General features: G+C 40.8%; 1 protein-coding gene and 1 long non-coding RNA gene across 5 annotated transcripts in view; one reads left to right on the top strand and one right to left on the bottom strand.

Moving 5' to 3' along the window:
• The first annotated feature begins 1502 nt into the window (after positions 1-1502).
• ets1 (v-ets avian erythroblastosis virus E26 oncogene homolog 1) lies at positions 1503-38724 on the top strand. Of its 4 annotated transcripts, none has more exons than XM_046390366.1 (10): positions 1503-1641; positions 3129-3230; positions 7173-7320; positions 27033-27152; positions 27828-28028; positions 28363-28440; positions 28890-29087; positions 30464-30724; positions 35020-35138; positions 35475-38724. In XM_046390366.1, the coding sequence occupies exons 2-10, from the start codon at positions 3162-3164 to the stop codon at positions 35688-35690; spliced, it is 1410 nt and encodes a 469-aa protein (XP_046246322.1). In that variant the 5' UTR covers positions 1503-1641; positions 3129-3161; the 3' UTR covers positions 35691-38724. The 4 variants fall into 4 exon arrangements, with proteins under 4 accessions (XP_046246322.1, XP_046246319.1, XP_046246321.1 ...); XM_046390363.1 differs by having other exon boundaries at positions 1505-1641; positions 28842-29087; XM_046390365.1 differs by having other exon boundaries at positions 1545-1641; positions 3154-3230; positions 28842-29087.
• Positions 38725-69480: 30756 nt separating this feature from the next.
• The window catches only part of LOC124059983, a 9741-nt gene continuing 7132 nt past the window's right edge, over positions 69481-72089 (bottom strand). Inside the window, exon 3 of the long non-coding RNA XR_006843470.1 lies at positions 69481-71298. This is a non-coding gene — a long non-coding RNA (uncharacterized LOC124059983). The remainder of the gene's footprint in view (positions 71299-72089) is intronic.

A 72089-nucleotide genomic window follows, 5' to 3' on the forward strand; every position in this document is an offset into this window, starting at 1 on the left:
CTGTGTCCCCTGGGGGCCCTGAGGCGCTGAGGCCCACAGAAAGCAGAGGGATTCAGATGAGGTCTTGAGAAAATGCAGGCTCTCTGCCACAGAGCCCCTTATGGTACTTCTTCACGCTTCTCACCTTGGACTTGACCCCACCCCTGAGCTCTTCACTCTCTCACTTGCGCACACACACACGCACACACACACACACACACACACACACACACACACACACGCACACACAAACTCCTTACCCTGAGACTTTTTAAGATTTACTGTTAAGAGCAGTGGCTGTCAGGAAGTTTGAACCGTGCACTTTCTAATTCAAACAAATGCTGCTCTAGGGGTCATGGAATTATCATGGAGCCACAAGGTGTTTCAGATGACTCGCAAGTGTTGAGTGTTAAGCTGATAGAGAGAGAGAGAGAGAGAGAGAGAGAGAGAGATTGCAGTCAGTTGTTAGGTAGTAATGCATCGGAAAGCTTGTGATCTTGCAGGGTGGAAATAAATAAACAAATAAAGCAATAAATAAGCAGATAGATAAAGCTTCTCGCTCTTACCAGGCTATCACTTATCTCTATCAGAGCAGGTGGATGTAGATCTAGTGCTGAAGCGCGGAAACTTCTCATTTTGCAGAAGAATGATCAACGTTTCTGTCAAAGTTTTAATCAGTGCCTCGCATACTGTTGGTTGGGCTTATGTAGGTATGAGGTGGAGGATGATAGTCAGTGATGTACAGTAAATAAATATTCAAGAGGCTGATGCTGCTCAGGCATATTCTAGCAAGCCCACAAACAAATTGATTTGACAGTGACAGCTCTTCAAATGGTTTGTTTAAGCTTTGTTTGATCCCAGGAGATATTTGCCAGCAAATTTAAATAAATATAAGGATTAATAGAAATATCCAGTGTCTTTAAAACTATTGTGACACACATACATGCATACAGATGTTTTTTTTGTTTGTTTGTTTGTTGGTTTGTTGTTTTTTTTTTCCAGATGACAACATTACAGGAAGATTAGCCATTGCCATTGTCACCAGCTCCCACCCCCATCTGATGTTTCCCTGCCTCTTTCCTGCTATTTTCCTGAGTAAAACATCACTAAGGCTTTCTGTGAGAGGAAAATAAACAAACAAATAAACAAACTTGATTCAGTTCATTTATAATGGGTTATTCCATTTAACACTGCACACACCAAGATGAGAATTAGTCTGAGTTATTTCAGAAATGAGTCTGTAATCCAATCCAATATGATCCAATAATGGCAAGTCAGTTGTCTTCAGAACTTAATTAACTTCCTTGCAAACTTCCCAGCTGACTAGATAGCAGATAAATATACTTCACCAGCATGATTTTGGAATGTTGAAGCAAAGTGGATATTAGATGGATATAGACCCCATCACTGGCCACCATATGGACTCTACATGTTTGCACCTGTACTGCGCTGTGCGTGAAGTCCAAAGACTACATTCAGAAGAAAACAGAATTTGGAGAGGCTCACCGTGTGATTGAGGGAGGGACTAAAAGTGTGCATAATATTCCTTCCTCTGTGGGACTCGCTGCGAGCAGGTACAGCATCTCTGCAGTCCACTGCTCAGCTGTCACACTCAGCTGTCCAGCGCTTCCACTTCACAGGAAACTTCTCGCACCGCAGTCGGTAAGTGCAAAGTTTATTGTAGCAAAATTAACGGTAAATCAACTGATAGGGTGAGACTGTGTGTGATAGGATCGCCGCTCGGCGCTCCTTTGATGCATCTGTGCTCAAAGTGTTGGCTTTAAAGTTTCGGCTTTTCCCGTCAGGAATTCTCACCAAGCCTGCAGCGCGCTGCGTCTTAATTGAGATGCGCTGCTTTCGATCGGTTTTATCTCTTATTGTTATTATTATTATTATTTTTACCTCAGCATTCAAAATGTAATAAAAAGAAAAATAAAGTTGCACGCATTTTTTTAAACTTCTATTTAAAATGAACCTCAACTTTTTTTTTTTTTTTCATTTTTCTTCACTTTGTGGGCTCGTAGCTGGGTTCAGCACTCAAAATACACAATGTATGAGAAGAATCTATTTATATAACAAATGAATAATTAGGGCTATATCAGTGCTTTTCTCTTTGATTTCTTGTGTTTTTTTCCCCATCAAATCAATGACATTTAAGTAGAAGCCTAAAGGTAGTGCATGCATTTGAATGACTGAACTGATTTGCACATGATTCACTTTGTGTATGGGTACTTTTTTCTGAAACAAGAGCATCTGAATCTTTTTGAGCTGATGAACATCTGCAAGCATTGAGCAGGGGCGCATCTTCCCTCAGTCTGTCAGCAGCTGCCACGAACTAGATATGCCAAATTGCTTAACATATGAATGTGAGTAGGATGGGACCTGCCACTGCCCATATACACCATTCCTCTTCTAATGTAATCCTTCGGCTCAGTTTGCAGCCTCTTTTGTTGATGCTGCTTCAAGTAAACAATGTTAAGTGATAAGCAAAGTGTGTAGGAGGGGAGGAAGGAGAGGAAGAGGAAGAAGAAGAGGAGGAGGAGGAGGAGGAGGAGAAAGAGGAGGAGGAGAAAGAGGAGGAGGAAGAGCCAGATGAGGAAAGGAGGTGGTTTATGCATAAGGAGAAGGGTGTGATATGGTGAGAGAGAAGTGATAGAAATGTTAGGCTGACAAGCCTTTGGCTCAATGGATTTGCTTCAGCTGAAATCCTTTTTTTCCTCACATGCAGACCAGCAGTGTTTACTTTAAAAGAAATAGACCTACATCAAAACACTCCTCTAATCTCCATAACCTAAATCAGACAAAGACTGAATGTGATGACATGATGCTGTGTGTTTAAAAAGCCCCCAAACCAAAACCAACCCCAAAGTTTTAACCTTCCTAACTGTGGAGCTGATGTTGCAGGTTATTTAAACCCAGCTCAAATTTCTCTCAGATTTTCTCTCTTTTAACCCCCCCACCCTATGCTTCTATGCTCTCCCTCCTCTCCCACTCACCAACATATACACTCACTAACACCCACACACACACACACACACACACACACATACACATAACATACACCACGCACTTGCACAGAAAGTATAAACAGAGTGTGATAGATAGGTCGCTCCACCCTGCCTCGTCTGTTTGCGTGTTGATCCCTTCAGCAGGCCCTGCTTCTCCTGTCCACAGCATCCGTGATGAGTTACTACATGGATCCAGTTTCTTCCTACCCGGCCCTTCACCCCTGTGACCGTCTGGGCGCAATGGTAAGACCTCCCTCGTAAATTACCTCAGTGTTATGGCTGCCTTAGCTACCTGCCACACAGCCGGCCAGGAGTGTGAGGGAATGAATGTTTGTGTGTGTATGTGTGTGTTAGCTGTTGAGCCACATGGCAATGCAGGAATGTGTGCAGGAGATGCATATGAGCCGTGTGCTCATATGTGTGTTAGCAACTCTGGATCCCATCACCTCACAGGAACACACTTTATCTGAACATTTTTCCTGTAGAGTTTGGTCAGCCAGAGTTGCACTAACAGTGCCTTTATCTGTACATGCTGTTCCTACTCGTGTCGTCAAAAGTTAGGAAACAGAGCTGTTGAACAAGATGATTTTCTACAAGGCTGTGAAATCGCCTTTATGAACTCCTCGGAGTTGCACAACCACCCTGTACCAAATGAACTTCTCTTTATCGAGTAATATTGTAAATATTGAGACCTGTAGGCCTCCAACCTTGCCACTAACCAATCAAATTGGAGTCAGACCATCCCTACTGAATAACACTTTTCTCAGCTAAGCCATCCGCACAGTGCTCTGCGGCAGTCTGTTTGCAGGAACACCAAGGCTCTTAACGCTTTCCAAATGAGAGAGCTGAATACAGAGTCAGAGACTGTGGTAACCAGGAACATTGGGATTCCTGTCAGATGAGCATTTGAGAAGGGTGAAGGCCAAGGAGCGGCAAAATAAATGCCTCCATTTGTATGCAGAACGCCAGCACATTAGGATAAGAGACTGAGGTTATATGCAAATGGCAACCCCACCCTGGCCTGATAGAAAACACAGAAAGATACAGCTCCCTGGGTCCTAATTGGCTCAGGTGGTGGGTCTTGCCTTTGAAATTGAGACAACTGTATACCAGGACAGACTTGGTCAAAAGGTGAACCTGGGTCACCTCAGCAGCTCCTTTCTCTTGAATTTACATGAATTATCAGCAAAAAGCAGCAGGACCACATGTGTTTACACTTTAATGGTTGCCAATGTCTTATATGTTTCACAAAGAATAGAACAATGGGGGGAAAAAAGCAGCTTGTATTAATTAAAAAAAATTCCAGAAGCCACCTCACTACAAAGGTGATCATAGTTTGTTAGAATGCACAGTGTGAGGCTTCCATATATCGTTTGTAACATAAGCAACACATTTTAGTTCTCTTCTTTACGCAGATTTAGTTCAGGATGGCATGCAGGCAACCTTCTGATTTAGTTTTCTTCACAAAAATCGCTCTAATGATACATACAAACAACATAATAGAGCACTACTGCAGAGAGAAGCAGCAAATGACTAGGGCTGTGTCTGAAATCAGTCCCTCATTCACTCATTCATTACCCCTTACAGTATGCAACAGACACTGAGCAGTTTACTCAAAAGTGAGCACTGAACTGAGATTTCAGACATGTATGCATCAGTTTGTTTCATCACTGACTGGAGTCTTGCAACAGTTATTTTTCCATTTATGAAATCCAACATGGTGGATGTTGGGCTGTATAGCACAAAGTAGGATATATGAAATGGGCTATAGTTTTCATAGGTGTTTGAGGCTGATTGTATGGTGTGTAAACCTCACACAATAAAATAGAGGAGAGTAGCTTGAATGAACTGTGTAGTAAATAGAACATGATTTCAGGCACAGCTCAAGACTTCTTATGTAGAATATTTAAATTCTTTGATGCAGGAAGTCCCTAATAGCATTAACAACAATTCAGTTCCATAAAGATTTAAACCCATTCTAGTTAGCCAGTATGAATGAAGAAAGCCTATTATTGTTGTTATTGATCACACCTATGCTTTTGCTTTTAACTCACAGGTGCATTTAATTACACCTGTCCTGTAACTGTAGACACTGCAAGCCCTTCATAGAACCACTAGGGGGCTGATAAAGTAAATACATGTGAACGAATGATAGAATTAATCTGTGCAGACACTGTACAGTGTATTCATGTGACAATAAATGAAAACAGTGAGTGAGAAATCTGATTTAAAGATGTCCTTTTTACATAATAGGTTGTGGTGCACTGTTTCTTGTATCTGATTAAAAGTGATTTCAAGTATATATGCCAAATGCAAGTGCCTTTTGACATACAGTAGCCTTACATGTTCAGTAACATTGTGGGCTAAGGTGAGTGCAACTGAAAACTTAGCAGATCTATCATGGTATCTGTACCTGTACCCGTCTTCATCAAAAAAGACAAAAGCGTGAGGTCAATAATCATTCTCATTATAGTTTCATCTATTAACTTGTCCTGTCACAAATATTTGGTATGTGTTGTACAATATTCCTTAGAGTTGTCGTCATGTTTAAGACCATGTTTTGCGTTTTTGTCGTAGCAGTACAGTTTATAAATAAAAAAAAGAAATGGAAAAACCTGGCAATACAATCAAATGAAGCAGACTGACCTTGACCTTGATCTGATCAAAGAATATTATGGTATGGATGTCTATGTCAGTCTATCTGCCTAATCCTTAAATAATCCATGTGGCTCCCTCCATACCAATCTAACTTGGAACTTGCCTCCGTCTCATGCAAACCTCTGAAGGACCTCATAAACTGGTCTCCCTGATACTCCTATCATACTTACCATCCACAAAGCTGGCTGGCTACTGATAAATGCTGCTGTGCTTGAACAGGGGATGCTTATCAGATCAGCAGTCACTCTCTCCAGAATGTCAGTTACACAGATGACATATAACATATGACACTGTGACATCCCTCTTTTTGGATGCTACATTGCAAAGGCTAGCTGAAGCATTGCTTTTAGTCTCTTTTTGCATTTTGCAAATATAAAAACCTCTCTTTAAATGACAGAGTCTTAAATTTTATGAAATGACCATCTATTTTAAAGTCAGATAATATAGTGTGTACAAAAATGCATTCAAACACCTTATGTGAATATTAAAAATTGATTGTAACAGCAACTTTTAGCTCTTACTTAACATGGTAACTAACAAAGAGGACATTAGTTTCACACAGTCTTGTGAGAAAAATCTCAGTACCAAGTTCACATCACTCTCAGACATAAACGTCCAACAATATCTATTGAGTTTTTTTTTTTTAGGTTTGTTGTCAAATGAAGGTTTTGATATGCTAAAAATGGCCAAGTGTCTATCTTCTCCCCCACTATCTCTTGTATCCACATAGAATTTCATATCTCTCACTGCTCCCCTGTCAAGTGCTGACTCTAAACTTCCCCCGTCTTACGCGAACATTTCTGTGATAAGCAGGATAAAACAACACAGCAAAGATAAAGTGAATGAGTCAAATTTAGCTGCAGGGGTTATCTTTGCGGGAAAACAATGAAAAAATTTGCTTTCAAAATCCAAGGTCGCACCATCGGCCAAAGCCACCGGATAGTTTCATCATTTTTTTTTCTGCTGAATCTTTATAGATATCCCCAGGCATAGAAATAAATGCTTTTTTTTCATTGATGAACAAATAAATCTCTGTATAAACTTATTTCTTACATAAAAACAGCTTTGTTATGGCAATAGTAAAACACTGGCAAGTTGTACAGCCCCCTCAGTGTTTCAAGCATGATTTTTTGATTTTGAGTTGTTTCAGCTATTGAAATCAGTGATTTTATAGCTTGAACTTTGTCTAAAAGCCAAATGTTTTATTTTCTGCTTGTTAAACCGGAGCCTCATAATTGCAGTTATGAAGACCCCATCAGATGTTGAAACTTAACCCTGGCTACATAGCCTGTTGACATATTTTAACAGCTCGTTGTCATCATAGCTTCGGGTTCTGTTTTTTTGTTTGTGTGTTTATTTGTTTTGTTTTTTTTAAATTTTGAATTCAGTTTTATCTGCCTGGAAAATAACTCTTTAACAGTGGCCATAAGAAGATAAAACAGTAGAGGAGCTGTATAACAGGACTCATAGATTCCATGTTGCTCAGTTCATTTTGGTTGAAACACACCGTGTGTTGTGTATATCCAGAGGCAGAGTGGAGGAGTGGCAGTGGGCCCTCATAACCAGTTCCCAGGTGTGGTTCACCCCCAGCAGCAGTACTATCCATCCCAGCCCCTCTACATCCAGGATATACCCCTGCAGGAGGTACCCAACGGACACGAAGTGTGCCCTACAGGTAGGAAATGGATTCAGACAGTCTGATCTCAAACATTGAATGAGATACTGAAAGACTCAAAAAGCATATTGTCATGGTCAGTATTTAAAAATGTACTATATTTGTTGATTTTGAAGACCCATAAGCTGGCAATATTTTCAAATTTAATGGTATTTTTGATTAACTTTATTGTCAGATCAGTTTTTAACCACTCATAATAGACAACTACTTGATAGCAACTTTAAGCTAGCGTGAAACCAAAATATTTATGAGTGTTAATCTATAAAAATAATCTGTAAAACTACTCACCTTCTTGTGACCTATACTGTATGTGCTTCAAAATGATAGAAAATAGTCTGTAGTTCAATAGTTCAGAGTAAATTAGCGACTTACAGCAAACACAAGACTTTGTGTTAACTGGAATGTAAAATGGGCAGTTGGCCATACTTTGGCATGAGACACACAGAGCTGAACTCCTCATTTAGATTTTTAGAACAGACTCACAGTTTCAACTTGGCTTGCTGGCTGATGTTGACCCTGAGGGCAATGTCTTTACCAGACCCCCCCCCACCCCCCACCCATTTTAGTCTCTCTCTCCCTCCCTCTTTTGTCACCCAAATGCCCTGCATCTTCTTGCTTCCAATCCTGTCTTTCCTTTTTTTTTTCTTGAATTTTTTTTCAAATGAGTTTTATTTTAAACTGGAACATTCCTTCCAGTGCATTTGCCTGCATTTGACTCTGGCCTGTACTCATCCTCAAAAGTGATTGATGCTGGTGAACTGAGACGCACGCCACGGGAGTAGGGTAGGGGTGCTGGGGGGCACAAGCTTTCTTCCGTCACCTCCCTGAGCTGGATGCAAGGGGCAAGACAGGGGGCCAAAGGGCGGCCATCTTTTTCCCAAGCCTCTGGTTTGGTCTCTGGGGAGGTGGAGGGGGGCTGAGTGTGCATGTGCGTGTGTGTGTGTGTGAGGGAGTCGGGATTTGATGGGATTTGCTGATGTTTGTTGCCAGAGACACACTCCTTTGCAGCCCTCACTTCATTGCTCCCAGCGCTAAAACGTTGACATAAACATTGCTGAGTGGAAAAAAATGACCGAGCACTGACCTTTTTTTTTCTTCTCATTTTTCTTCTAAATCCTACACTATGCAGAGTACAGGTCTGACAGCATTCGAGCCACCTGGATAAGTTGTTACAGTCATTTAGAGCTGTCATGTAGAGCTGTTGAAGGTTTTGTGCTACCAGCATATGAGTCTGAGCTAACCTCAGAAAGCAGCTAAATAACCTCTGATACATTCTCTGCACTCGTAGCCGTTGCTTTGACTCATTTCTCTCAAACTGAAAACAGGGTCGCCCTTTGAATATTTCAGAACCCTCATATTCAAATAATATATAAGACCCATTTCAGCTTACTCTTGTTGTGTAAGTGATTTGGCACTTCAGAGAGCTTTACATTGAAGTTTGAAGTGTGCATATCTTCTTTTTTTTATCCAGTGAGGTTTTGGTAGTATTTTATTTAGTAATAAACTAGTAAATACATCTTAGCTGATCCATTTAAATTTCTCTGGAATATAATGAATTGGACTGAGTTGGACTTAGGTATGTAAAAATAAAAATGCAATCAGCAACAGTAGATTCAGGAAAATGTGTGTTAATAACTCCTTTTACCTTATTACCTATACTTGCAATAACTAACTTTTGGTCAGTTGGGGAACCTTCAACAAGCTGTGAACACAAGGTTGACATATTAAGATCTTTTAAGTTGCACTTGTTAACAAACGTCCAGATGTCACAGAGCGTGCTTCTGGACACCTGGTGAAAGTCAGTCTCTATCACCAATGTTTTTGACCTGTACCAACTCCTAAGGGCAAAATCTGCCTTTTAACCTGCTAAATATCCTATTATGTTCTCCCACTAACTGTGTCAGCCTGCCATTTGGTGCTGATACTGTAAAGTGGGTTCCTAGGGCTGCTTTGCTGAAATGGCTGCCTGCTGAAAATGACACTATGAGAGCGGTGAGAGTGAAAAACATTCCAGTTGTGGGCTGGACAGCTAAACAGTAAGCTGAATTTCTTTATAAAGCACTGTAAAGCCAAGGTTAGCTGCAGATTTGGGTGTTCTCTGCAGCTTCATCATTACAAGTGATCTCTCTCATATTTCCATTTGATACATTTTAATGTTTATTACATTCACTTTAACTTTGTTTTTATGTTGAAAGTAGACCGAGAGTGAAATTCTAAAAGATAATTCAGCCATCTCAAAATGTTTTACTGGTATAATAGTTACTTGACAGCATTCCAAACTATCTCACACACTAAAATCCAAGGCCCTGGATATGGGGATTAATACTGTGTATTTTGTTTTACTTTGAAAGTTAACAAACTCAAATCACTTGTTGGAGAATGGATTGGGTGCTGTTAAAATGAAACGTGCTAGTGTGAGAAAGACGGAGTACAGAGCAGATGTGAGGCGGGGATGTTGGATGTTAAAGGACCATCGCATGTTTGGCCCAGAGCCCAATGTCACACACACTGCTTCCTGACAACAGCCATGCCATGGTGATGTTTACACTAACCCAGTTCTACTCCTCACTATCCAACACTCATACCACAGGGCCTGTTATAAACTCCCATTGTGGAAATTCACTCTGTGTATGTGTGTACGCGCGCGCGTGTGTGTGTGTGTGTGTGTGAAAAAAAAAGCAGAGCTAGTGTGTATTTCCAGGCACAGAAATCACACACACACATCCTGCAGTGATGCACACTCCACATATTCATTCATTAAATTCACACTCTGCACTCTTGTGTGTATTGTATTACTGCATCCTCCCATTCAGTAAAGCAGACACACACACACACACACACACACAAATCCACTCCCAGGGACTCATGAGTTCACTGTACATTTAAACATGCCCTTCCATTTAGTACACGCAGACACAGCTGTGATCTGGCACTCAGGGACCACTGGCCTGCTTTATTTGATGTGATTTGACAGCTGGACAGTTGGAAGAGGAGGGGAACGGGTGGAAAGCAACAGAGTGTGGGCGGAATACAGTTTGAGAAGAGAGGACGGATAAGGAGAGGGATAAGTCAGAGGACTGGGACTTGCGGTGGTGGGAGGAGAGGAGATGAGGGGAGGAGGATCTGAGTTGTGGAGCTTTGGGGGGGGGCTTTCGCCTCTGATGAGGGGCACGTCCTCACGGGCGCAGGCCCATTTTTTATTTCTAAAAGTAAACAGGCAGCCTGCGGGGGTCTGGGGGGTTATGGGAAAGGAGGAAACAGTGATGCTAATCAGGCCGGCACACACTTCCCCCTCCAACAATAAAACAAAACATGAGTGGAAACACGGAAAAGCGACAGACAACTGTGGAGGAATGGGCTACACTACTGTCATGGTCCTCAGTTTGAACTGCATGGTGTGATGATAGTTTTGAGGTAAGATGTGTTATTCAATCAACAGAGGAAAGAGGTCATCTATTACTACTATACTGTACATTGTTGGTTTTAAAGTATCCCTAGAAATCTGAATTATTTCTCCGCATTAGACTTCTGAGAAGTGGTTGCATTGTGCATTGAAATAAGGCATTTACAGACTCTGGAATTTCTATCCCATAACTCAAAGCACTGCTTTGATGACCTAAAAGGAAACAATCTCAGAGAATAATTTTTGGTGAATATATGTTTTCCTTTGATCAACCATTAATATGAGTGTTTTCTAAATAAATACTCTTGTCCTCAAAGAAATGTCTTGGTATTATCCCTCACTAAAAGCCATCCCTTATGTACTCTGCTCAGAGAAAGACTTACTTTCCTGTTTGTATTTTTGAAGAGATGCCTCTCCCAGCGTTCTACAAGTTTTAATTCTAGGAAGTGTTAGTGTGGTAAGTTCCTCTTGATAACGCAGTGACTAAATACAAACCACTTCAGTTTCGAGAACATGCAGTCCTGAAATGCATGCAATCACTGACGAGTGATGATGCAACAGATGCCAGCTCATCAGGAAAGGTGGTGCTTTAATGAATCCTAAGAGAGACCTCCCATTGTTTTAATTTTCATATCACGAGCTTAGCAATGTTCACAGACTGTTAACTACAATGAGTGTACACTGGTAATAGTAAGAATGAATACCTCTTACTGTGTCTGCTGAATTGAATCCATCCTAAAATGTAGTTCTGTATGGTAGGTAAAGGTTGATTCTTCCCTTTAATCACTCAATATAAAATGCTTTTAAACAAGCCTGAACAAAATACAAAGAAAACAGTAACTGCGTTGTCACAGCCAGATAACACCTAATGTTGTTCTTTTGAGTGTTTCCACTTACTATAATGTACAACATTTATGTATTTAATGAAACATAAATTAAACCTGCAGACTGGTGTATTTTTTCATTAGCCTCAGGGACTAGCGGAGCTTTATCCAAGTGCACGGCGGTAACAGAGAGGAGGGAGGGCAAGACAAGAAGAGGGAGGTCTGGGAGGCAAAGAGACTCAGAGGGGGGTGGGGATAATTGAATTATCTTCACAATGGAGTGATGGGGGGCACGTGGTGCCGCTAATGGAGGAAGAGATGTCCCTTTTAGCGAAGCTAATTGTTCAGAAAAGAGCTGAGCCTTTGTTCAGGGAGGCCCTGCTACTTTCCCAGTGCACTTACATGCACACGATTTAGCAGGGCGCACACACACACAGCCGCGTGCACTCACTGACACACACACATACTCTAAGAGGAGATTTTGGAATCTGAGGGACGAGAGAAAGATACACACACACATACACACACACACGCACAGGGATATGCTGCTTCTGTCCCAGCTAACCCTATGATCTCACCAGGGGTGCATCAAGCCTGTGGCACCTTCAGACAGAACTACCACAGATAGAGCTGAGACTGAGCTACTTGACAGAGGCCACAAGGATCCCACTGTTTTACTGTTTTACTGTCCCCCCTCTCACTTTGTATTTGTGTGTGTGTGTGTAAATGAGTGAGTGATTGATTGATTACTATCTGCTATCCATTCACACAACATACCAAACCTGTTAGAACATATACATTGTCTGGGATCATCATGTCAGATTTTATATTTGGAAATGTGAAAGAAAACGTAGCCTCTGAAAGCAACCAAAACTCTTCCGACTTTATGCGAGGGCTCCAACATCAAAGACAAATATCGCTTGACAGCTGGATGGATTGCTCCAAATCGAATAACCTTTCAGTTAAGTCTGTGAAAAGCAGCAGGTGCAACGGTTGCATCTCAGGATCATAGACAGGCAGACAACACAGATGTGCCAATGAGAGAAAGACAGCAAGCAGCAGAGAGAAAGCTGCTTTAGCTGGGGGTGCTATACTGCAACGCAAATGAGTGAAGCCAGCTAACTGTCAAAACCATGGCAACAGCATTTGCCAGGTGAAGAAAAGAGACTCTGAAACCAAAACTTGTTTGATCTGGTGTCCTCAAGTGTACTGGCACATGTGTGGCTGTTTGTTTCATCATTGTAAGACAATTAACAATTCCTTCGTCTAAATAGGAAATGACACAGTTTGTTTCAACAATAGCTGTTTTGTTTTGTTTTGTTTTGTTTTTTTTGTTGTGGGGGGGGGGTCATATTGTGTAAAACTTTGACACCAGCAGTTTGAACAGTTGATCTAGAGATCTCTATGGAAACTACCCAAATATTTAACATTAAACTGTTGCTTTTTTTTAATGGAAATCATTTTCCTGATGTCAGTGTGCTGTTCATAAAAACGTGTTTGTCTTCAGGGTCATTGTACACCAGGCTGTCTAAGCAACAGAAATGGTCATTGCTCTTAGAAACCGATCAGCAACACGCTGTTCTGACATACAAGAAGAGAAATATATTTCTGATGTTTCCTGGCAACGAGAATTAAAAGCAACAATGCTATTTTGTAATCAGTTTGTCCAATGAAATGCTTGTTCACTTTTTTTTATACAGTTCATTTCAGTAGTTCTGTTTCTATATCAGTTTTAGTATACATTCTGAAAATTAATTGGGAAAAAAGACATAAATTTTTTTTTTAAGTATTAAACAAATCAGATGTAAAGAAGTGAAGACAGACAGAGGAAAAACCTCTGTGACAGCAGCCCAGATATTAGTCAGCAGCACCATTAAACCCCTAATAGCTGGCCTCAGGCACGAAAGGGCACGGGCTGTCCTTTTAAGAACAGATATGAGGGAGTTCATTAGCAGAAAACAAAGAGGTCCAGTCAGAGAGAGTGAGAGACTGACTGACTGACTGAGATGAAGTGAGAGGTACTGTTCTCCCCCTTCCATTCTTCTCCTCCATCACCCCCTCCACTTTGCCCATGGTGAGGCAGCTCTGCTCACCGCAGAACCCACCAGCACTCATCCCAGACGAGGCTCCTATCAGGCCAATGAAACCTGATCCAAGGCTGCTAATGGAGCCGGTGAAGTACCACCGGTTTGAAAATCCATGTGTGATCAATATCCCTGGCTCCCCAGCCTCCATACACACTTGCATGCAGTACATGCAGTAGTATCATATTGACGTGTGTTGTAGGTTGCTCCATTTGACTCTCTAACAAGGTTGCTTATGATGAGGTTATATGGAAAAAGAGGACTGATGTCTTAGAGAAAACCATTTATTGTTTCAGTAATGAACAAAATAGTCCATACTATTCCTCCAGTAATTCCTGTTGGAGTCCAATTTTCCCATTTTTGTTAAAAGCAGTAGGTTCCTGTGGAACTTGTGTGAGAATAATTATTGTTAAAATCTGTTATTACACTTTGCATGGGAGGTGCTCATGAATGGCGGTAGTTGGTTGAGAGTGGAGCCTTACTGTGGCAGGAAAGCCCAGTCCTTCTCTCGTCTTTGTTCAGAACAAATTCTTGATTCAATTTCCAGTAAGGCATGGCCATTGTTCCTGATTATTATGGATAAGAAATCACAAAAGACCAAACAAACAAAAAAAAATAAAAGAACGAAAACTGAAAATTAAAATGGGCATTTTGCCCTGTTCAAACTGAATTTTAATTGATTTTTAATTGATGGTCTTGGCAGCATTTGCAAGCTACATATTTTATGCATATTAAACTGATTTGCAAAGATGTTACTAATACCTGATGTAGCTGAGTAAAGAAAAAAAAAAGACATGGATGTTTTTTACTGATCAACACAAGGTGAACAGGAAATACTCTGAGGTGTTTATGAGAGTCAGTTTGAAGTTATGAGGAAGCTTGGAGCTGCAGAATGCAGGACACAGACAGTCCAGGACTCTGCTTCTAGCTCATAATTATTTTAACATACTAACAGCATCTCCTAAACCAGACAGCTCTCTCCCTAACTATCACAATCATGTTCCTCAAATGTTCCCATAAAGGGGTCAAATATGGCAAAGTACATTGACCTCCATGCTGTTGTTGTCCCCTGTAACATCCCAGCACATGTCCTTAAGGGATGGTTTAATGTGTATTTTAATGTTTTGTTTTTTTTTTAATTTAGAGATTTATTTTGGCATGAAAGATGAACTGTTTGCTGTCATGTTAGGGGTTAAGCATTACTGAAGTTCTTTCTCAGGCTACCCAGCAGCTCTAACATCTCCAGAGTGTTTCTCATCCCTGTAAAGCGAGTGTAATTTGCGGGAACATGCAGACTCTTAAATGTGTCTGATGACGTGAAGGGGTCTTGGTGCAAGTGGGTTCTCACAGAGGCACGAAGGAGGTGTGTGTGTGTGTGTGTGTGTGTGTGCGTGCGCGCCCGCGGGGAGGGGAGGGGGCCTGGCGTTGTAATTGAATTGTGAATCAACTGGCAAGTCAGCCCCAAACACCGCCCCCCTCAGCTGTCGTCGCACTCCGGCTCTGTGCAATGCAACGCCCATAGCCACAGATAGAGAGGAAGGAGTGAGTGAGTGTGTGAGTAAGAAAGAACGAGGAAAAGAGGGAGTGTGTGTACATGTACCGGAGAAGAGAGAGAAAGATAAGTTAGGAGTACAAGAAACTGATCAAGTTAGCTTTTTTTTCCTTTCTTTTTCCTTTCTTTCTTTTTTTACATGAGTCTGAGACCAAATCGGCCAGTAGCTTTGACCGTGGCGCCAAAGAAAGAGAAGATTTTCCCTTAAATTGTGTTTTTGGAGCTGTTAGAATAGAGGAGGGACGCGGCGTTGTCAAGTCGCACTGATCTGATGATCATGACGGCAGCTGTCGATATGAAACCGACGTTAACAATCATAAAGGCTGAAAAAATGGACGGTGAGTAATCCAACTCTTCTGTGACAGCTAACACGAGACTAACATTACTCCTCTGTGTTCCCTTGTAACGTAACCAGCTGTTTGGAGATTGAGTTGATGTTGAACACAGTGATCATACTCGGTAATCAGATGCGCTGCGAGGGACATAACGTACGGAACGTGAAGACGGTGCTGGTTGCTCAATATTGGACAACACGCAATACTTAAGAAAGATGCAATCACGCCAGAGGCTCCAAGGCACAGTCATGCAGTAGTCCATGTACCAGTGTGTTATTTATTTTGATTGAATGAATCAGGCTCTAACTGGCTTGTCCTCTTATAATTTACAACATGATGTTGTTTGTGAAACAAGGGCCGTTATGACAGAGTTGTTCTTCTATTTGTGGACACTGAACACTCAAACTCTACATAGCAAAATAAAATGTTAAGTTCATACAGACATTATTTTGACATTTCTAGTGATTTAATGCCGTTTCATGTTGCTGACAGACTTTCAGTCACATTGCATGTTTTAAAGATTTCTTAGTCTAATGGACTGATTAGCCTATTTTTTCAGATTTGCCTCAACACGTATCACTGTGTAAGTTTTGATACATTTTATTCTGAACACGTGTTGCTGAAATTGACTATTGATACATGCTTTGTAGCTCTGATGTACAAGTGACACCCTTGTCTTTCATGCTACTTTGATCTCTCTGGTGATCTATGCTCTTCATCTAATGTCTCGCTCTTCTAAGCACCCATCTCTGACCCTATATACAGTGCCACATTGGGAGAGGCAAGGCATTCTGCCCAGCCTAATCACTCCCCTCCCTCCCCTTTGCCTCCCTCCCTTCTCCTCTGCCCCCCCTCCTCCGCAGTGGTTCAGAACTGACTTTACAGAGGGAAGGAGAGGCAAGCTGAGGTGATGAATCTGCAGTGCTGAGGCTTGTCTCTCTGACCCCACTGCCTGGAAGACTTGGCTTACTCCAGGGGTAGTCCAGGGAAGCCCACAACTGTGAGCTGTGTTTTTGTGGTTTCACTTCTCACTTTTGCACAGTGTGCTGTTACACATGGTGGCATGTTTGAATAATTTGCATTTAGCAGATTTTTACATGAACTAATCCCCCTGTGCTTTTGCAACTCAGGTGGCCTCGAGCCTGTTAGTAGTGCAGCAAGCTGTACTGATGCATCATGGAAATTTGATACTAATTGCTAGTGTTGACCCACTGAGAAGCTGTGACTCACTTCGCTAACCACCTTCTCCTCACTGTCAATACCTGCAGAGCATAGATTCACACATACACGTCTCACACACGCACACGAAAGTGCTGAAAGCTGCAGTTAAGTTGCCAAAGCGTTATCTTGCAAAACCGTTTCGCAATGCTCGCTCCTGCTTATGCTCACTTGGTTGCACTTGGGTCAAGCAGAGGCTGCCAAGGAGCAGTTCACAACTTCACACAAACACTGTTCTGTTCTCTCCTTGCTATCCATACGCTTACAAGAAAAATATGTTACCAATGTCCGAGGCTGTTTCTGATCCCAAGAAGACAGTGATGTTCTGTGTTGCAGGCATGTAAAGAGAGATGAAGATTAAGTGCTCCATGCAAAGCCAGAATGCATTTGTTGATTTGTTGGATTGTGTAAGTAGCAGCAGCTGTCTCAGTGGACAAGGCAGCTTGGCTTTTCACAACTAGAACTATTGTATTGTGAGTAATACAAGGCTGTTGTAGCACTCTTTCTCCAAACACCTGCAACCACATACTGTACATTCATACATACCCCTCTAACAGGCTTAAGTGCTTACCAACCCACCTTACTATATTGTTTGTTTTCCTTTGCGACAGAAGTGGAGCTAGTGTCAGCTTACTCAGGGTCTTTCCTCCCTCCCTCCCTCTCTCTTCAGTGGAAGTAATTCCTTTTAAAGTGCTCACACACTGCCAGGGTCAGAAGTGCACCCAAACAAGATATCTAACGTTCCACAAAGCTATTCCTCTGGTCAGATATAGTAGTCAATTCCTGACATGGCACAGTTAATTCAGTGTAACACAGATCACAGTAGCTTATTATTGAAAGCATCATTTCATTGGAACCAAACTGTCAGCTCCACAGATGGGGTGGGAGTGCATCTTAAATAGGAAGGTTTTGCATGGTGAAATTACAGACATGAAAGCACAAGCACCACATTTTTCTTTTTTTAATTGCTCTGTGTTAAAGTATAGTCAAGTAACATTGCTCTGTGGTTTTCTGAGTATATATTTAAAACACTAGAAAGCTGTCAGTCATTTACAACACATGGAGTTGTCTGTTGTAGACCTGAGTGAGTCGTTCCTCTTCTGTTTTCCTTCTCTGTTCGTCAGGCCTGAAGGTCAGGGTTCAGTGACTGACAGGAATGTTTGTGAGCATGCCCTGCCGGGTGGCATGCATAGAGGCATACAAGAAGAATGAGTGGGAGGCCTGCTTTTATCTGATCAAAATGCTGTTTGTTATAACTGGCGTGCCTGATTCCTCTACTGTGAGCCCTTATAAGGTATCCCTTTCCACACCCGCCACATGCAGTATGCACACACAAGTACACACAGGCCGTGCCACACAAATGACTCTTAGAGAGGCTTCGCTGACTTTCTTTTTCAAGGTGCCTCCCATGTTGGCATAGCGTGGAGAGGGGTAGCTTGTGTTAGAACAGACGGTGTTACATAAGCTTCAGGTTTTTGCTTCGGTGTGTTTGTGTCAGCACTCCTTCAGTAGCGTGCTGTAATATATGCCAATGTTTGAGTGTGCGTGGCTGCCTGGCAGCTGTGCAAACACTGTTTGGGTGATCCAGGCATCTCTTGATGTGGTCTGTCAATGAATCAGGCCAAACAGTGAAAATCTCTTTTTCAAATGATGTGCCCTGTGTCAAACCAAGGATGACATGGTTTGCCAAATCAAAACTTGATTGGTCAGACCAATGTTCAGGACATCACCCATATATGATTAGGTAGTGTTTGACCAGGCCATGCCTGTGCCTAGAAGTGTGCCACACAAATGACCACCAGCTTAATCAATGGTCATCTCTGTACTGTTCAGATTTGTCAACAGACTGGATGGATACTAGTGAAGTTGTCTGTGAGTTTCCACAATGACCTTGTCTTTTTTTCTTTACCCAAGCTGCTCAGTGATCCCACTGTGTTACATCAAATGGGTTATCCCGCCGTTTAGTCAGCACTCCATTCATTGTCCTTCATTCAGCCCGTCATCTGATGTGTTGCCCATATGAACATAAAACAGTATTACTGCGTGGGTCCTATCTCAATGCTTCCCTGGTGACTCCACTCCTTAAAGCTTAGTCATAAAGTAAGGCGTGTTAGCACCAGATACAGCAGTCAACTAAATAGTAAGCATATGGTGAGAGACAGACAGACAGAGAGAGAGAGGAGTCTGAGGAGTTTGAAGGATGGAGAAAGAAATACCTTCCTAGGTGTGGTCAATATGGTGGCAGTGAATGGTCCTCCCAGTGCTTAAAAAATAATGAGATATCAAAATAATTAGAAAACAGTCAGTCTTCAACAGCTTCTTGTTGTACTAACAGTCTACAAAAAGCCAACAACCAAAACTAAGGAAAATATGTTCCTTGGCAGGGGAAGTAAAGCATTGAAGAGCTTTTTATGTAACAGACAACTCTTTTCAATCATTCACCCACCCACTCATACAATTCCTCCTCTAGTGTTCCTCCCCCTCCTTTCCCTTTCTTCTTCTGTTTCCAGTATCTTTCTGTTGGCCACATGAGTTTCTCTCACGATGCCTTGATGTGGTGCATAGTGAGTTCCTGGTGAGTGCACTTTGTCCCATCCCCAGTCATTCCTTGCTTGTAATCCCTGAGTCATGGCACTAGACGCCTGCTGCACCACACGCCACTGGCTGTCCGACTGTGCGTCTGCTTTGCTCTCTTACCGGGTTCTGCTACGACAGGCCTCTCCTCTCCCTACATTACCCGTCTTATTGTGAACCCTAAGTGGCCCGACGCTGCCCCAAAATGGCTCCACAGCCACCCACTCATCTTGACATGGTACTGTGTAGTTTAGAACTTCTTTGTCCTCCGGCTCTGTAGCTGTTTTTGTTTTATGGTTCCACGTTTAGGAGCTGTGTTTCCTGTAATGGAATGGAAACTGGGCTAGTTTAGAAACACGCCTGCTTTGAGAATCAGTCCACTGTCCTGAAAGCCAGTGGGTTCTATTCCACCATGGATGTTCAGCTGTCCTCACTGACGCCATGTCATTAATTTTTGTTCATTGTATGTTCCAGATTTTCTTCATTTTGTTTTCTCTTTTGTCTGCATTTGCTGCACACCACCTGTTTTTGGAGCCAAATTGCATTGCATGCTGCTTTTGTAATCAGGTAAACAAATGGGGCACAGCCACTTCATGTGTATCATACCTACAGCATGAGAGTTGTACTGAATTATTGGCCTGCCAAAGCAAAGAATGATAAAGTTGGGTGTGTATGTGTGGGTGGCTGGCTCTGCTGCGTAGGTGTGACTGTGGTGCTTATGAGGTTGGTCTCAGTGACGCAATCAAATATGGCGCATGTGTGTTCTGGCAGGATGTTGAAAAATGGAAGTGTGTGTAAGTTTTTAGACTCTTTGAGTTTAGCTTTGAGAGTAAAAAAGTAGCTGTCTATCATCTATTCTTTACATACTGAAACAAGTTGACATTAGTGAGCACTACTGCTGTGCTCACGTCTAGAACAAAATGACAACTTGATTTTTGATAAAAATCAGTTTCAGGAATGGTAAAAAATGATTACTATTACTATTATTATTTTTTTTATTTTTTTTTGAATGAAATTATCATCACTCATTAAAGATGCTCTGGTTGCTGTGTTTGCTTTATGCATAGTTACAAATAACAGCCACAATGTCTGAGTCACTGAGCAGAAATTTTACAAGATATGGTCATTGCTTTCATCATGACCAGTCACACTCTCAAATGAAACAGCATGATATGCCCTGAAGTCCAGTCATTCTTTGATGGACTGAGTCACAGCCTGTCTGTATGTGTGTGTGTGTGTGTGTTGCGTGTCTAAGATAGAGAAAGAGAAGAAGAGGTGAGCAGGAATTTACACATCAGCAATATGTGCGTGTTGTGTTAGTATTTGTAACTTTCCAGTTATCAAATCGTGGTTTACATCCTCTAATCAGCCAAGTCAGCCAAAGCTGAGATGATTCACATCACCACAAAAAAAAAAAAACACACATATCTTAAATAAGATAAAGAAATATGTCTGTTAGATCTGTTAAAGCCAGATGTTTGACGTTTTATGCTCCTATTAACTATGGAGCCTACATAGAGCTTAAAATAGAAGGGTAATTCATCATCCTGAGCTGAAACCATTTTGCCACTTGGACCACAAGTCATTTTTGGTCACATTAGAGGAAAACAAGAAAGCTGTGAGAGGCACATTAGTGATTGTAAAACAGAGGTGGAATGTGAGGCACGCAACATGAAAACACTGCGGTCTGGGGGGAATTTATTTATCAAGTATCCATCTGTCACCCATAGCTTGCCTTCAAACAATCAACAAGCTCTTCTATATGTGTGTTGTATAATTAGACACAGCCACTACAACACTATGCATTACACAAAAGAACGGTGTATGTGTGTGCGTGTGAGATTGTGATTGACTGTCTCACATAATTCACACTTGTATCAGGAACCTGGTTGTGGAATGTATCAGTTTGGATTAAAATTGGGGCAGGCACCATGTTTTGTGGAAAAAATGCAACATAGAGAGTAAACTGTTTGTCAGATATGTCTTGTGTTTGGTTTAACGCCTAAACAGTTCCCGCAGAGCATCCCCTGTCTGTTTACAACAGGGATGGAGGCTTGGAGGGCAACTAGCCTGGATACTGCTAAGTGAGCACCACCTGCACTCTTACCGCTTGCCTGTCACTTAGCTTTTCTTGCCACTGTGACTTGCACAGATACAGTAATTCAAGGCAGTCAAACCCTTTTGGACTAAGCAGTGTTTTCATCATTTCATAAATATTTAACCTAAATGGAGATGATGGAAAGCCTTCAAGTTTCTTGTGAGATTTGTCAGATCTCCACTGTTTGTGTTCTGCTTCAGTGGATACTGGGCTTTTTATTCTTCCCAAAATTATTTTTCTGCTTTCTCAAAGTAATCGAGAACTTGAAGGTTGTGCAATTGGGTGTTGTGAGAAGTACATTACTGTTGCTCAATCTCTAATACTTGAAGCATACCCAAAAACCAGGACGTTTCACACTGTTAAAGATCACAGAGAAACAAATCTTGTAGGCAGTTATAACACAGCACAGAGCCAAGTCCTGCTGAAAGGGACTTGTCTTCATTTCCTTTGTTCTTATGGAAAGGAAAGAATTTCCATCAAGCTTTTAGCAAAAAATATGCATCTGCTGGTGATAGCGCATATCATTTCAAGTTCAGAGCTAATGTCATATTGAGCACTGAGACTTTGGCATAAACGGTAGAGTTAATGCACTTTCACATCATAAGCTAATATGATTTCAAAGAGGGAGGGAGTAGAAGAAAGACAGCCAGGCAACTATGGGGTATTAGTCTCACTTACAGTCTGCTTCAGTAGCCGGTATGTCTGTGGTGGTGATGATCCTAGACAACTCTAGTTTCATGGCCAAAGACAGATGTCAGCAGTAGTGGCCTTGTCCCGCTCAGCTGCTTTACACCACCACAGGCTTGTGCTTCTAGAGGGCAGCCAGAAGCCAGCGGTGGAGACCTAAGAATAAAACTAGTGTTTCAGCACTGTTGTCCATGGTGGTGGAACGGTCCTGGGTTTGTATGTTGAATCTCAAAATGTATTGTGTTGGAGAAGGCTTGGGTCTAAGTCTGGTCTGGCTTCTTCACTTTGACTTGAACCAGGCCTACAAATCTATTCCTGGTCCTTGGCATTGAGGTGGAAATCTAAACAGAATAGTGGTTGGCTGAACAAGCAGCCCTCTCAAAACCAGACTGCCACCCCATCCTCCTCCTTTTGCTCCACTGCAGCCCTCAGTCACCACTTTATCACCCTGTGGCGCTGAATGGCCCCCTTCATGTTGGTTGGGTTTATGACCCTGTGTTCTCAGACCAGGGGTCCTGATACAGATCTGTCACTGTCACCTCTGGTCTGCTGTGGGCACGCTGCTCTGCCTTAAAGAGCCCATTATAAGCCCTTGGGAAGCAGTCAAGACCTCTTCTCTTTTTACGTACACCATGTCGTGACCCTACTGATACATACCTGTATGTATGTCGGGATATCCAGGAAAGGTGTGAGGCTGTAGTGGTGATTCTGAAATGTTTGACCCTCACCTGAACCCACAACTCACCTCAATTCCCACAGGAAGCGACAACTAAGCCACAGACTCTTTTGCTGAAAAAAAAAAAAAAAAAAAAAAGCCCACCACGTATTCAGCTACAGAGGCTTAATGAGGGAGACATTCTTTGACACTGATAGAAATAAATGACTGTTTGACCCTAATGTATTCCACTTTTAGAAAGTTCAGCTTTGAATAGCCTGTTTGATGTGATTCTCACTTTCCTGACAGCCACCTGTCTTTTCCTCGCACCAACACACACCCATTCATTGGATAAACTCCATAGGGCTATTTATATCTCAGTGACATGATAGAAAGCATATTGTCCCTTATTTGTTGGGTCTGGTTGCCTGCTCTGCTTGTATCGTTGCATCATTCTGTGTGGAGGCAGCAGTCCAGGCTTTGTGAATGAACTGAGTCTCCGCCAGAGGCTGGGAGATGGCACCAATCCCACTGTGATGTCACTCCAGAGACAGAGAGAAGAGAGAGCACTTTATGAGTCCTCTCATTCATTCTTCCCTCTCTCTCTCTCTCTCCACTGTGCCCACCCCTGGTTCTCTTTTGATGTGATGGGCTCATATTACAAGCTGGTGACTCCCTCCGCCCCTCTCCCCATTCTCTCTCTCTCTCTCACTGTCACACACACACACACACAGACATACACACTTAGTCACCCCTCACCCACCCGAGATGCTCCCTTCCTATCTACTCCAGACCTGTCCTGCCCTGCCCAGTTCTGCCTGTTCCAGCTTCACAGACTTTGGCCCCAGTCGCAAAAATCCCAATTTCACGCCCATGCTCCGCCGCACAGGCGAAAAGGCTGCTAATTTAGTTTGTGGGTGTGTATGTGTGTTAATATGTGTGTCAGCTTCACAGACCCTCAGTCTAAGGTTGAGCTGAAGCTTCGTCACAAGGGCAAGGCAGCGAAGGTACACAGCCAGTCACTGAGAACCTGTGGGGGAAAATAACATTGTCGCATTCAACAGCCAGTCCATTACTCATATCATGGCAAGAGGGGAGTGGCTAATCAATACCTTTTTACTGTTCATCCAGACTAAACATCAGTCTCAGTGATTCTTAGAATAGTTTGACTTATTATTCCTCCTACATCATTAGAAGAAATTGGTTTCATTTTATACTTTTCACTACAGGCACTCTTTTTACTATTAGTCTTGTTAGTGAAATACAAATGCAATAATGTTGCCTGTGATTTACACCCACTCCCTCATTTTGTGAGCTAAGTGGATGGGACTCATTTTGTGGACAGACCCACACCGTCTAATGTGGAAAGTGATGACTTGTGGATGCTCTAACTCTCAGTACATACTGACCATTCTGTATCTAATGGGACTCACAGGCATTGAAATCCTATCAGGACTTCATCATTTGCTAGAGATTGTCTTGATCCAAGCTGGCCTCTCTCGCTAATGGATGCACACTGTACATTAGCTCTGCCGCAGATAACTTTCATATGGATCATTCACCATGGAGACTGCTCTGTGATCATTCCACTCTTAGGTATTTTGTTTGCGTTTAAGCCTCGCTGTGTCCACCGTTTCCCATTTTCTCAGCTTTCAATTCACAAAAAAAAGCATTGTACATATATACTGTATGAGGTAAGCTTAGGAAAGTAAAATGATCTGTTGAAAGTACAATTTTTCTTTGTCACCCAGTAGTCCAAACTTGCTTTGAATTGCTGTAAAACATTAAACAAAAATCCCACTCCATACTCATTTTAAATAGAGGAAACATATAATTCAAAATGAAAACAAAAGAAATTGCACAAATTGCAGCTCATATTTTAATTTGCTCTGTGATCATGGTTCACATATTTATGGTGTTGAGCGTCTTTGATGGAGGATTTAGTGCTTAAGTGGGTTCAGGTCTGTGTGGGCTAGGGCTGGGTTGATACAAGTGATGGAGAAGGAGGGGCCTAAACAGTTCGAAAGTGCAGACAAACTCCACTCGTTCCAGCTTAAATAAACTGCCACATTACACCCCTTGCCTTCACATCAAAGCACAGACCGTCTGAGCGCCAGTCCCATCTCAGTTTGCAGCCGTCTGCAACATGTACGTTTTTTGCACTACCAACGCTGCTTAAAAGAAAAATTAGCTCAGTAGAGGCCAAACAGCATTGTTGTCTGGGTTAACTTGCAGACAAAGACAGCTTGCTCACATTTAATTTTCACTGTGAAACTACGCTGTTTATTTTGATGTTTGAGCTGTGTCTGACAATAGTTTAACAGAAGTCTTATGTGGGACTGTAAAACAGGGTTTATTCTCAGCTCTTCTGCCTTGCTTTTACGTCTGACTTGAATGAATAACTTTCTGTTTGCTCACTAGTGTAACAGACAGCAATATATTATTACAGGCCTAATTGAATCACACGGAAAAGCAAAGAGCTCTTGTCTGTATTCTGTCTTGGGCCTGTTGTGGGGTTTCTTTCTTTAGAGAGGGAAAATAGAGGGGAAAAAAGAGCCAAAGATAGAAAAAAAGAAACTGGGAGACCTAATTTTACAAACAGCCAGACAGACATTGGTTACATGGGCGAAGGAGGGACAGCTGCTGTGCATTCCAGACGAGGTCGAGACGTCAGCGAGTGGTGAAAACAAGCATGAACTGTATGTTGCCCCAGTGTAGTGCTGGCAGATGAAACCACCAGCCAAAGGAGATGCCAGAACATCTGGGTTCGACGAATGGCGGTGCTGTGAGAGGAACGACACAACTATTCCTCATAAGTAGTTCACCTTCAAGCCTTTTGTGATCTGGTTATTAATGACTGCAATGGAGAGAGAGACAGAGGGAGAGAGAGAGAGGGGGGGGGGGGGCAACAAGGATGAGGCTGGATTGAAGTTTTCATTTTATGTGCACCTAACCTGCTGAAGCCCCAAGATGCCCCTTAGTTGTCTTTTGAAGTGTTGCCCCGTACACTTTTTCCACCAGGTTTTGCTGCTGTCTCTAACAGATTATGATATATGTCAGTCTTTGTTGTGTAAATGGGTGTGGCCGCTTTGCAGACTGAATGATAAGTCATGTCGGTTAATCTGAACTCTATAGGGCCTTTTTATGCCTATTTACAAGTCATTTGTCGAGTCTTTGGCCAGATTAGTCTTTAGCAGCCTATTCTAGTGTTAGTGGCTCGGGGGGTCTTTCCCCTTCTTCCCTTGTCATCGCCCTTGCTTTCTCCCCCCTCATCCCATACTTCTGCAGCCTGTTCAATCTAATTAGAGGAGTGTGAGTCATCAGGCAGTGTTTAAAGCCATCAAAGGGAGCTCTGTTACATACTGGGTGCCCACTGGCTGTGAGCAGAGAACAGTGAACCTAGTGTGTGACTGAGACCCTCGAGACAGCCCACCCCTAACTCTCCTAGCCTCCCGCCAGTAGCCACAGTGACATCATCACCTCATCCCTCGACCCTTGACCCCTCAGAATGTTTGACCCCACGCTTGGTCCGGTGACAGTAGGCCCACTGTGTAGGGGCAGCATGGTAGGGGGGCTAGCAAGGGTCATGGTGTCACGGATGGGCACCATGCGTTGCTTTCCCACCCAGAATGTGCGGGTAGGGGAGAAGATAGTGTTTGTAGTATTTCCAATACACTTGTGTGTTTATTTATGTGCAGAGTGCCAGATGAATGGGATTTGCTGCCTGATATCCCAGAAACTGTCGACAATTGTTATAAAAAATTGATTGTATGATTTCCTGAATGCACCATGCACTAAAATTTGTTTCTAAGCTGCCAAAAATTTCCACTCTCTGCTCTGCAGTCAACTGAGACTTGTGAATCACTGTGCAAAAAAATAGTCCACATGCAGTGTTACTTCAGTTTTCAGATTCAGTTCAGACTGGACAGATCTTGTTTAAATACATTGGCTCTGATACAGAGACGATGTCTGTCTAGACGGGATGTAATTGTTGAGCCATGTTGTTGATCACGCTCTGATACGACTGTGTTGATTTTGTTTGTGTGTGTCTGTCTGTGTGGATTTCAAACTGAACCACATTCACAAGTGTCTCTTTCCTGCCCGCTCTCAGTAAGCTTTATTGCCATGAAATATAAGTCAGGATGAACTGTCATCGCTTGGGTTGGCAATAATAATTGAACTAGTATATAATATTAGCATAGTGCAGTCACAAATTAAATAGATGCTGCTATTCCACAAAATAGCATCATAATCAGTGTTCTTTGTATTTTGTGATTGGCAGATCCGGAGTGCGGAGATGTCCCCCTGCTAACTCCAGGAAGTAAAGAGATGATGTCCCAGGCTCTGAAGGCTACCTTCAGTGGCTTCACAAAGGAGCAGCAGCGGCTGGGTATTCCCAAAGGTATGACTGTCAGCTGCATGTATTCCTACTAGATCTTTGCTAACCTTTTTAAAGTGGGGGGAAATGAAATGTTATCAGTAAAGCATGAGAACTCAACATGTCACGCACTCATTAGATCGTTTATTATCTTAGCCGGCTTTAGATCATTTGCTGAAATCATCTCTTTGACGCATTCACCGATAGCCAGGTGATACCCAGTTGTTCCAGCAGCGGCCTTACATTACGTGCGTCTCACTACAGGCAGACTGACTGACTGCAGCATACAGAGAATGTGGATATGGAGACAGAGAGTACAATAATGAGTTAGCTTTAAATGGAGGCCAACCACAGAGTCTCTGCATGCTGCTTGGAAACAGCAAGACTTTCATTATGTGTCTATGCCGCCATACCATATCTGCAAACTATGGCTTTTAGCTTGTCCTTATCTTTACTGTTTACATCCTCTCCTTCTCCTTGTTTGCTGTTGATTTGCTTGCTATTGATAGATATATTTCCCACAGCAGTAGTGTGATAGTATATAACTATCATATTGGCATAACAAAAGGATGTCATGTAGTCCATAGTGCTTATTCAACAGTCACAGCTTGAGTGAATGTGTATGTTTAGTACGTGCACCTCAGTCTGAATATCACATTATATATTAATCATGAATATAACAATGATGATTCTCTTCAGATCCCAGGCAGTGGACAGAAAGCCATGTGGCTGAGTGGCTAACGTGGACAGTGAACGAGTTCAGTCTGAAGAATGTTGACTTTGACAAATTCTGCATGAACGGAGCCACCCTGTGTGCGATGGGGAAGGATCGCTTTTTGGACTTAGCACCTGACTTTGTTGGTGACATCCTTTGGGAACATTTAGAGATGCTTCAGAAAGGTAAGGTCACATTGGTCTGATAAGTTTATATACTGACTTCCTGATTGCATATGGTGTTTTTGTGCATTGTGAGGTGATTTTAAGACTGACTGACAGAGGTCAAAAGACTTTTTATCTCACATATGTGAACTGAAAAACTCATACCATACATGGCAATATCACTGCTTGCACTGATTTAGGACTCTGTTTGCATTTGCTATAGTAACAAGAGACAAACAGGAAGACGCAATTTAGCTCGAGTCATTAATTTTTGATAATGCTAGATGAAGTTACATGATACATGAAATCAATGGCGAGGTCACTGACGCTCATTCTCTATCTATTTTTCATGAAGAGGATACAAAGCATTACCCCATCAATGGACTGACCTCCAACTTCCAGGAATCACGTTATACCTCAGACTACTTTGTCAGTAAGTAGTCATCACTCTTGTAGTCAATCACTCTGTGTAATAGCATGAGAGGTGTGCCTTAAGTATGAATGGAGATGATAAAGGAGGAATACTTTACTGTTATGAGTAAAAGATTATGATCTTTTCTCATTGTACAAAATTAAAAAAACATGTTTCAATACACAACAAAACAAAAAAAAATGTATTCTACAGGTCTAATATTACCACCTATGGTAGGAAATAATGTGGCATCACAGTGAGTTTAGCTAAAGTTAGATGCATGTCTAATTGGTATTAGATTTATGTTATGTGCTCTGGGCTACGTGTTGTTGAGGACTATTCTCACACTAAGCAGCTGTTCAGCACAAGACGCTTTCCTTTTCTGCTTTCTGTCTACACTGGTTTTGCTTTTGTGTCTCCAGGCTACGGTGTTGAGCATGCTCAGTGTGTCCCTCCTTCTGAATACTCAGAGCCTGGTTTCATCACAGAGTCTTACCAGACGCTTCATCCCATCAGCTCAGAGGAATTGCTGACGCTTAAGTATGAGAATGAATACCCTGCTGTCATCCTACGGGACACGCCCCTCAACCCGCTACAGGGGGACTACTTCTCTGTCAAGCAAGAGGTGGTATCCCCTGACAACATGTGTGTGGGACGTCTCAGCAGGGGTGAGTGGTCACACATTAGAAATGACTAATAGAGGTTTAAGCACATAGGAATGGTCTGGAGAACACTGAACTATGTGCCACATTTCTGTTATAATCATCTGTTTGTTTGGACTGTTTGATAAATGTGCCCACATGTGGATACATGTGAGAGTGCGTGTGAACACTCAGTGTTTGCGTGGGTGTCTGAGTGCGTGTGATTGTGCTGAAGCCACCAGAATCTTGTCATGCCACATCAGCGTGCGTGTATTAGAAGAGAAGAAAAGCAGGCCCTCTGGTTGCTTTGCGGCAAGCAAACCCGTCTCATACGCTCATGATTGGCTCGGGGAAAAAAAAAGAAAACTCTATTGTTTTTGTCAGAGTGATACACAAACCAAACCACAACATGTTCTCTTGCCGCCTGTCCTTTATGTAAAGCAGTTCAAGTGGTGTAACCTTCGCGATTTTTTTTTTCTGTCTCCTTCCCTTGACTAAACTTTCTGAGTAAAGAGATAGAGGTGTCATCCTCAGTTAGTAAGCGTGGGGTTTTCTTATGAAACTGTTTGCTTTTCTGAATGCGCAAGCTTATTTTCTCTCCCAGTGATAGTTTACAGAGGAATCAGCAGCATGGTTTACATTTATAACCATAAAGCCAGGATTTTCTTCTCACAATTCCCCAGCTGTATAAATGAATAGCATGTGCCATGTACACTATACAAGCCTCCCTCCCAGTGCTTAAAGCATGTGCCTGTAAGGTATGAGGTCCAGTTCCCATGCATGTCACATACCAAGCGTGAGCGTTGCGCTTTCCCAATGTGGGAAAGTATTTTGTAGTACAACCGATATCCACATGTGGCTTCAATTTCAGCAGTTGAAGATTTCAGCATCAGTCAAGGCGCTGCATTATCTGCCGCTTGATAATGACTCACCATTGAAAGACTCCTCTTATCTTTCCCAAGGTCAAAAATAGCAAGGCAATTTGTGTGATTGTCTTCCATTTAACATCAATTCCAAATGGTGGTTGTAAAAGGGAAATGAGGTGTGAAATGGAGGGAGACGTGGCACCGTACAGAACAATATAGCTAGTGAACAGGAACATAATTTTCTGCTAAGGAGTTGTTTATGTCACTTTTATCAATATGGCTCTGTGAAATGCTACAGAAAACTTACAGTAACAATTAATGTCCTCGTGCATTGCATGCAAGTATCTTACCTGAAAATACTTACACGTTCATTCTCAAAATGATTTTTATAGTAAAAGCAGATTAAGAAAGTTAAGGGATTAAGAAAGAAATTCAGTCTTTATTAAAGAGTTTGTGAAATGTGTTTACAGTTTAATTTTAATTTACAGTTTACACCTTGTGCAGCAACTTTATTTCTCTTTGGTCCTTGCCTCACAGGTAAGCTTGGTGGCCAGGACTCCTTTGAGAGCATCGAGAGCTTTGAGAGCTGTGACCGGTTGACTCAGTCTTGGAGCAGCCAGTCTTCCTTCAACAGTCTGCAGCGGGTACCTTCATACGACAGCTTCGACTCAGAAGACTATCCCACTGCCTTGCATGGCCATAAGCCCAAGGGCACTTTCAAAGACTATGTGAGGGAGCGCTCAGACCTTAGCAAGGATAAGCCCGTCATCCCAGCAGCAGCACTGGCAGGATACACAGGTGAGATGCCTTGAGGTCGTAATTTATACATTACAATTTTGTGGAGAGCTCTACCTCCAAAAGTGCTTCACTTTTTTATAGGTCTTTTTCACAAGAGACATTTTTTAAAAAGTCATCGCAGGGAAAGCACACGTCAACCAGCAACATAAATCAAAGCTCTGTTCCATTTAGATGTGCCAGTAACCTAGTCAGTCCTATGGCCATGAAACTGGTACATCACCTACAAGTTTAATAGTTACAGAATGTACTAAAATATATGTATTTAGATATTATAGTATTATTATTAACTATATGCAGTGTAGATAAGTGAGCTCAAACATGGTTGGAGGTAAAGTTAATCATAATATTGATAATAATCCTTATAATGTCTGCATGCTGTCAGTCTCTCCAAAATCCATAGTAAGTCTTTCACAAGCTACTATTTTAAGTCAGATATTCTCAAAGCTGTGGGATTTAGTTCCTGCCACCAGTTCTATAGGGTAGAAAATTTGGTTAAACTGTCACACATTTGTTGATGCTCTGCAAAAGCCCCAAATGTGGCAGTGTGTTAAAGCAAAGACCAAAAAAAAAAAAAAAAACACACACCACCTTTTAACCTGGCAACCTAAGTCATGCATGTTCCAGGAAACAAACTAGATTTCACTCATACCTTCTTCTTCTTCTTCTTCGTCTTCGTGTCTCTCTCTCTCTCTCTCTCTCTCTCGGATACTCTTTTGTTCTGTCTTTACTTCTCATCTACTTCATTGTTATCTGCAGCCCGCATCTCAACCTATTTTTTCCAGGTCGTCCAAGCAGCGTAGGTGAAATATAGAAATTACGCCTGCCCTTGCACATAACACAGGAGTAAAATTATCTCTTCATCTCAGAGGCATCTGCATACTTGGTACATGCTCAAAGGGCTGGCTTATGTATGTTCTCAAGCTTCAGTAAGATGTGGAGATATGTGCAAACTTTTCAAAAGCAAATGCACTACAACATCTGTCAAGGTTTTTGGTCTAAGAGTGCCATAAATGCTGCTACTATGATGATATGCACAGAGGAACATAAGAGAAAGAAACGTTTCTTGTTTGGTGCCAACGTCCTCTTAATGTTAAATATTGTAATCACGCCTAAAAATGATACTTTCCAAATCATTGACTGCAAAAGTGCATATCAAACTATTGTAGACATGAGTACAGTGCTAAATTTTAGTTTTTATGACATACTTTGCTGTTTAAAAAAAACTGGATTGTAAGAAGCGCTGAACAGCTCAGCGTAGACACTGAATCGTTCTTAATGCCAACGTGTTTGGGACTTTTTCAGCTGTATTTAAATTATAGTCACAAGGCTGCGAGATGGCCAGCGCTGGAAAAGGGGGAAGTCCAACTAAATTTCTCAACATCACTAGCAGTGCATACAGCAGATATCAACAGACTGTCCCAAAGTTGGTATGCACGACTTAATTGGTCATTTGTATGGTTATTAGTTCAAAAGTCACTTGCAGAACAATGAGTCATTCATTCATAATGATGTTGGAAAGATGTCTTAATGTACATATAATTAAATAATGCGGAGTAAGATAGTCTGAAAACCCCTTTTGTAACCATTAGAAGCTGTTTTGCTCCCTGTACCCCATTTGAGAAATGTGGGCTGAACTAAGAAACTAAAATTATTATGAATAAATAAGATGATATAGTCAGATGTAAATTGGATGTTAGGTTTAGGTCCACATAGGAGTTTTGAAAGCATCTATGATGACATGTAGATATTATGCAATTTGCTGTAACAAAAATCTGTTTTGTATTAAAATGTGGAAATATCTTCACAACATTCTGACTCAATTTACCGCTTCCATCTCGACGTCTGACATGTATCAGTTGTTACAGCACGTTAGAGCTCGTGTGTGAAAGCCGGGCGAGTGTTTCCTGCCTAATGCAATTCTCGCTGAGGGGAATGTTCTTTTTCTGAGCTTTTACACAATGAGAAAATAGATGGGGGAAAAAATCATGCTAAATGACCCTGCTTTTTCTGAAAGGGAAAAATGTCAAGAAATCTACTGTGGTCCTAGCTGTTATTAGGAGCAAGCAAAAGGAGAATGTGGTCCTTCAGAGATGGAAGCATTTTTGAGTGTATGTGTGTGCGTGTGTGTGTGTGTGTGCATGCCCATGTTCGTGTATGTAAGAAAGTTCAAGCAAGAAAACGACAAACTTCAATCAAAACAAAGTAAACCTAAATAAAATCAAACCTCAAAATAAAGAGACAGGCTTCTGTAAAATTCCAAATCGATGTTTATGACATCTTGCTCTGCTCGACTTCCTGTCCCAGTCATGGGGTGGCAGGTGACACTTGCACCGAGGACAGGGAGCCTGATAAGGCTGCAGAGAGATAAGTGAAGCTCCAGTTGTCATCTCTGTGGTTTCCTGTGACAATTTGCCATTTACACCTCTGTCTACAGTAGCATCAGGCAGCCTTAAAACATGGTGAACTCTAAATCTGTACTGTGATGCTTTGCTCTCTCTCACAAGCACAAATGCACACAAGGGTTGTGCCATCAGTAGATTTAGTCAAGTGAAACAAATTGGTAACATTGGTAATTCATTTATCAATTTTAAAATGTTACTCGTTAGTTACACCTCCTTTTTTAAAAATGAAAATCGTGACTCGAGTTGCTTTGAGTTGTCATGTGTTACCTTTTGTTACTTATATTATGTTTTTAACAAATGTCCACAGCTGCAGTCACAATCACCACGACTTTCTTGTTTTAGCTGCATATGCTCACTTAGCTTGCCAGGAGTCAGATACTTAACGTGCTGTGAATGTGAGCCCCCAACCCACTCGCCATTTTGCCACACTGTGTGCTTTTTCAATGACGCCCATTGTGTGTGGAGACTTGTAACATATTTTTGGAAAGTATTTTTTTTATTTTTTATTTTTTTTGGTCAAAAGGTTGCCCACTCTCTGGCGTGAGAGCGCGGGGGGCTGTTAAATGAGCACCCTTATGCGGGCTTGCTGTTACAGTAGCAGACTTTTGGAATGTGAGTCAAAGCTTTCTTTCTCAAAGAGACCCAGTGTTACTCTGCCGCTTATTTTCCAATGTCAGGGTGGCTCTTGTCATGCACCTTCTCCAATCCTAGCTGGAGCAAAGAGGTGCTCTCAAGCACCGTTTCAAGTGTACAACCCACACGTCTGTTTCCCTGAAAGCTTTTGTTTGTGCTGTATAAGACCACATTTGGTTTTCTGAAGCACTCAAAAGAAGTGACTTCTACTTAGCTTCAGTTTTGCTGAGGCGGTGTGCTGCAAAGGCAGGTGTGACTTCTACATGCAAGCCTCAAAAGTGGGTGGGTTAGCGTATATGCTGAAAACCACAAGATCAAAGTGTACTGCTGTGAATCTAGTTCAGAGATAAAACCAGGCTTTTTTGGTTGTCTTTGTTTTGCTTTCCCTCCTCTTTTTCCATAAGGTGTAATAAGTTGTTGAAATGGTGTGTTCAGTTTATTAATCGTTACATTACTTCATATTTGTGAAGAAAATACAATCTGTTTCAACTTTACAGATGACTTAGCAACCACTCTGTTTCTCACACACAGATGCAGTTTCCAGTCAGGTCCCTAAGATGTGTTGCTGAAGCCTAAAGGCAGCCCCTCTTATTTTAAACTAGTGATTTCATCAGTGTGGAACTCATACAGACACAGACTCTAGATTCACATACTGCACAGGGCAACTGGCAGACAAGGGAATACATGATGAATGGGACTGTTGTATGTTGGAGGACATTTGGTTCCACCACTGTACTTCAGTCTGACCCAGATTAGAAGGTTTACTTTGTCCCTCCTCAGACATAAGTGAATAGCTGCTATAAATATTTAACAGTTGCATAGATATCAGAATTATACACTGTAGTGTATACATTTCTCATCTTGTCCTGTAGTACAGTTTCTGGTGGATCTTCTCTTGTTGTATCATTGCACTGACAGTACATAGATTTGGCGTAGTTTATGCAATGGGTCTCACTTTTGCAAAATCTCCTGGAAACCTTCCTCTTCCCAAAAATGTGTTTTACTCTTTACCCCTCATTTAGCATCAACATACCATAGATACAATGTATCATTACATGTATACAGCAGATTGTTGGAGCACTCAGCTAATAATAGGACTACAGAACTTCAGTCTTAATACCTTTGCCCTGAGCTCACACTGTTTAAATTAAATCCACACACCAGCCGGTGCATACACCAACAACAGTGTGTCTTCTCAGTGTAAATGGCTTTTTTCCTTTTTTTTTTAAATGCACACCTTCTCTCCCATCTGCTCTGCAGGCAGCGGCCCCATTCAGCTGTGGCAGTTTCTTCTGGAGCTGCTGACAGACAAGTCTTGCCAGTCCTTCATCAGCTGGACAGGCGATGGCTGGGAGTTCAAGCTTTCTGACCCAGATGAGGTGAGAGGTTGTGACCCCACTGGTCATTGGTGCACGTGCTGGGAGGTCTTAAGTAGTTAGCCAGATGAACAAGATGTCTTCTTGCTTTTTTTTTTTTTTAAAAAAAAAAAAAAACATTTGCATGCCTTGTTTGACTCCATCAGTCTTTTTGGAAGGCTTAACTTTGCTCATCTTGCATTAACAGAGTTTCATTTCAAAATGTGGATGTTTACATTCTCTACCAGATTTTGACACTATTTAATTTGAGAATGAACTAATTTGTCACACATCTAAACTAGAATTTTTTTGAATGGTTTATGAGTCATCTTAACGGGCCTATTCCCTGTGCCGTTTTAGGTTGCTCGGAGGTGGGGCAAGAGGAAAAACAAGCCCAAGATGAACTATGAGAAGCTGAGCCGTGGCCTACGCTACTACTATGACAAGAATATCATCCACAAGACGTCAGGGAAACGCTATGTCTACCGGTTTGTCTGTGACTTAAAAAGCCTGCTGGGGTACACTCCTGAGGAACTCCACGCAATGTTAGACGTAAAGCCCGATACGGATGAGTGAAAGCAAAGAAGAAGAAGGAAGTGAATGCAAAAGTTAAGGAGCAGCACGGACTGTGACTCATAAAGTGGTCTTAACTGTTTGATAGAGTCGGTAAAGCGTTTTTTTGGGGACCAAAATGTTTTTAATGACTTATTGTGGTCTTTGTCAACTTCAAGCTCCTGTTTCTCAGACCATGTTTTAAAAAGAAGGCACAAGCCAAAAGCCTGTATTCATACCCTGTTGCATTTGAGATGTGTGTGCGTGCGTGTGCGTATGTTCGATATGTACCGGTATTCTTTAGCAGCTCAAGGCCCGTCAGGTAGAGTTCAGGTTCTGTTCTGCTCAAGTAGCACAGCGGGGTGACAAGAGGACCAAGACAGAAAGTGTGAGAGAACCGAGAAAAATAAAAATGATTAATTTCATTGTTAGGGTAAACAGATAGCATGCGGAAAGTTCCCGCTAAGGGAAAGAAAAAAAAAAAGGTTGCCAAATTGTAAATCCAGAACTAAGGGAGGTATAATGTAATATTTACTCATGGATCCTCTTGGGCAAAGAGAGAGTTTTCAGCTCGGACCAAAAAGTGTTGTTTCGAAATTTGTTGTTTGAGGACCGTATGCTTGTGCCAGTATTATATTATTGATGTTCAGAGCACCCAGTGTAAACATACCAGGAATATATTACAAATAGTATTTTCTTAAGTTGTCAATTAAGGTATTACAGTAGAACCAAACATTAGCTGCCAAGTTTAACCGTTCTGTTCTATAGGATCCGTTGACTAAAATGTGCTGATTCGTAATCAGACAACACTATAGACACCGGCCCAGTGCTTTGTAGTGTGTGAGGACCTGGTGAGATTACTCATCTCAAGAGTGTCTGATAGACAGTCAACTGAAAGTAGCCGTTGCTTTTGAAACTGACGCTTTCACCTTTGCGTACGTTTGCCACCTTGTTAAAGACACATATTGTGACTGAAACTTATGCATTTTTGCATATACCACCAGTATTATTAAACTGTAGACAATCTTATGTGGGGAAATTCAGGAGTCTTTGCTAAGAAGATCTGTTTAAGATGCAGATTAGATGCATAATTTGTCGGTTCACTGTCCATGTTCCTGTTGCTTTAGAAGTGTTTGAAAAGTCTTGTCTGTCTGTCTATATAATAAAATCACAAGTGAAATAGTTGAGGGAGTGATTTTACAAAATCCTAAGAATGTTTTTTTTTTTTTCCTTTGTTGTATAGTACATTTTGGTCACAAGGAAGCGGCTGCAGGATAGAGTAAAGGTACAGTGTAGGAAAAAGGGACAGGCAATAGAAAAATGACGTCTAGAGAGAATAGGAAGTTGTATAGGATAAATGAAGGTGTCTGAAAGGAATCTGTGGATCCTGCAGGTGATGGTCACTTGTGAGGTCTGACAGAAATGATGCAAGTTGGCAGTGCCTGGAAGTTTGCATTACATGGGTTGTGTGCCGCCAGTGCAGTTGAATGCAGTTTTCAGCTGAAACCTCATTGCAAATAAACCAATTTAGGACTAGTGGCAGACATTTGTATTTGATTTTTAGGTTTGTATGGAACCTTTCTCTGATCAAAATAATATTGAAGTTTATAGAAAGTAACTTCTGTATGATTCCATCCATATTTCTTTGTGCAGTTTGCTCAGTAGACATGCCTAAAGATTCACTGGTTACATTTGAGCAAATTGGCAGTGTTTCCTCTCAGCAGTGGGAACAGTGGCTGTACACTGGCCTTATGGGAAATGCCAAAGTGGAATATCATCTTAGAATACAATGTTATTGTTTACAGTGGCTGAATGTTACCCATATGGATGAAAATAGCTTTTGAGATGTCTATTTGTACAGATTGTATTTCATAATGCTTTATTGAGACCCAGATTATACAAATAAGCAAGAGACAAAGCAGGAATAATAACCAAAACCCATGTGAGGTCTTTGGCCACGGTGATTTGTGTATCGACCACAGTGTTGGAAGACAGGGACCAGAATTCTCTTGCATTTCTGGAACGTGTTGACTTTCCTTTCATATTTTCTTAATGCATTGGAAAGCACACAGCTTTAGGACAAAGACAAAAAACTTTCACTGAGTTGGGTTTCCCACTGAAAAGAGATGAGATGCTGCACACGTTCAGAACCTTTAATTGGCAACAAAATCATGTGCACCATCATCAAGCACTGACTCACCAACCCTCAACCATGCTTGTCATCTGACAGGAAAGATCTACAAATTAATGAATAATAAGCTGCACTGTATTGTCATTCTTTTCTGCATGTTGATTTCCAAAGGTTTCCAAGCACTGTTTTTTTTCTTTTTGTTCTTTTGTCCAGGTTCATTTTATAATGTCTGTTTTATGTTAGAAAGAGCTTTACAGAGTGTTAAACATAATGGCAATGATTGTCAGTGCCCTTTTCTCCCTACACAAGGTCATTATATCAGTATGGTTGACTTCATAAGATCAGTATGCTAAAGAAACATTCTGTTACCTAAACTGTTAATATTTTGAAAATTATTTTGTCAAGAAAATATACTGTTGTTAAATGTCACAGATTACAATCTACTGCAGGTCTTATGTATTAATGAACCATAGTCTGGCAAGTATACACACCAGTAGTTTGTGGCATATGCATATCTCAGAATGGATTCAGAAGGAAAACCTTTTTTGCTTTGGATGTTGTTTTTTTTGTATATTTTATAGTGTCTCTGTATTTTTGTTATGAGATCATTTTTATTGTATTTAGTTCACAAACATTTGAATATTTTTCAGTAATTTATATTTTATAAAAGACAAGAGATGCAGACAGCTGGTGCTTTCATGGGAATTTAAAGGTAGCGCAGGACAAAATAATGTAGCGATTTTTTTTTTGTTCGTTTTTATTTTTTATTCTTTTTTTATACAGAAAATAGACCTGTCTGCTAGAGAAAAAAAGGCTGATGCTGGCCCATCAATGATTTCTGCTGGAAAGGTTTTATAAACTGTAGCTTCTATTTCTAAAATGTACTTAATGTACTTCGAAATGTTATAAAATATATGTGAACAAAGATTTCATATTTGTGTGTGTATGTTACTATTTTGTTTCACGTGCATATTCTGTTATTACACCATGCTATTTAACATAGATTAGTCAAACAAATCTGTCTATTGTTCAAATTGGCTCACTCTGGTCCTTCAAAGGGGGCCATGTTCCCTTTGAAATGCATGCGTTCCATGGTGTGTCCCACTTTTAACGAGTATGTCCCATGCGCACTGATGAGGTGACGTCAAAACAGAACCAGCACACTAGGGCCCATTCATGTGCTTGTAACTCTGGGCTCATATAAATTCCACTGCAGATAGAAAACATACAGGGCCATGGCCTGCTGCCCCAAGCAGCACAGCTGTTTGGCCCCGATGCAGCAGGTTAGCAATATCGCCAAAATACGGATCCAGTGGGCTGTTATTCAGTTTTAGGAAACTCGAATCTGAATGTAGAAACAAAACACAATGAAAATATGTGTAACAAAGACACATTTTAGATTAAGTTTGGGACAAACTTTCATAAAAGACATGTTTTTGCAATGTAAAATGATGACGGTGCTGATCCAATAAGACACATTTATAAACAACATGAAACAGAATATATGCACATGACTAATTTTGCATACTTCACATGTCACCCCAAAGCAAACACAACAGAGCAGTCCTCTGTCAAGCAGACCCATATTCCCCTGTTGGACCTGTTGGTGGTGTTCTTGGCAGAGGACAGGCTGAGGTTACCCAGGTGGTTCTTCTCCTGTTCCACCTCCCTCGCTCTGACTGGGCTGATGATCCAGACCAGACGCAATCACTAAGCAGGTTTTGAAAAACTTGGACAATTCTCTTCAACAGACATGGAGAAAAATCCAGACCATTATGTTACCACTCATACCTGCCTATTTCACATCTGAGCTCAGACACAAAGCTGGCTCACACATACACACTTGTTCACCTTATTTCCCCCTCTGCCTCATTCAAAGAAAACTTCCACTGATTTAAAGCAGTGTTCAAAAGTGAAAGACAGCAGAGAGAGACATAAAGAAAAGAGGAAGTCTATGCAGAAAGTGAGATCTGTCACACCTCGCAGTCTCAGAAAGATGCAGAATGATTTCTGCCTCTTCTGACAAAGAATATCACCTCCTGTTGTCAGCAGCTTACAGCTCTCTTGACACTGGAATGTGGGCCGTTTGTCAGATTTCAAACCTAAATATTTATCTAAAGGGTTTTACCAAGTTGCATCTGTCTTCTGCATGTAGCCTAATGTGACAGAGAGAGACAGGGAGGTAGATTAAATGATGCACTAACCGTGAAGTTTGGAAATACTGGCCATATAAATACAGTAAAAACTTAAACTTCTGGAGAGAATTTATTAAGTGAAATCAATAAGTCAGCACAACTGCCCTCTGGAGATACCTTATCAGTCTGTTGCACATACAGCATTTTGTGCATGTAGATGGCACTGATGAGTGTGTGGTCTACATGTCTCTCCTCACTGCCCATTTTGAGAAGAACCCATTATTTCAATCAACAGTGCATGCAGGATATAATATGTGCTGCACAAGCTTTTTAGACATTTCTTTTTCTCATTTACGTCTCTAGTGCCACTAGCTATACCAGCTCTCAAAACTATATAGTTCTAAAAAGTTAATAGGGTGATTACAGGAATGGTTGAGGTTGCATTTCGCAATATGCTACTTTTGAAGTTACCACAGGGGTATAGGAGGCCAAAAACATCATGGGATTGCTTTAGTCAGCATTTTTTAGTTGTATGGGTCAAATAGCACTGTGCATACGTTTTATGGGGTGAAGAGAATTTGGAGCTAAATCAGTATGTATGGGGGGAATGATGCAGTGATTAGCGCTGTTGCCTCACAGCAAGAGGGTTCCAGGTTCGAATCCCAGTCTGGGATAACTGCCATCAGCAGTATTTTAGACCTTTTAAATATATTAAGTCTCAGTAGCTGAGCTTTCTGTTGTGCCCCATTGCTGTCTAGACTTGCACACAATATGTCTTTGCCTTGGAAAAAGTCTTAATTAGCAGCAAAACATTCAAATGAAATAATAGACAGCACTGTTACAGTAGCAAATTACAGAATCGGTCTTAGTAAACACTAAATACTAAATCGAAAAGATATTGCAGCACCAAGTTTGTTGTCCTGGCAATAATTTGTAATAGATAAAGTAAATCTGCCCATGTATATGCTAAATCAGTCATACTCAACAGTGCTGGTGAATGGTACCAGAGGAAACTGCGTTTGTGGCTGTGTATACTATAAATGTCCAGAAAGTTGCATAAATCTCCGTATGTGACTGTTACAGTACATATGTATGTCATCTGAAAGAATTGTAAAGTTCAGTGCAGCAGAACTGGTATTTTAATAACACAGAATAAAACCACCTCACCTTACAGACTGTAAAGGTTTTTTACTTTTTTGTTTTGTTTAATTTTACATTTATGGATAAAAAAAATCAAAAGAAAAACATTTAATGGCCCAATATTAAACAGTCTAAGTATTATTACTGCAAGACCTTTGTCAGCTTTTAACTTAAGTCATGATACTCTAACATTCCATGTTCTTTAGATTTAAGACCTAATGGACCTTCTACTATGATAAAAGATGAAACACAAGCATATCTATCCTTGCTGCCCTAAATTAACATCCTCTTCACAGAGAGAGAATCCTCGTGACGCACAAGAGACCAGCTCAGTGGTTCCATTACGCAGAAGAGTTGTGAAATATGACCAGCGTGTCCCAGAAGGCCCTGATGGCCCAACTTAAGACACAGTTGCCTGGGGATGTATTCATGTCCTATTGTCCGTCATGGCTGAGTTGACTTAGGCCAGCATGGAGTCCACTGGTCTCCAGGGACAAACAAACACAGAGTTCGATCTACCAAATCTTCACAAATATGGCCCTTCCCATAGATAGAGATGCATAGGCAGAGAGTTTAGAGCTAAATGGACTGAATGATTTTCTGCTGATTTGATCTATTTTCTAAGATTTTAGACACTCGCGCACTGGGCTTGTATATGTCCAGTGATCAACTCATCCTGTTCATAGTCTCTTCTGTTCTCCTAATTTACTTAATCGCGTTACTTTGACCATGGGCAAAAAAATGTAATCTCAGGTAAGACCATGAATTAACTTGTTTTCTTACAAGTAGTCACGTCTCAGTGTATAAGATCCAAATGTTAACACAAAACCCTATTCTGTACATGACCTAAATAAGCAATTATATTGGAAATGATCTGTGATTCTGTTGGTAGTCTTTGTTTTCAGTGTGTTGTCTCAGTTGGGTACAGGTGCAGGACAAACAATAGCATACAAAGGAACAAGCAAGAACATTCACAGAATTTGATTGTTACTTACCACGCCAAAAAGAGCGATCTTTTTACACAGCCTATGAAACCAGTAAATCAAATTAGATAGCTACATAGAATGTAGAAGCCACGCTTTTCATGAATGTTTTCACTCTAACATTAGATTTTGGACAGGCTTCAGTTTGGGACCAAGATTCTTTTGCTTCCTAAGATTCACAAACATCAGCTGCTTGTCATCAAGAAGCCCCAGCACAAGTGACACAAGAAGCAGAGAACTGAGAGTACACAGAAGATGTGCATGGTGTATTGACTTCAATAGCATATATTAACTTTCTTGTTAAACAGAATACAAATTTAACATAATGGGAGCCATTTGACAGACCAACAATGGCTGTCACAGTTTGAACAGCACAATTCTTAGCTGCAGCACCTATGGTCTCAAGGTTTCTCACACAGTCTATGTTTCTCCTGTTCCTCCTCTCCTCTTCTTCATTGTATTGTTGTATCTGAGATGTGTTGAACCACATGTCTTGGCAGGTGTGGTGACTGTATTATCCAGGCTTATGAAGGGCAGAGCCAGGCCATCCCCTGCTTTGGCTGGTAATTTGCATTTTTATTGCTGTTGTCGCATCCTCAGTTAATACACCATTGACTCCCGGAGCCACCCCTGGACCTAACGGCATCACCTTGCTATCCCACCTGAAATGAGAGTGCCTGCTGGTCCCTGGATCTGCATTGGCTGAAGCTCAGGTCCCAGTCGACCTGGCATTCTGGGACGGAAATGGAGTGTCCTCTCATGTTAATGTGGACTTTCCATTAGGAAAGATGATTGATTTGTGCTGTGCTGTTGCTGTGAATAGGCAATAGACTGGCACAATAAAAGAGTGAGATGGGGCTTTGTGTGCAGGTGAGGCAGTATGTGAACTAGAGTGTGACTGAATCAGGGTGCTGATGATGGGGGGAGAGGAGAGGTGAGAGGGGAGAAGAGGAGGTTCGAGGACAGAGACGAAGAGAGATGAGAAATGGAATGGAAGGTTGAATATGGGAGGGTGAAGGTTAGGGGGTGAAAAGGAGCAAAGGAGGAGTGGAGGATTTAAAGGTGTGGAGGGTTGGGGAGATGAGTGTTTGGAGATGGAAAAGGTGTGGAAGCTCTCAGCTGAATTCATTTCAAACATAGTTTCCAAACTAGATGAAAAAAGATAGAAGAAAAAGTCTATGAGTCAGCATTCTTTCCTTACAAAAGATTATTCTTAGATTTGCTCTAAGGGACAATTCAGAATCAAAAATACATATTTTTCCTCTTAAACGTAATTATTCATCTGGATTGTTTTGATGTGAGTTCCCTAATTTTGGAGATATCAGCTGTCTCCTTTTCTCCAATATAATGGAATTAGATGGCATTTACTGTAGGAGCTGAGAGCACCAAAAAACGCGTCTGAAAACCCAACAGCAGTGTCTCCGGAAATCATGACTTGGTTACTCAAGGTAATTGACAGACCTTGATGTGGCCAGTTTTGTGTAGGGACTTCTTTCTTTCGACCGGAAACAAGCTTGGACGCCAGGCTCCTCCTCATGACAGGGCAAAGGGTAAACATTAATGGCTTCCTCCTTGGTTGAGTTGTAAAGTTAGCTAGTTTATTTAAATAGCCTCTCATCAATGAATAGATGTACACTTCTTTCTGTGCTGTTACTTCATTACGATGGTGGTACAGAAAGAAAATCGTTATTGTATGAACTTGTTAACATGGAGGTCGGTGGATTTTCTTGAGGAACCAGGTCATGATTTCTGGAAAGTGAAGCTGCTGTTGATGAGTTTTTCAAATGTATTTTTTTGTGCTTTGAGCACCAGAAGTGCCAAGTTCCGGATACCTTTACAGACAGTATCTTCAAAACTCAGTATCTCGCACTAAAACAACAAAGGATAGAGGTAAGAGGTAAGAGGAAAAATATGTGTTTGATTTTGGGGTGAACTGTCCCTTTAATCTTCTGGGATCTCTGAACAGCCACTTAGAGTGATTATGAAAAAGGAAAGGCAAAGAGCACTGACAGAGGAAAAGTGGGAGAGAAGGAAAATGAATGAAATGAAATAAAAGGAGTACCTTAATCCAACATCATCATAAATTTGGCCTAAAAAATGTACTTTAAAGTTGAATCAACATGTGTCTGACAAACTCTAATCGAAGGTTTAGCCCTTTTGTGAGAAAACCGAATAACTAACCATTTTTAAGCCATTTCATTTGAAAGTTAATATACATAACTGAGTCATACAGAATTTTTGTAATAGTGTTTATACAAGCACAGAGAGAAAGAGAGAGAGGGTTCAGCTGGATTAAAACAGTTTTTGGTTACCGTCCAGTTGAACAAGCAAATGTTTTCGCTTTTCTTTTACTGTGAGTCGACTGGGATTCAGCAACTTTCCCAGGACATCTGCTCCCAACGCCCACGTTTGAATCTCTATCCAATAAGAGTGCTTCTTTCACCCCTAAGACCAGTGGGTGCTGTGCAGTGATTGGCCGCCTGGGCCAGGGCCCAGAAAGAGAAGGCTGAGCCCTGAGAATTTTCCGAAACATTTTCTCCTCTGTCTTGGCCTTCCCCAACATCTGCTTCCAATCAATGTTAGTGAAAAGATTGCTTCTCTTTTTCCCTGCTGTCTGAGTTACACACACACACACACACACACACACACACACACCAGGCAATCCTTTTTCTTCAGCTTTCTTGTTGTTGTTTTAAGTAACATTAAACATGCATTATTTCCATCATATTAAGTTTAGTTAATTGCTTTTCTAAACAGTATCTATTGTAGGCCTATATATATTTTTTTATACATTTATATGCTTTACACATGACAGACTTAACGTACTTGAAGTCATAAACATTTGACTGCACTTGATGATGTATCATGATGATTATTCATCAGTCAGTTCATGAATCAGATCAGACTGAACTGACTAACTGGAGACAAAAAGGGCAGAGGTTTGTAAAGAGAAAATATTTTCACACACACACACACACACACACACACACACACACACACACTCAACACATTGAACATCCTTGTGACTGCTGTCTGCAGCAGTTCATCCCACCTTTTTCATGAGAAAATAGCACTAAGGGTGACTTTCCTTAGGTGCCAGTTTTGTTTCTTTCCTTTTTTTTTTATTTACACTTCAGATTTTCCTGTGCGGTCACTCCCCCCATTGCCTGACTTTTCAGCAAATCTTCAACAAATCAACAAACTGGAGAAAACCCTGCTTATTATAGCAGGTACTTTCCACTGATATTCAGTAAAAAGCATGATGATTCACTGTAGCAAAAGGAGACACCCGCAATGTAAGCAGCAGTGACTCCGGTTCTTAGCAATACCTCACTATTATCAGAAAGGCTGACTGTGTTGTTTCTGCCAGCAAACTGCTTAATAGGCTTTGGCCCCAATGGCTAAACAATCATGGGAGAAATAACTTAGGTTATGAGATTGGTCAAGTGACATTTGGGAGTTATTACAAACAGTTCTGTGTAACAGCCTGACCAAAACTACTGTAGAGGCTACTTCTAAAAAAAAAAAAAAATCTCAACAAGTCTTAAAGAAAGAAATAAGTGAAATTAAAGTGCTACTTCTTTTATCTAACACTATTGTGCTTCCAAGATATATAGCATTGCACAATACCAATAACTGTTAAGATATTTTCTACTATAAATACTCATCATTAATTCCAAAAACAGTCTGCATGCCTGTCGCTAATGAATGAACTGTGGCCTGCAGAGTAGATGAAGATATTACCAGTGGCTGTCTGAATTTAGGCTTCCTTTCCATTGACCTTTGAGCCTTAACGCCACTGGTTTTGTGGTCTTGCTCCTGCTGGGCAAAGCCTGATTTACGGCGCAGTAGTGCTGACTAGTCTTCAAGAGTAATCCTGGGTCAGTCCAGACTAATAAATCTGTAGTGTGCCACTCCAGGAGAGGGTAAGCCTAATCTAAAGTTTGCTGTAGTTAGGATTTATGAAATGGCTGTTCTTTCTTTCTTTCTTTCTTTCTTTCTTTCTTTCTTTCTCTCTTTCTGTCTGCGTTTTTTTCTTTCTTCATATTGATTACTTTGATTTGTAAAGTTTTCAGACATGTATGTTAAAGTGAAACTTCTTGTGAATAGGGGTGGTGGGTCTGGGTGTTTTATAATGCACATAGTAATCAGTAAAAATATGTGCAGTCAACAATGCATTTCCAGAGAAAGTTGAAGTTAACAGCGCAGTTGAAGAACAGATTTCATATCATGAATATTTACTCTATAAAACAGCATGTAAGCCCACTCAGCCTTTATCTCTCTTAGTCTTTTTTTTAATTTGCCTCACTATACCCACTTGACCAAAGTATTAATTGCTTAATCATTAGTATTATTTACGTCTGTGCACCCTCAATCAATGAAGCATTTATTATCAGATTGTTCCTGATTCAGCAACTGCTCACTTACCTCTAAGTTAAGTTACATTCCCTGCTTTGATATTTCAGTTAAAAGAAGTCAACATTGCTGGTTCACACAGGACACAAACACTCCTGGGAAAAGCTTCTGTCTACAGTGAATGTCAAATATCAGATCTAAATGAATTATTCACACTTCACCCTACATCTTAATGTGTAAAAACAAAGTATGTTGTCCATCATCATCATCATCATCACTGTCACCATCATCATGTTTGTTGATTCCAGTAAGTAATTTTTGCTCTGATTCTGTTTAAAAATGTCTGACTAGCTGTAACAGTGTACACTAGATAGACAAAAATACTGGAATACCTGACCATAACACCTGCATGGACTTTACTGACTTTGCATTCTAAATACATGGACAGCTTTGCAGTTATAACAGCTTTCAGTGTTCTGGGAAGGCTTTCCACAAGATTTTGGAGTAGATTGCACAAGATTGAACCAGTGCACAAGTCTTAGCTTTGTGGAAGCATAGCATTGTCCAAAATGTCTTGGTATGCTGAAGCATTAAGATTTCCCTTCATTGTAAGCAAGGGGCCCAGCCCAACCCCTGAAAAACAGCCCAATATCACACCTGAATTCGATAATTAAGAAATATGTCCCAATAATTTGTGTATATATTGTATTATTTATGTCAGTGTCTGCTATTTATATATTTATTTATTTTTCCTCCTGGCTCATCACTCACTGGCACTTGGTCTGCCTTATCTCAGTTTTATTTGCTTCTTCTGACACAGCTCAACTGGCGTGTCACAGCAAACACAAAACACAGAAAACATTTGTTCAGTGTGAATATGGTTCAGTTACACGTACAATGGAGGAGTCTGTGAAACGGCAGATTTAAACACCTGCTGCCCCACAGTTTCCTATGAGTCAAGAGAACCAGCTGATGATGTGCTTCTTGATATTTTGCATGGTCTGTTTTGGCTTACATTGTAGAGGAGGTGGCTGAGTAACTGCCTCATACTGATGAACTCAGACCATGATTCTTACAAGATAAACTGGAACTCTGCCATGAAAAACTGGAAATAGCAGTAATCATATTTTGGGTTATAGTCAGTTGTCAAACTTTCTTGGTCTTTGGAGTGAAAAAATGCAGTTAAACTCATTAGACAGAGAACAGCTTAATGTCTTGTCCCACGAGAAATTTGTAGCTTTTGCAAAGACCTCAGTGAGGCCGATGCTCCACCGTCTTAAAGACAGTCTGTACTTTGTGTTCAGTGCTAATTAACTAAATGTTAACATGCTGAATTAAGATGATGAACCATAAACCAGCTAAACATCAGCATCTTACTATTGCCACTGTAAGCATGTTGGCATGCTAATGTTAGCATTTAGCACAAAGCACCACTGTGCCAAACAGTTGATGCAGATTGGCTAACATCTTTATGGGCATCAGTAAAATGTAGTTTATCATAATTTAGTCATTTGGATTTTTCGAACCATAAAAGTGAACGGTCTGTTTCCCAAGCTGATAATGTCTGTGAGAAATCTGTTAAATCATGTTCCAGTGGATGATTTGTTGCAATTACAAAACCTTAAAAAAATGAAAGAACAAAAATTGTACAAAATTTTAATTTCTTAACTACAACAGCCCCTTGCTGTGCTCTGTGTTCTCAGTCTTACTATAAAACCCTCAATATGCAAATAGTACAATGAAAGCACAATTTACAGTTTACTACCACACGACTCTGGTGTCATTTGTTTTTTTCCCCAAGATGTGTGCTCTGCCAACACACGAAAAGCGCCACAACACCTTGTCCTCCTCCTGCACAGAGTCAATAGCATCTCACCTACATTTACATAAACTTGCTGTGGTTGCTATGTAATCATGTGTTTACTGTGACACTGCAGCGATGATATTTTTCTTCCACAATAAAACAATCTGAGTGTGCACATCCCCTTTTTTCTCACCATGTGAGAAAGAACAAAGTCATATGATGATGTGCCAAGACATTTTTGCTCTCATAACCACAAACCATTCCCCAAAGCCCCACCCCACAATCACACGCATTTGCACACAAACACACACTATGGCAGTCCTTACTTATGCTGCCCCCTGCCACCTCCAGACTCTGATGGTGCATGTATCTCACAAAATCCAAGAACACGTTCCTCTTGGCTGTCTTCTTAAGTGTCCTTGTCTCAGGCTGTATAAACAGGGCTCTCCTGGTGACTCACAGTTAATGTAAAGCAGACACAGGTTGGTCTGGCGCCAACTGAACACCGCTGAGATTTTACTGAGACAGCGAAACCTAAAGATGACAAGAGAAAAATATAATGCCATGTTTAACATGAAGTGGTGAAAGGTTGGAAAGAGGGCATGGGGAAAAAGAGATAGGACAGTGACTGTTCACATGCTGCAGAGGAGACGAGTGCTTCTCAGGTCACAGGGTTTCAAATGCTCTCTTGCATTTGGACGCTGAATCAGTGTAGTAGCTTTGCTGAGAGGTGTGCATATGATCATACGGCATTGTGATTTATTTATGTCTGTTTGTTGTGTAAAAAAAAAGAAAAGAAAGACAAAATCATAGGTTTAAAGAATTTGGAGTGGTTTTACTCTGCTTGATCTCTTCCTCTCACATGACAGCATTGTGACATAGGAGGTACAAGCTGTGGAACAATATCCATTCCCATGGCAAGAACTTCTGTCGGAGACATGCAAGGATTTTAAAATGATAATGCTCCCTAAGCTTAGATGGAGGTCAATAATCTCTCTTTATTTTTCTATTCCCTCATATTTTGGCACTCTTACCCACTGCAGCTATTTAAATTTGTTTTATCTGTGCATGTGCATGTGCATGTGCATGTGCATATGCAACTGCATGTGCATGTGTGTGTTTGGCTTGTTATGGGATTAGACACTACACAGATCCTGCTGGTCTTTATCAGTTTAACACACAGGGACTAGCCAGAGATTACTCACCAAGCTACCATGCAGCCCCTCTCACTACACATGGATATTGTGTAATTCTCAAGTTTTATCCATGCAGCTGGAGTAAAGAAACAACAGTGAAAATTTTGAAAAGCGAAATAAAAAGCCCCAGACCAGAGAATCAAGGCTGGAAAATAACTGTCAAAGCCATGTCAATCAACAGCCCTCTTGTGACTGTTTCAGGCCAGCCAAACAGATGTTTACACAGATCTTTTTAAGTGGTAACAAGAAGTCACGACTCACTGGTGCATTTCAACCTCACTGACTCCCACTGCAACTTGTGTGGCACTTTCTGTTTGGTTTGAGGCAAGGTGTAACAACATGGCAAAAAAGGAAACAAAACAAAACAAAACAATACTCATGACACAAGCTATCTTTATAAAGTTTGGCTTGGCCTGACTGGTGTTGCAACTGAGAGGGCTGTAGTGACAGGTTCGGATCTGAGGACGACTGTCTGAGTGCACTCGGACACCCTTCCAGGCTTTTCCCACATCACTGGGGGCCGGGGGGCCAGGGGCTGAGGCGAGAGGTGGGCTCCTCGCTCCATAACAATCTTCTGGGTTGTGGCTGGGAAAAGCTATGGCCCACTGTTCTCACCATCTCCCTCGTAGTCACTAACCCCACAGAGGGAGGGAGGGGGGTTATACTCAATTCAAATTTGGGGTCAGGGAATCAGCCCAGAGGACAGCTGAATATCTGGTGAGAGGGGACTTGCAGGTGATAACAAGTTAAAAAAAAAACATCAGAACAGAGTGACAGGCAAAAGTGACACTGCTGCTGAATTTAGGGGAAAACATTCATTGTGATCTTGGTGAGATAGCAACTCAATGAGATTACCATCAGTGTTTTCCTGTCTTAGAAGTAGTGTTTATGTCTCTCCCGTATCCAAAGCTAAACTGTAGTCCTTGGCAATGCTTTTCAAATGACTCAGCTGCATAAAAGTGCTCGGCTTACGTATCATGTGGTCCCCACGCTCACATATCTGGGTACATTTGTTTCATGTATTGATCTCATGTGTTATTGGCTGTGAGTGCATGTAATGTTTTGTGACGTATTACTGGATTTGAATGAAGGCTGATCTAGATGAAAGCACCGGTTAAATCCAACAGGTATCTAACTGCTGACAAGGTCAGTCACTTAAATAAAATAAAAAGTATATGTTTAAAATCAGTAGTCTGGTTTCAGCTGAATAGCATACCTCAGATTGCTATTACTTGCACCCCCACCACCACCGCTGCTGCTGCTGCTGCTGGAAGGACTCTTTGCTTTCTCTATTCACACTTCCTCTTCTCTATTTTTAACAGATTGTATTTAACGCTTACTTATTCCGCTGTAAATATTGTTTTGTTTCAAAATATTACAAACCTGGTTGTTTTTTTATATTGTAACAAACTCATTGAACAGTAAACCTATAATTTATTAGTTTCTGTCAATACTGTTTCTGTCCTCACTCATGAGGATGCTTTAATTAATACTGTGCATTTTGTATATTGTTTTGTTTATTTTGCACGTCACAGTAGGACTTCTTACTATTTTTACCCACTAGTTTACTGCACATTTGTCACAATCTGCTCTTCAGATCTCCTTAGCCCCTGTCTCCAGTCTCTGCTCACTTCTTCCAGGCCATGTGCTTAACCTTCAATCCCCCTGACCTGTACCTGAATCTGTTTCTGCCTGACCTGTTTCATCTGTCTGCCTGTTATCGGATTTTGGATTCATGACTGCTCCATATGGATTCGTTTCCCTGAGGTGGACAGCTGTCGTGGCTTTGATCCTTACCTCACTGTCCTGTAAATCTTTCCATTTTGGTGCTAATAAGTCATTAAACTGTGTCAAGCTTATTCATTTTGTTTTGTTCTGCATTTGGGCTGCTTGCACCAGCCGCAACGATGTGATATACATTTTTTTATTGTTATATATTTCTATATACCTCTGCTATTGAGCTGGTTAGATCCTGAACCGAGTTAAAACATTGGGAAATCTAATCTTATTTAATCTGACGGTATTGTTGTTTTAGGTACAACTTATGAGGTTTTACTTTAAGAGCTAATTCTTGCTTACATTTTTATGTGCTGTGTGAATACAACATTTAAGTTCACTATCATATTCTTTTTATTTTTCCAAAATCAGGTAAATATGTCTTTGTCAAAACCTGTTTCTTTTGGGAAAATGTCCACATGCACCCCTCTGTTGTTCTGAGTCTGTAAGGCATGCAAAAATGAAGGTACAGACCAGCATCTCTTCTATTCAACAGACTCAGTGTTAATATCCTTGGATGCTGTCAAAGCAGTCAGAAACATGAGAGAAGTTAAATTTCACATAAAGTAATGAATCACGCTTAAAATGATTTCAGTCATGACTGGAAGTAAAGAAATATTAGCTTTATTTGTTATTTTTACATTAGTATTATACTAGATCATACATTTGTCAGATACTATATTTATATGTTAACTAATATACAGAACTGCAAAACAGAACCTCTGTTTGACAACATGCAATTTCATGCACAGTTTGCTTTCCCCTCACAAACACATCAGCCATCTTTCAGCAGTTTACAGTCTCAAAACCAAAATGTGGCCCCACTGTGGCTGGAGGGATTAAGTAAACCATTTATGTTTATGAGATGCCTTATTATGACTAGTGTAATCAATCTGACAGCAGCCATGTGCATAAAGTGCATCTGGAGCCAGAGAAAGATCAGCTGAATTTGTTCCCATTAAGAGTTACCTTACATTACCAAATTTCAGGATTATGGCTAGTGATTTCCTGTTGCTGGTAGCCTAACAGAACGTGTAAGTGAACCTTGATTTATTTCAATGTATAAAATACTATAAAACTTAAGTTAAAGTAGAGACACTGTAAAACAAACAAAAACACAACACAATCATCTGCGAATAAACTATGTGAGCCGACAATGGTTTTATGAAGTGTTCCTGAACACATAATAGTATCTTTATACAATAACATGTTTTATGTTGAACTTACCCCATCTTTGTCTTTTGTACAATTGGGCCATTGGCTCCTCTACACAGGTGTTTTCCAGTCTTTTGTTGCCCTGTCCTATCTTGATCGAAACATCAAATTCAGAGTAATCATATCATATTTACATAAATCTATAAGGCATGACATCAAATCTATTATATTTCCTTTGCTTTCAATTGATTATATAATGAAAATGAGAACAAAATTGTTACTTTCTGTTTAATTTGCTTTACACAGTATTACAACTGTTTTCAAATCAGAGTTGCAGTGTTAGTTGTGAAAATCTTTGGTGAGATGTGAAATTCTTAAAGATGTGCAAAGTAACTAAAGCAGCTACAGCACTTTCAGTTTCTGCACACTCAGTCACTCCCTCCCTGTTAGCAGATGACTGGCCGGCAGTGGCAGCAAAGATAAATCCTGATGAGCAGGAGGGGAGGAGGGGAGGCACTCTGTTTTAGGATCATTGACCAGGCAACCATTAGCAACTTGCTCTATATTTGTAAACACCGTACATTAGAGTTGCAGTGGTCACACACGCATATCAGCATGCTCACGTACCTCCACTCCTCACACTAACTCACACCAAATGACCAAGAGGCTTTACTCTGCTGATGTGACAGTCTTCTCCACTTTCCGTTGATCTTGAACTGCTCTCCTCAATAGCTCTGGCTCTCTTTCAAACACAAACACACAAACACACACCCACACACACACAAACACACACGCACACGCACACACACACACACACACTCCTTCCTAAAAGAAGCAAATACAGGAAACCAACTTTATCAGAAACTCCACCCCACAAGTAATTTTTTGCTGCATCTGCGAAGCTGAATGCCGCAGCCAGCATGAGCAAAAATATCAGAGCTGTGACTCCACATAACCACAATCCTCCTCTAAACAACTGCTGTACAAGAAAAAATAAAAAAAACTAGACATGCTTTGTTTTTATAGAACTCATCCGACCAAAAAAAATTACCACTTACTGTTTTAGATAAATAGACAAAGCATTTTTGTATGCAGTAAGCTAGAAAGATGGCTGATTGTTCGGTCTGATTGACAATCAACTACACTCCCAAATAAGAATTTTTCTAAACATGTATATAAACATAATTTTTAAAAGTTTGTTAGGCTCATCTGGGTTTCAGATGTGGCTTGCTATAGCTAGCTTGCCAGCTAACACCCAAGACAAATTTCAATTTCAGGCATATTTATCCTGTGATCTGTCTGCAGCTTATCCAGTATACCTAACACATCCCAACAAGTCTCTCCATAGAAGCCAAAGACCGATAAAACCATAGAAACTGATAACAATTGGAAGCCTGGTAAGTCACAAATTTTAATATCTAACACTACTCGTTATTGAATTCAATTTTCAATTCAATTTATTTATTTAGTGCCAAATCACAACAGAAGCTGTCTCATGACAATTTCCAATTAGAGCAGGTCTAGACCAAACTCTTTAATTTGATTTTTAAGACAGAGAGACCCAACAAAACCCTCATGAGCAAGCGCTTAGTGACAGTGGGAAAGTAAAACTTTTTGCTTTAGGTGGGTGGCCACCTGCCTTGACTGGTTGGTTGAAGGCAGATGGATAATAATAGCAATAATTATAATGATAATACTGTAGAAATATGACAGGTGGTAATAACAGCAGTTGTTGTCAAGCAGGACCACAGCAGGAGGTCCAAACACCATCTATGGGAATCCTCGAGATGAGAAAGTACTAAGACTCAGGGGAAGAAGTCAAGTTAGTGACATGCATTAATGGGACATGAATGTGTATGGAAGGAGAATTAGAGGAAGAGAGAAGAGCTCATTGTATTATTGGAGGTCCCCCGGGAGTCTAGGCCTATAGCAGTATAGGGGCCAGCCTAAGATAGCCCTAACTATAAGCTTCATCAAAAAAGAAAGTTTTAAGTTTACTCTTAAACGTAGAGAGGGTGTCTGCCTACCAGAAGGAAACCTGAAGAAAATTCCATGGGAAAGGAGCTTGGTAGCTAAAAGCTCTGGTTCCTGTTCTACTTCTAGTGACTCTGGAAACCACAAGCAACGCTGCATTCTGGGAGTGTAGAATTCTAGTTGGATAATAAGGTACTATGAGCTTTTTGAGATAAGCTATCACCTGACCATTGTATGTGAGGAGGTGAATTTTAAACTCTATTCTGAACTATACTATTTTACAAAAGTAATCACTTTCACACCCAGCACTGTACAAGACCACAACAGGCTGTCAGGTGAGTATGTCTCCTCTACATGATTTGTCTATGTGTGCATGTTTCTGTAAGCATGTGCAGTGAGAGAGAGCAGATGAGGGGAATAAAAAACCACTGCTCAAAAGGAAAATTCAAAACAGCTTGGGCTTTTCAATGAACTGACATAACGCAAAACTCACATACTTGCATATTTCATACCTTGTTAAATATAATCAGAACAACATTTACGGGAAGAACTCTGCACGGAATGCTTTCATTACAGCCAGGAGTTAATGTTTACAAAACAGTGATGAATAATCATCAGGGTTTGCTGTTTATGAGAGTGCAGAGGTTGCTCAGCTGGGTCTAAACCTATTGGAGCAAATGTACTTATCAACATTTTTTAATAATTATTAGATGTCACAAGATGGCCTATTTCAAAGCAATGTCAGTGCTGAAACAAAACCTTGCTACACGGAGGATGTAAATGACAATGATACTATGTGATTTGAAAATGGTCTTATTTAGTAAATGTCATGCTTCTGTTATTCTAAGTAGGTTTGATACTACTTTTTGGCAAAGGTCTGACTGGATCATTTCATTGCCAGTGACTTGAAGCAATGTAGATAAAAATTTACATCAACCATAAATGTGTGGTAGAATTAGATGATACTCTTAATGGATATGCACACAATCCCTCCTGGAGCAACTAGACACATATGTATGGAAGTGCAGTAGAGATAAGAGTCATCCCTGGGGGCTACATGTAGAAGCAGTTTATAAATTACAACGTTGAGGTCGGGAAGACATTAATGCAGAGCATCTGTGGGTGTCAGAGGATAGATCTATGTATTTCTGGGCACGACCATGTTTTTTTATTTACCTGTGAATGAATAAAGAAATGATTTATCAATTCACCTCTTGTGTCCCCCCCACCCCCCACCCCCCTCTCTCCTCTGGGGAATTAATCAGCTGTCTGACACATGCACCGAGGCAGACAGGGAGGCAGACTGAGGGAGGGAGAAATGAAGAAAGATGATGGAGGTGGGGAGGAGGCTGAGAGGGATAAGGGTGGCACGAGTCAAATTGGAAACATATCCTTTCAACATGTCCTATCTGAGCATTTTATCTGTGAAAAGAGGCACAAGGGGGATGACCCCAATGGTTCAAAGACCATACCCAATTCAACGCTGAAACCGTGGCCAACTCCTCACCAGCCGAACCGGCTGCTGAGAGATGGAAATGTGGTACAAAACTCCTCTCCTAACACCTGCAACCCATCCAGAGATAAAGGAAGAAAAGAAAACCAAATGGAAGACATTGAGAGGGCTTCCTTGCAGCCTGATGAAAACTTTATTTGAGCAGTCATGTTGAATGAATTTAAAAATAATGATAATAATCTTTTGAATTATGAAGAAATTGTGGCTCTGTATCAAGGATGAATATAGACCCATGCTGCACTCCTCTCTCCGTGAAGAAGAAGAAGGACCGGTGCACCTATGGCCCATCACCCAGGCTCTATTTTTATCTGGGCCCAGGTGGGATTGGATCCAGATGGGCACCTGATCACCTCTCTCTGTCTCTCTCTCTCTTTCTCTCTCTCTCTCTCTTTCTCTGCTCTGGGCTGGAGTTTCTTTTACTCTCTATGCCAGCCACATTTCATCCCCTAGAGACTAAGGGAAGAGCTTAGAATTGAATCAGGCAATGAAATAGTGTCTGGATGTGTGCATCTGAACAAGTGTGATCCCTATAATGATATGGAAATTCAATAACTGACAAGTGTGATTTCTTAACCATTCTTTACAAAGCAAACAAGACATTATCATGGCCAACTTGGAATACGTGTGCCACACAGATCAGCTTTTCTCTAAGACTTACACCAATAATAACAATGGCATTAAAAAGTTAGAGGTTTGGTGGCTTTTGTTTCTGTAAAAAAAGCAAAAAAAGAAAAGTATTCAGTTGTGACTTGCATCTTGACTGCATTATTGGGCCATTCATTTTAAGTGTTGAGGGCAACACAGGGTCGTGTCTTATGATCCAATGGCAGGGTAGAATACCCCAGACTCAATGGGTTAACCTAACAGGAAACCTGGAGGATACACCCTATTAGGCTTGTACTTCCTGCTACTTTGAGGCATGTACAATTTATGAGCCCAGAGGTATGGTGCACCACTGCAGATCTGATGGATTTCCTCTTTCGTTCTCCAAAAAAAGACTGAGTCGGAGCATTTTATGAAAGAAAAATGAGAAACAAGGAGAAAAAAAGGCAGATAAGGTGAATAAAAGAACCATCTGCGGGGCACCCTGCAAAGCTTTGTGCCAAACGGTCTGGAAAGAATCACACATCTTGGCAGTACATCCTATAAATATGCTCTGATCCTTATAATTCAAATGAAACGTGGGAGGATATTAAATAGATCCCATTGCCTGAAAGCCAGTGCGTATCATTGCCAGTGTTGTGAGTACAGTAACTCACCAGGAATATACGCTTACTAGAAATAACTCAAAATTGATAACAGATTTACAAAGTAGGCTTCAGAAAGGCTACAGCTTCCTTTGCTACATCTTAACATTTTATCTTACATCTTTGTCACGCTGAACTGACAGCCACTCAAGTATAACAGCACACTTTGTCAAATGTACTGTATTTCTCACTATATTTCCATGTGGTAGAACTGTGTTATTGAAGTCTCATTTCTCTGGAAATTGTTTTGAACGAATAAACAGGAAAATGATGTGACTGCAGCTTCACAGCGGCGCAAAAATGAAAAACCACAAAGCTTTATGCAACAAAGCAGCATAAAACTTCTGACTGATGAGTAAATATCCCTGCCAAGGTGGCCAATGATGTATTACTGGAAAATGACAAGTAGCCTTTTACTTCTTCTCATAGTGATCATTCTATTCTAGAAGTGTTCATAGTTAGCAGGAGAAAAAAAAATCATCATGAACCGCTGCCTGGGGTGATGCAGGGCTCTGGGTATGTTTGTGAGTGTGGGTGAAGAGATGTAGCACTTACGCATTTGTCAAAACCATCAAACGTCTCTGCAGTCTGTCTGCAGGCTTCAAACTCTCATTTCATGATGTAATATGTGTTTTGGCTTCTCGTCTTCAAACTTTGCCTCATCTTTAAGCGCTGCTGCTTATAGCACCCTTTGCACTTTGCATTTCAGCAGATGTTATTTTCCGACCAAAGAGCAAGTTAAATGTCCTTTGTTTTACATACAAGCAGCGGGGTTGTTGTGTTTGAACTTGTATGTGTTTTTTTCTCAGGCAAAACAAATATGATCTCTAGTTAAAGGCTAATAAAGTGGAGAATACATTTTATTTATTACAAATATAGGAAATCAAATGCATGTTTGTGTGCAAGAAATTAATATAAATCTTGTTAAATGTCCAGCCTAATTATAAACTGTTCCACTGCTACACCATTATTGGTAAAGGGTGCAAGAGGATGAGGAAAGACAGAGAAAGGAGGGATGAGAGGAAGCAGGAAGTACAGGAGGAATGAGATAGAGCAGGGAGGAGAGTTGAATGGAGAAATGGGAGAAGTATATCAAGGACAAGAGACAAGAGATAGGCAAGCAGTCTCCACTGCTGTCAGAGAAGATGGAGTGACTCAGACACAACTATTTTCAAGCTGTGGTAAAACACTGATCCCTGCACTGCTCAGATACAGACCTTGTAGATCTCAGTTTTGCCACTGAAGTGGAAAATCAAAAGCTGAACCACACCGTGGTAAACAGTAACTAATTCACTGTTCATCTAATTTAGATTAATTCCAAGGTTTAAGGAGAACATACGACAAGTCCTTCATGACCAGTTCCATAACACTACGGATGAAACAATAATTAATAAAAATAAATGTAGTTGTATGTATCTCAAATATGTTGAAAACACAAAACACCTTATTTTCAGCTCTCAGATATTCTATATATTTTGCGATTTTCTTTTATTTTTTTGATACAAGTTAGGTAAACAAACACTATGAATAATCTTTATTTTGCCATAAACAATCTGTGTTTATGGTATGCAAACACAGTAGGAACAAACTTCACCAAAAAGTACGCTTCCCAGACCAGCAATGATTGATTTTTGGCTATGGAGCTGCAGAAACAAGTTGTAGACGTAACACGTTAGCAAACAGTTGCCTGTTTATTCATCCAGCAGCCACACAGCAACATTACCGTGAGGCTGGTGTTGTGTTTCAGACAACATTCTCCTTTTTGCTTTATTTTTAGTCTCCAATCAAAAATCAACCCAATATCCAGAAATATCCACTAAATGCTCTGCTACGTAAAATAGTTGCCTGATAATAGTGATGGGTTCGTCACTACCAGCGGCATCTTTTGCATACCATCATGTGACCTTTTGTCATTATAAACATCTTGATTTTGGTCACTATAACAAATACCTTTATAAATTCATAATTCATAATACAATTGTCAAAATGGTTCTTGGTAATCAGTCCTGTTTCTCATAGTTTCATAATGACTGATTTTTTGCTGTCCTTAATCAACAGGGCATGTCCAGTTTCTTTGTACACTTATCTAAACAAAATTCTGAAGACAATATGCCAGCATGACTCATAAACAACATTGTGTACGTGTCTAGACTTGATGATTATCAAATATTATATCAGATATAAAAATAATGATGGAGTTATTGTTCATATTTCAGTCTGGAAATGTGTTTAATGAAAGGTGACTTTGGCTGCCATCCAAACTATCTCTTAAGCTAAACAAAGAATATGATTGGGTACTGGGGGAGTGAATGGAGTCACGTACACTTGACTTGGCTTATTATCACATTTGATTGACTACTTTTGCTGTACCTTAGTGCAGCAGATAGAGTACCATTGCATAATGTCCTTTGAATAAGAAAGAACTCCCGTAATATCCTTCCATATGTGAGTCTTGAAGGCCAGAGCACTTGCCCTGTATCAAAAATAACTTGCCTCTCCCACTAACAGATGAGTACATTTGGAATATGATTTAGCCTTGTCGCCAAGTTGCTATCAGCCAGGGACCTTAGGTAAACACATTTGATGGGACCCAAAGGTCTTGCACCAACACTGGGCTGGGAGGACAGGCAAGTGTGCAGGCCCTTGGCCCGGCTAAGAATCAGCAGAAGCCAAGCAGGAAACATCTGGAAGAGCTAGTGCAAACAGATGTCGGAATAAGATAAGAGCCCATGAGTTAGAGTTCAACCTCCCATCTCTGTACGGTGAGGCTTTGTAACATCCAGGTGGGCTGTAGCCTTGGCTCCAACAGCTCAAAGGTCCAAATAATCAAACTCCAGGTTTTTTTTCTCACACTAGCATCTGGTCGAGGCTGTGAATGTTGTCAGTAACTTGTGTTCCATTGTTCCTGCTCTCATTTTGATGCATTGTCAACCAGACTCTCATGAGACTCCCCTTTATACAATGTTTTTGCCTCTCCAGGTCACCATTTACATCATTTCCTGCTATAGTTTTAGGATCGTCTGGGCAACAGTAAAGTATGCAGCAATGCCATTAACTACTGCCCAGGCTCATTGAGCTCATTGTTGTGTTGAAGATTGTTCTATATTGAATTGAAGTGTCAACTTCATTGTTAATTTTCAATTGCTCATCTAAACACTTAAGGTCAGATTCTCTCACAAAAACAAAAGACTGGCACAATACTGGCAAAACTGTGTATGTGTATCAGTGTTGGAGTTGGAGTTTAAGTGTAATTGTGTTCTAGTGTTTAACCCTTAGCCTCACCACCACCAAAAAAAAAACAACAAAAAAAAACAAACAAAAAAAAAACATTCTTCCCGTATGACTGCTGATTACTTGGTGTGGAGAAAATAAAGCAGAGAAGAAAATAACAGAGATAAATTATGAAGAAAACTATGTCATTCGCACAGATGAGTAGAAGCCACATGGGAGGGTTGATTCCTGTTAAACTATAAAAAGGTCTCTCCTGGGACATGAGATCTAAAGTGGAGCTCACAGATTGTTCTGCAATCAGAGGCGACTGCACACCACCAGCCTGGATCTTCATAAATTGATAAATAATGGGCCCTTGGTGGCAGAGTAAAGTTAGAGAAAAGTGAAGAATGTGAGAAGATAGTTCCGCATGAATAATATAAGCAATGCAGTTCAAAAGTTAGCATCAGTATTTGTGGCTACTATCTCCGACTCTTCCAACCAATTCCGATAATATTTCAAGACTTTTAGTCTTCATTTTGACATTTTAAGTCTGTGAGAGTTGAATGAAGAAGAAGTAGAGCTATTTTAAAAAGCTATTTTCACTTACGGTCAGTGGATCATATTTATTACTCTAAAAGGAGGGATGTGTTGATGTCGATGGTAGATTTAACCTCTTTTACTCAATGATGTCCTAGACATAAAGCATGTTGCTTTTTGTAATAAATATTGAAGAAATTACTGACATGTCATATGATTTAATGAAGAATTCTATATAAAAATCTGGAAAAGACCTTATTCATGAAGGAACAGATTTAGATTTTAGAAATAAAGCATTATATATTTGAAAAAGGTTGCACATGTGCTTTCTTGCAAGGGTAGGAAAATTATCATTTTTAAAATAGTTATCTTTAATGAATGTAGTAATAAAGATGATTTAACTTGGGCCATGCAGAATGAGACTGAACCAATAACTGTAACCAATGTGTGAATGCAAAAATAGATAGATAAAAAGATAAAATAAAAAATAGATGAATAAATAACATACAATTTTTAACTTTAACTTTAACTTTACAACAATTTAATCTCCTAAATGAATGCAATGTTCAATACTTCACTATGGTCCAACAGGATAATGTGACCATAATAGGATACATGACCAGCCAGACATGACTCAGATTTCCTCCGATCTGTTCCCGCTGAGCCACACCCTTTTACCCACAATAATTAAGAGGATTTACTAAACTACCCTTGGGATGACCACTGGTCCACCACACAAACAGGAAGTAGAGAAGAGGTCAGTGAATGAAAGGAGGAAGTGCTGGCAAACAGCAACAATACAAGAGGAGGAAACCCCCCCATTATAAATAGGAACAGACCCCTGCAATGCTGTGTTCGGGGTCACGACTGCAGGGATGGGAGACAATAGGGGAGCAAGGCCGCTGGCCGACTAGTGTAGGTGTGATGTGTCTGTGTGACTGAGATAGTAGAACGTCGAGGGTCATGGGAGACACAAGCAAACAGTTGGAAAACAAGGCTGAAGTGCATGATGATTCCAGTTTTATTGTCAGGAGCAAACAGTCAGCACGAGGAGCAAGCTTATCTGAAGATTGTTCAAGTGCTGTATCTAAAAGCAATAGACTGATGCATTATGATTACAATTATTTTGGTTATAAACAACCTGTAGCTAACTTTGAAGACAACACAGAATTTAGATGTGGAATTAGTTAGAACGCACTAGAAAGACTACTGATGAATTGTATTTTGTTCTTTGCATGTGTGAACAGAAGTTTCACATACGGGCCATCGCTCATCCAACTGGCTCCTCACTCTGCGTGTGCGTGCGCCCACCCTTTTTCCTTCAGACACACATACCGTATATGTGTGTCTATATGTGGAAAAAGGGTCATCCTGCTCTTTACCCAAGACGGCCTGTTAAGATGTAAAGCGGTGCACCTCCACCCATTTTCAATGGAGCATCATCACAACTGCACTTCCCAGAGGAAATCCTTAGAAAAACCAGACACAACATTATAACTATTATCACAAAGTACCATCTACCAATGCAGTATTGCACAGGTCAAGTCAGATTGAGTGCATGTATAGAAAACAACAACAGAAAAAAGTGTTCCTTGTGGTAGAAAATGTGCATAAATGGGGGCATACTCAACTGTGAGTGTGAGATTTGTATGTGAGCATGGGAACAAAACTTGCTGTGGCTAGGGTTTTCTTGCTGACGAGCCAAGATGACAGTGAATGTGGTGACGTTCTGTTTGCTTCGTAACTTTCTCTTTGGCTTAACACAATCACTTATTGATTTGGATACAGGGTGTTAATGTGTTTGCATCAAAGACAGTTCTGAAATGCTTTGATTTTCTTAGATTAGCTACAGCATTGTATATAATGTGTTTAATCTGGGATGCCATCAATCAAATGACACTTAATGTTTTCAAACAAGAGTTTTCCTGAATACATAGCGTATATCTTTAAAAGTAATATGATTAACTGAGAGGAGGGGACCTGAAGAGTCAAATGGAAACAATGGAGGAGACAATTTGCACCTGTGGGAAAAGAATAAATGTTGTGAGAGACTTGTCCTAAAATAGAAAATGACAGGTGTAATTTTGACAAAAAGAGCAGAAGGTCTTTAGACTTGCCACAGATCAGGCATCAATTACTACATTTGGATTAATTTTGACAGGTTTAAATGTGGTACATACACAGATAATGGTTTCAGAGATAATGGAAATTTCCCTGAGCAGAACACCGACACACTGTCAAAAAGATAAATTGTCGGGTCGAGAAAAGGGCTGAAACTAAAGCTGAATATTTAGTTGACAAGCATGCATATATTTGAATGATTAGAAGTTCACTTTCTCTTCTGCAATCCATCATTTTATGAGGGGGAAACAATGTCGACTTACATGACATGTTGGAATCTAGTAAACACTGCAGATGGCTCCCCTCAGGCATACAGGTCAGTGTTAATTATCAGTAACATAAAGCTATTGAATTATCTATGCATTCAAAGCCATACATATGGAAAATGGATGTCTCCAATTATGTGCTTGCAAATGTCATTTTTACAATGTGCACAAACAGTAATATAATACCCTATCCCTATAGCCAGGCATGGATCCCTTAGGTTTCTCTTGTTGTACGCCAACAAGAAAACCCCAAGGACCAGACTGAAACCTCCAAGGAGTTTGCTAAGCCAGGGGAGTGTGTAACATCGAGGGCTTAGAGCAGCGTCTGAGGCCTTTCACCTTGGAGCTGTTAACAGTCAGGCCTGTGATCCCAAGGCCACGTTAAAGACCCCCTTGGGTTTAGGATTGTAACAAGAGAGTTGGAATAACAGAGGAAGAAAGCACTAACCAGCAGAGCCTCATGTGGTGTGGTTGGCTCAACCCCACTCCCTGCTCAGGGTCTGGAGAGAGGTCATAGGGTGAGAACTTTTTTTTTTTACCTCTTTTCCCTCTTTCACTCTTTCTCTCTCTCCCTCACAAACATAGATCAGCAAGGCAGGAGGTCAGAGGGAGGTGGTCTCACTGGGGCCTGTGGTGGGTGGACACAGTGGCTAAGGTCAAAGATCCCCCTGGTTGTGAGACATTTATCACTGAATGCCTTGAACATGTAAAGGAACCAGCAAGACTTAAGTTTATTTGTGTCTGTATATGGATATACCAATGTGCATCTATTAATGTGTGCGTGTGTGTGTTTGTGTTTGTATATATTAATGTGTGTGTCTGTGTCAGACTTAACTGCACAGGCAGGATTTTGCCCAAAGCAGCGGTTTGACTGTGTGGTAAACATCACTGTATGCAAATCTCTGCTACCTCTGGTTTTTGAGCTCTTCCTATAAGGATAAATTTCTGTGTGACAGTTAAAGAATTTCATATGACCTTGTTAATATGAGACAATTTTAGGAAGGTCTCAGCCCATTTAGTGTTGAAGTACTGTGTAGACAGCGCCATGGTGAAAAATCTGTTCGGCTGCTGTCTGCAGACTTTTTCAATGCGGATGGCTGAAATGTTGAACTGTGCAAAACCCATTATCCTCTCTTCCAAGCAACCATTAGGACCAGTGTCTGTGTACTTTTAAGATTGTTTTTACATGTGTCTTTGCAAGACTTAACTGGCAGGACTGTGCCTGACTTTCTGACATGCTGGAAGAATTTGCACTTAGTAGATCTCGAGCTGGTAATGGTAATTAGCACCAAAAATTATGCTGCACGCATATGAGACCAACTTCCTTTTGGTCCTGCCTGACCTGTGCTGATGCACAAACTTTAGCCATTTTTCATTTATTAATTACATTAAAATCTATGTTGTCCTTTGATTAATTAATTTCTCTGCATTTATTTTGAATTTTTATTATCATTTGTTTTAACTGATTAGATTTCACAGTTTTGTTTTGATACAGAATGCTGTCATAACGCTAGCTCTCACCTTACTTTCAACTGTCTCTGTGTTTAAAAGGCACTATATAAATAAACCTGCCTTGCCTATTGAGTCCTGTTAACACGTTGAAGCATCATAATGATAACTGATGATAAGCCTTAGTGGAACCAGAGTGTGTAAGTGTTACTTCTTGTAAAACATTACAAGATGGACAAGCAAAAATTAAGTATGTTATTATTAGTAGTAACAATATGATCAGCAAATGAAAAGTGAGAAACCTCACCCAAAAGTGTTAACTATCTATATGACACTATTTGCCACTAAGTGCTCAAAGAACATGGACAGCTATGCTGTTTTACTCTCATTCTATCCTCAAGATACCCTGCAGATTATAGATGCACTCCAGAAGACAAACATAAACATAAAACATAAATCCAGTTATTGCTAAGGGAACACGAGCATGAAAAAATAATCAGTTACCAGCACATCTACCTGCACTTAAATTTGCTCTTTGACCCAGTTAACTTGTAATGAGTTCAGTTCAGTTCAGGCTCTGTGTAGGCTTAACATGGTCTTCGATGTCAAACATTGTGCATATTTTCTGCGGATATGTGAAATGTCAAATTATCAGTTATTATTTCAAAACAAGATGTTGATGTTGGATTGTGAAGAAGCTGGAAAGTCTGAAGATCTGCCTTTTAACATCTGTCATTTAAATTAATCGCAAACATGGACTGTTCTTGGTTTCACATCACAGAGAGGTTTGGTGTTTGTGAAGTGTAACTACCTGTCAACCAAAACCCTCATGCATCAGCTTAGTAAAAGGAATGGAAAAAATTGAAAGGTCAAGTTCACTGGCGGTTGATTCAGCGCACACAACAACTTTGGTAACCTGATTTTTTCCCCTCTTGCCTGATTTGCTTATGTGAACTGAACAGAGGTTTAAAGAACCTCTTTTTTTAATCTCACACCTTCAAGGGGGGTTGGTAAACAAATGCTATAGATCCCATGGGTGTGGAGCTCAGAGCCTTATTTGCTCCTGCTTGTCTCAGCTTGCGGCTGTGTATTTCTGTCTCTGTAGATGCAAAGGTGGCATGGTAGGACACACATCAGCACACAAACGTACATGCATACACCCTTGCAGAAGCACACACACCCACACATTCACACACAAACAAAGGTACTTAAACACACAGCACGCTGCAACAAAGAAACCAAAAATAACAGACACCTGTTGCTGAAACCACAATGTCTACAATGAAGCCAAATTAGAACGTTTCCTTGGCAACAGTAATTTCAATCACAAACCGCAGCAGCGGCCTAGAAAACAACTACACTTAAACAATGCTGCTATGTGAGTCACTGGTAAACAATGAACTTACATGTGTGTGCACCCAAGTTGATATTAACCAGATTTATTTAAGCTGTATGTACAGCCTGATATTGAATGATGTGTGATGGAAGACCTCCAAGACTCTTGTTCTTTCTTGGCTGTTTGAGGGTGACACGAGACCACATTAACCATTAGTGGTGGGAGATGATTACAAAGTAGAATGACTTGGGTGAAGTGTGACAGACAAAAAAGCATCCCTGCACTGGTTTAACTGTCACTGAATATGCCGTGGTGTTCATGTGTTGTAGGGGCTCCTCTAGTGGTCACAGCCAGAACTTCACAAAATTGATGATTTTCTGAACATTTTGTGACTCACAGTGGGCTGTGATACAGTAAGAGCTGTCAACAAACTTGTATATGAAAATAACATATGTGATTACAGGAAATATAACTTTCAGTGTAGTTATGTTGTGTTATGCATTTATATTATTTTGCTGTATTGTGAGTTAGGATGAATAGTTAAGTGCAAAATAAAGTAAATAAAATCTTATATTTATTATATATATTTTGGTATTACATTGTAAACTTCAACATTTTGTTAACAGCGTATAGATCCGACTGTGTCTTCTGACAAATCAAGTATGTCCACATGCAGTAAAACCATCACCACTGATTAATCCTCTTCAAATACTGAATGGGAGGGAGGCAATAAAAAGGACATTTAAGCAATGAGACCTCTAGAATTTGCATTGTTCCAGAAGGGGTGTAAGTCAATATTAAGCGCATGCTCCTAAAATTTGTACACTTATGTGTTCATGTGAACTAAAGTGGGGGTGTGTGAATACAACAAGGAGGAGGTGGTCTGAGAAGGCTCACTTCTTTACAAAAGAAAACCTAATTGGAAGCACATGTGTTGCACTGTGCAGCAGTTTAGGATGGTGTGTGTGTGTGTGTGTGTGTGTGTGTGCGCGCGTGCGTGGGTATAGGTTACTATTGTGAATGTATTGTGAATGAGGGTGTTATTGATGGGAGAAAGAAAGAGAAGAGGAGAAAAATGTGCTTGTAGGGGGTGGGAGCTGAGGGGCTGGTGGTTAGGAGGGCATGAGAATGTAAACCTCGACGTAAGTGAGACGATTTACTCAAGCCTGGGAATACAAAGTGGAAGGGTGGGGGGTGGGGGGTGTGAGTGGACTAAGTTTAAACCATGCTGTCCAGCAAAGTGATATCATATACAAGGACATGTCCTCGTTACACGTCTTTCTCTCCATTGTCACCATGACCACAGTGATGCTGTCAAACATCACCTGTCACAGATGGCTCACATATCAACAATACAGTTTTACGTCAACCACTTTTTATGAAGGTTATGATGTTACATTTTTGTACATGGACTAAATGTGTGTGAAGGGCTCTCTTTTAATGTGGGCACTGTTAATTGCTGCGAAAGAACATAAGTCAGGATCTGTCAGTTTTCCTCTCCTGTTTCCCCCTTTTTTAGTTTATCCTGTCAGCTCCGCTACCTCGTGCTTTGGTTTGTTCCTGTCTTGCCTCCCCTGTCCCCTTTTTGCTTTAGTATAACGTGAGCTGAGCATGGAGACCTGGTTTCTTCTGCTGCCTTTGGAACCTGCTCACCTGCTGCCTATTGTCTTCAATCAGCTCCACTCCTGCCTTCTGCTTCAAAAGACTGGGTCCCTCATTCCAGATCGTTTTGACACACGTTGTGGTATATAGCTTCAGGCTCTGAAATCTTGATGATTTAGCTCTTTTGCCCTAGGTCCATTGCATTCCTTCACTGTGTTTTTCTCCATGACCAGCTCTTCCCTTTGGTTTTTTGAACTCCTGTTCAACCTCCATTCAGATTTTTGGAGGATTTTTGATTTTGAACCTTTTTTCTGACCTCTGACCAGTACTCACCTGCCATTTTTTCCCATCAGGTATTTGTTCAGGACTTTTTGTACATTTTTGAACAACCTTTTGTGTTCTGTTTTTTTTTTTTAGAGATTTGATATTAAAACTGCTTGTGAACCTTGTGTCCAGTAGTTGGTGTGCGGTGCTCAGTATCCGTTATTTTGCCCAGAAAGGAACGTAACAACATAACTCGAAGATGATGAGATTTCACAGATTATTGTTGTAATTATGGACTATAATCATAGTAATCTTGTATCTCCTTAAGTCTTTTTAATAAATTGACTTGCATGAAGTCTGCCATTGTTTGGATGATGCATAAAGCTACTGTATCATGGTCTCTTCATTTGAGCAGTTTTATTTCAGCCCTCAACCCCCTGCCACTGCAATGAGAGACCAGCATGAGAACAAAAGGCCATGGGACTGAGCATATATACCTCCCCTCTGTGACTCTCTCAGATTTATACACTTTCATAAAAATGGGCCTAAAATGGCTGGCTTGGGGCCTGAAATCCAAGCCTTGTGTTTGGATCACAGCCAGAAGAATAGTACCAGACACCCCCCACCACACACACACACAAAAACAAAGGGACAACACTTTAAAATAAAATACTACTGTAACTTCCAAAGGGTAGGCAGGTGAAAGAAAAAAAGCAAAAAGGCAACAGATGAAGCAAGTGATGTGGGGTGAAAGTGAGCATAGGAGAAAGTTGAGAACAAGAATGAGGGGGATGGGCTTGGGAAAAGAAAGGGAGATAGAGGTCTTGGAAGATTAGATGGACACCCATCAAGGCCTTCTCCTACCTCTGCTCTTCAGCAGCACCTGAATTCTGGGTCTCATCAGAGCTACCTGCCAGGAATTAACCAGGACCTGTTACCCCTCAGTGTCAGATGATTGGACTCTCTTTTGCTCTCTTTCTCCCAGCCGCACCCACCACCCACATGTGTGTGCGCGCACACTCACACACACACACACACACAGCCTGTAATAGGAACCAGCTGGGCTTTCAAGGCTGTGCAGCGGGCCAGACAGGCCCATTCATAACCCTCTAGTGAGTTTTAATGAAGGTGGGTTCTGGTGCAGCAGCGGTGTGGAGGGTGTGGGGAAATGATGAAAGAGGGGGAGACAGTTTACTCCCTCTTCCTCACTCTATACCTTCCAACCAGTGAATGTGCTGTAGCCAAGGCTGTAAGAGTGAGAAGTTTGCCTTTAATCCATGTATTTGTACGCTTGGTTTTCTAGCTTCCGGAGCTGCTGCCCTTTGCACATAGTGGAGGGACACCAGTACGTTGTGTGCAGACAAAAGCTTGTGTTGTGAGGCTATTTGCTACTAAATACAAGATTAATTCTGACACTTTTAGCGTAATACATTATAACCCACACATTTTCCCATCCCATCACGAAACGAGGCTGTGCTTCAATAGTTTGTCTGAATATTTTGAGGTTAGTAGACAAAGAGGGCATCATGCCTCACCATGATTCACAAACATGATCCACAAATAATGAGTAACGCCATCAGTGACAAATGTCAGTTACTGAGCAGAAACCTCTCTGATTACTGCACTTTTGGACTGTTTAATGCTCACAAGGATGTGCACATTTATAACGTTTACTATAGTGTCAAATTTCCCTCCGTCCTTTCACCAATAAGAGGTGATTACACACATTCATGGTGTTGTTACAGGGCAGAGGTTAAATGTGAGCTGACAAAATCAATTCCAGATATCTCTTTCGAAGGTCACCAGTATAGTACTAAGGAGTAGGGAGTTTATGATTGTCTGCGTTTATGTATGCATTTTAAAGGAGTGATGGGTGTCTCAAGTAAAGAGTACATTTGGGATCCATTTTGAGTTTTATTTGCCCATACATAACAATCCATGATGGATGCCAAATGCTGTGTGGTGTCATGGAGGTTTGATGCATTTCTCAATTTGCATGTGGTCACCTCCTTTCTGCCTTCTCTCAGGGTGGATGGGTGGTTTGTAACCTGAGCTGGCTAAGTAACGGTGAGGCAACAGCCCTTTACACCCTGAGGTCAGCCTGATGTGAACACCAATAAAGCAGGCAATGGCACACATTCCTTCCGATCCTCAAAAACAGAGGTGCACAGACAAACAAAAATCCAGAACATGAAAAATCAATAGGAGGAATTTATTTCTGGGAAATCATAATTGTTTAATTATTTTTGTAACAAAGAAACATACACAATTATCCAAACTTGACTTTTAGCTTTGCACTGTTTGATCTAACAAATCCAGATATTGCATTTCAAATACAAAGAAAAAAAAATCTGTCTGTCTATAAATACAACATGGATATGTTGCCCATTATAAAGCTAAATTCATATGGCCTTATTGAGGGTTTCCTCTGCAAGGTGTTTGGTTGAGGGTATGACTTCATTGAAATTAAGAGGAAAGTCCACTGCAGACCAGCCAAACAACCTCATTAGATGCAGCATTGCTCCTGTCTCTTCGCCACACAGACATGCGTTTTTGGTGGGCAGATGGAGAGAAATTGGGGGTATGTCACAAACCTCCCACGCTCTCCTCTTCAGCCCTGGTGGCCACACAGCCTTTGATATTTCCCACATAATAACTGTGTGGTTTTTCAGTTAACCCCAGGAATGCTCATATGAAACAAATAGCACAACACATGACTACATTGTGCTGTGTCTTGCTGGTTCACGGTAATGATCCAGGAAATATTCCAGTCATGTAGAAACTTGATTTAATCTTGCTTTCACCTCTGTACGCCACTGTGGGATTAAACTATAGTTTGCTCAGGCACTGGCCTTCGTCATTATGAGAAACTGTAAAATAAGCTTTTGATGCTTATTCCATAGATCCACAGAGTAATAAATGCAAGCATGAATGGCTTGTTTGATCAAATGTATGATGACCTATACGTCTACACAAAAACTACTGCAAGCTGTTGCAATTCTATGACACACACACACACACGCATATATATATATACAGATATATTGTGTCACACACTGCTGATTGGTTGCATGTGCAGAGATTTCAGTTGAGAATAGGTCATCCGGAGTTGAAAAGAAGATGTTCTGTTGGGCTTTCGTCTCTCTGACCACTGTCTGCATATGGGACTGAATTACCAAGCAGCATTCAGTCAGTCCGGCTCTAAGCCAAGAATGTAGGAACTGCTGGGTGGCGTGCTGGGTGATTTCCTGTCTGAGGGGTCTTCTCGTAGTTGTAACGTGATCCACCCTCATTCCAAAAATAACCAGTGTCCCTGCAGGAGATGGCGGTGCAAAGCTTGTGGGGCACTAATGCAGCCTGCCCTGCTTCCTTCCTCAAAGGATGCTGGGAGGATAAAGCTGATAGTCTCTCAGTGCGAGTTGTACTGTCAGCAGCTGTAAAGGCACAGGCAAGGCCATTAGATTTGTGCGAAACAGGTGATACTTCTCAAAGGCCCTAGTTAGGTTCCAGTAACAAAAATAAGCCAGATTTTACATTGTTTCTCTGAAATGTTGACCTTCGTTACTTGATTATGTGTGTTTTGAGTGTTCTGCAGTTGAGTTTCAAAAAGGAAAGGGAGTGAAAATCAAAATCAACACAATCTTGCACAGTTTTAAATGAAACTGTCACGTACCTCTATGTTTATTTTCACACGAATGTCAGATTTGGGTGCTGTGGTTTCACAGTTGCTCTGCTGTGTGACCTCAATGTGCACCAGCCACGCAGAGTCAGAATGATAACAAATCAACACTTTTATCATTGCACTGTGTGCCAGAGACACTCAGATAAATAGATAGAGAGAGAGAGAGAAAGAGAGGGAGAATTAGTGACGGATGGATTTTATCATAGAGAGTTGCTGCCGCTGGGGGATGGGGTATGGGAATTGTATCAAAGACCATAAATGAGGGTAAAGAGGAAAAACAGATAACACACTTTGAAATATCTGACCCTAATAGGCTGATTATTTCCATGAGGGCTTTGCGTCTCCATAAACAAAGCAGTATATTTGTGCAGGTTTGTCTGTGTTGTTTCAGAGAGCCCAGGCTCTCCTGGTAGGGGACGTTTCACTGGGTCATTATGCAGCAATTTAGGTGGCTGGGCCAGCATTTTTCACAGCACCTCGCAAACCGCAGCACAAGAGATAGCGAAGAGGTGGAGACACAAAACCAATACGCTGGTTCCCTTT

Source organism: Scatophagus argus, chromosome 5 (assembly GCF_020382885.2).
Source record: "Scatophagus argus isolate fScaArg1 chromosome 5, fScaArg1.pri, whole genome shotgun sequence".
Classification (NCBI taxonomy): Eukaryota; Metazoa; Chordata; class Actinopteri; family Scatophagidae; genus Scatophagus; species Scatophagus argus.

Bases quoted from the DNA above. Each gene is read 5' to 3' on its own strand.
- ets1 (XM_046390363.1), top strand. From the start codon at position 3,162: ATGAGTTACTACATGGATCCAGTTTCTTCCTACCCGGCCCTTCACCCC. The intron at 28,029-28,362 runs GTAAGGTCACAT...TTTTTCATGAAG, and splicing joins TTTAGAGATGCTTCAGAAAG to AGGATACAAAGCATTACCCC. The intron at 30,725-35,019 runs GTGAGATGCCTT...TCTGCTCTGCAG, and splicing joins AGCACTGGCAGGATACACAG to GCAGCGGCCCCATTCAGCTG.